The sequence below is a fragment of the Lissotriton helveticus genome, chromosome 1_1 (assembly GCF_964261635.1).
Source record: "Lissotriton helveticus chromosome 1_1, aLisHel1.1, whole genome shotgun sequence".
Lineage (NCBI taxonomy): Eukaryota > Metazoa > Chordata > Amphibia > Caudata > Salamandridae > Lissotriton > Lissotriton helveticus.
The window spans coordinates 1,337,739,975-1,337,812,063 of NC_136057.1; positions in this window are offsets into that span (position 1 = coordinate 1,337,739,975).

Sequence of the window (72,089 nt, forward strand, 5' to 3'; positions counted from 1 at the left end):
CATTGTAGCCTAGAGGTGTGTATTGGGTCACACAGAGAAAGAGATCAGGTCAGTTGAGCTCCATAAATGCGAGTCTTGGTTAGAGGAGGATTAATGACCTTTTCGTTGACATCTAAATTCTGGTAGTCAGGTTACATAAATTATGGTTTATAGTGAGTGCTGTCTTGGTCTTTGATATGGTGCATCCCCCCAGAATTACAAATGAGCAAGGCTACCCCTTGTTCATGGCACAGAATTAACATGCAGAGTGCATCCACAAACACTGCGCCTTCAAATGTGTGGCAGCCTGATGTAATATGAACACAAACAGCTTTCTAGTCACCATAATGATGATATACCAAACATCGGGATACGCCACTCTTTCCAGAAGGAATACCTCCTGAAACTAGCAATATTCCTGTGGATGCATCTTGCCTTCAATTCCCATCTCCCCTGCACCCCTCCCCCCCCCAAGACAATTGGCTGTATGTTCATCTCTAACCTGGAACATAGTGCTCAATATTGCCCCCTGCTGGTGGCTCTGAAAGGTAGCAGCCGCTTGCATAGTACATTTCGAAATTAATGGGAGCGGCTACCATAAGTCTATAAAGCATGCTGAAAAATGCTTAATGAGACAAATCAATGAAACTCCAAATAAAATTGGAGATGTTCGTTCCAAGAACCTATGAGTCTTGAGAAGTACCCCATGGACATCTCTGCAACATTCTAATTTTATTCTTTGAATCAAAAATCTAACAATAGCCCTAAGAAATGTGAGAAAGTGTGGCACCAAAGGGTTGGAATATAGGGGCCTGTGAGCTTAGGGAGGGTGGGAGCGTAGGGGGCCTGACGTCAGATAAAGAAAGCTTTACTGTATGAGGAAGGTTAGAGACATAGGTTCCGGAAAAACTAATGTACCAAAGGTTTGAGAAACTGGAAATGTATGCCTTGCTGTTTTTACCATCCATTCTCCGTGGTTATTGCACTGTATAATGCATACAATATATACTCAATAAAAATATATATATTTTTAAATCTAACAGTCCACCTCTTGTTATCGCCACTTCACCATCAGTTCTGTACATGTCATTTACATCTCTTCTGGGTGATGCTTGTTATGCAGTCTTTACAGGCACACCCCCACGCCGATGGACAAACACTCATCCCATCCAGATTCCTGCCTTGCATTCTGGAACCCGCACTACTGATTTTATTAAAACAACACAAGACACAGAAAGCAAATCAAACAAGCATTGGCATAGCCAATAGGTCTCGCCTTTGGGACCTTATAAGTGTTTAGTTATCCAGCACAATATCCTTGGTGCAACAACATCAAGTGTTGCATGGCTAAACACTTATAAGGTCCCAAAGGCGAGACCTATTGGCTATGCCAATGCTTGTTTTATCTGCTCCTTCCACTTTATGCTGCCTATTGCACTAGGATGCAGTACCACAGTTCGTAAGTAGATGTCCCTCCAGAGCAGTACTTCAGAACCTTCCCAAAGGCTCCTCTGAAGACAGCAGAAAGAGGGTAAAATACTTCAGACCATCGAGATTCTTCTAAAATCAGCAGTAATGGTGCAGTACCTCAAATCACCAATAGAGGTCCATTTTAGGTCAGCATTAAGCTCATCTCAAATTCCTTTCCCAGTCGAGCATCACTGCTTAACTGATGTCAAACAGTGGCATCTCCTTGTCTTACTTGAGAGGGTATTATTTGACAAGTCAATTGGTGATTGTAAATGAAAGGCCCTAATCCCCAGTAGCCGAAACCTCGATCTGATTAAATAAACTCACAATGTGAAGCCTAATTTATCAACATTAATTATACAGCGGTCGAGCAAGATTGCCTGCTGCCAATGACAACTGCAGTGCTTGAAACATGGAAATTGGCGATGGGATTTGTGGGATCGAAGGACTGGTGACTAGGGAATCACTGCTCTGGCATGGAAAGAAATTGGAGGATGTATCGAGCTTGTATGGATCAATAAATGCTTATTGGGAGGGTTTAGGGAAAAGGGTAGTTCATGGAGCTCTGGGGAAATTGTAGATGTCACTATTGTATGATTGGGAATTAAGTGAACATTTGGAAATATACACAATGCATAGGTGAGCGTCTGTGACTCCTTATGTGAAATGGGCATTCTACATATGTATATACCATGATATATAGGTGCTGGAGTTTAATGTTTTTCTACTTATGATGCTGTAAAATGCCAGAGTTGCTGAATACCAAGGCTATCTAGTCTTAATTACACCTCGTGACTCTTTCTTCCAGCACCCTGCACTTCCTGTCTCTTCATATCTCTCTTGCAGGTTCTTCTTCTTTACTTTCTCCCTTAGACATTGTTGTTCTGCTTTTACTCCCTTTGTCACTGTTGTTCTGCTGTTCCTTTCCTACTAGGCTCTCTGGGAGAGAAAATATGCCCAAGCACCAAAATAAAAGTGTCCACCATATGGAAATTAGTGATCATATTTGCAAATTGGGTGGTTTTGAACTTGTAAAGATATGCTATGCAAGTGTTTTGCAAGGGACGGGAGACCGTATGAACTTGAGCTTGCTGCAGGCAGTGTTTGTGGTAATATCAGGAAAATCAACAGTAAAGACCATCCCAGCAGCCCATAAAACAGGCCTGTAAGCAGCCAAAAAAGCGGCCCACACACTGACCTGTCAGACCAGTCTGTTGGGCACTTCCAGATTGCTCTTTAGGGCAGTCTGACCCTGTGTCCCACCTTTTTGCTCCCTATGCTGCCGTTCTCTCTCTGGGTCAAAGAATAATGATGAAAAAATAGTTCTAGTCTCCAAAAATGAGCACGTGTCATACCACCTGCAACTACCAGCACAAATTAAGCAATAGCCTTTGGTATCTGCCGTATTCGAAGGGCTTTTATAACCCCGATGTGAGTTTCACATATTTTTTGATGTGCTTCATTTGCCACGTGATGATCTTCTGCTGCCGCACAATGTGCAGATTATACCAAAAACATGTGTTTCTAGATCAAACAGATCAAAACATATTTAAAATGCAATAACACGTTTTTGTGCAGTGGAGGGACCTTCACAAAGTTTGGCTGGTCACGTTCCGTTGTTTATTGACGTGTGTTGTGTGTTAAATTGGTACGAATGAGCTGAACCTTTTTCCCAGATACTGTAAACATGAGTAAAAATAATGAAGTATACTATCACAAAATGTCACTTAATTTACCTTTTCTTTCCATATTATATAGTCAAACCGTCCACATAATTTGCTCCGCCCCTCCCGCATAATTTAGGGGCCTGAGCATATAGCCCTGGGGGTGGTCCTCCTGGCAGAATGGTTCTTGGCACGTGCATTGACATCACTCGTGCGTCACCGCTTGAGACCACTCCTTCCTGCTGCCTGAGGCGACTTTCTGTTAATAGCAAGTTATGTTCACGGATACGATCGCTTCCTGCGGTAATCAATAAAGTCCCATTGAGCGCAAAGACTGTACAGTCTATGAATCTTTCAAAATTGATTAATATGGCTATCGAACAACATATCGCTAATGAGCAGAGACGTTTTAACACAGGGGCAAAGTGGGCTCTGGCCCAGGGCCCCAGCCTTTGAGGGGGCCCCCTGACAGAGTCAGCTCCATTCTCCAGAGTTTTGCCCTAATGACCTTGAATATTGCTTTAACAGATACTGTTTACCTTTAATTTATTTTTTTATGTATCTGATGTGTGAGAGTCTAGTACAGCCATTTTGGAGAGAAATGTTGTGTTTGTTTCATGCAATATACATAAAAAAAGTTTCTTTTAGATCAAAACAAGGCCTAACATAAGAAATGGGAGGGAGTCACAAAGATTATTTGCAGTAATATTGGTGAGCTGCTGCTGTGGTCTAATATTGAAAACACACATAACTATCCATGAATATTAGATGTAAACACATTTAGGGCCTTATTTATGAGAAGGGATGCATCGCTGTGCGAAAACAGGAATGCGTCACTTCTTAGTGCGCCCTCCTTGCTACATGTTGGATGCATCATATTTACTGTATGACACATCATGTCTCAAGGAGCTACAGATCCGTCAGTATTTCTGACACATCTGTCGGCGCAAAAGTGGTGCATTGCTGGTGTTTATCTGAAAATAGACGCAACTCCAGCAATGTGTCCTTTCACATGGGGCTTGCCTGCATCAGTCATACACCTGCTCTGAGGCAGGTGTAAAATATTGATGCAATGGCTTTCTAGAAGTGGCGCAATGAGTTCTCATACATTTAAATGTGCCACTTCTACAAGGCTTTTTGCTGGGAACACCCACCCTGCATACATTATACCAGATGTAGGTATAATGTGGTGCAGGGGTTTACAAAGTGACGCATCTGCCTAGATGCGTCACTTTGTAAAATAGGGCGCAAAATGGCACATTTTGTACGCTGCCGGTGCGTCACTAAAAGTGACGCACAGGCGACATAAAAGTGAAGCAAGGCCTCATAAATAAGGGCCTTAGAATTTGAACGAGTGTTCCTTTTGCACTGTCAGGGACCTAATGAAATGAAATAGTGTATTTAATAAAGCGCGCAGCTACTCAGACTAGAGTGTCCTGGCGCGCAACAGCGGGAGGGAAACGTGCGTAAAAGACCCATCAGTTATTAAAAAGACAGGTTTTTAAGTTCTTCCTGAAAAAGAGTAGGTCTGTGGTTAGTCTCAGAGACTCAGGGAGGCTGTCCCACAATTTTACGTCTTAGAAACCCGAGGGATCTGCCTCCAGTGCGGGCACAGCATATTTTAGGCACGATGGCCAGGTTGGCATTGGAAGATCTTAGGGGTCTAGATGTTTTGTAGCGGTTAACCTGCTTATTTAGGTAGCCAGGTCCTAAGCCGGGTAAAGCTTTAAAGATAATGGTCATTGCTTTGAAGTCGATCCGTTCTTTTATGTGGAGCCAGTTTAGAGAGTTAAGAATAGGGGGCATACTAGATCTGGGTTTAAGTCTTGGGATGGCCCTGGCGGCTGCGTTTTGTACCACTTGTAGGCGCTGGATAAGGGATTTGGGAAGACCGAGGTACAAGCTATTGACATAATCAAGCTTTGATTTCACCAGCGCCTGCACCACAATCGTTCTGCTCTCAAGTGGAAACAGTGGCAGGAATTTTTTAGCATCCGGAGTATGGCAAAGCAAGCGCCAGTTAGATTTTGGATTTGAAAGCGTATGGAGAGTGTCTTGTCTATGACTATTCCTAAGTTTTTTACTTTCTCCTTTTCCGCGGGCGGGGGAGCCAGATCTTTTGGCCACCAGAGCTCCAGTCAGGCGTTTCTGGATTACCAAAAAAAACAACTTCAGTTTTGTCAGGATTGCACTTCAGCTGATTGATCTTAAGCCTGTTAAAAACCTTTGTGAGGCAAGACCTAATCATTGCCCCGTCAAAGTTGGTTCCTTTTTCACACGTAAAAATCAGTTGAGTGTCATCAGCATAGGAAACAATTTTGGCACCCTCTTTCTCTACCAGAAATTCAAGGGGGGATAGATATATATTAAAAAGGGAAGGACTGCGAATGGAGCCCTGAGGGACACCTACATTCATTGCAGGAACCGGGGTGTACCGGGTCAGGGGCAGGAGGAGAAGGAACCGAGTCAGAAACCTGGAGTAACGATTTTCAGGAGGGTTTTATTTTTAAGTAAGCCTTTCTTCTTCTGCTAGTGAGTCTTATCCGTGCAAACTCGTCGGGCTCCGTTCTGACGCCCTTGGGAAAAGCTGGGAGTTCCAGGGTGTTGCGGCCATGTAGGGGAGGTCTTGCAGCCAGACTGATAACTTCGGAAGCCTCCAGGCACGACGTTCAGCAAGTATACCGGGACCGTAAAGGAAGGAAAGAGAAAAGAAATCACTGGGACGTCCGGCTCGGTGACGCTCTAGATGGGCGGAGTCTCGTCTTCCTCGAAGGCAGAATTAAAGGCGTCCCGTTCCTTTTCGTCCTCGTATCCCCATTGGTGCACAGTGTCAGCAAGTGGCCACTCCTCCGTTGAAGGGGAGGTAGGCTGTTGAGTGGAAACAGAAAGGGGCGACAAGGGAACAGCTGACCACCAGTCTCGAGAAGCCTCCCCGTCTTCCTCAGAGTGACATCCCGCCCCGTCACACGGGGATAAGAAAGGGGGGAGCCAGATGTGATCTATTTGCCAAGAAGGATGACATTCATGTTAAGATGGTCTCCCCCAGGCCGATGTTAGCAACTCTCTCCAGGAGCATCTCATGTGGGACCATATCGAAGGCCGCTGACAGATCGAGCAGTATCAGAACAGACTTGCCTCCCTGGTCCAGCTTACCCCTGAGAAATTCAGTCACTTCCAGCAGAGCGGACTCCGTACTGTAGTTAGCACTAAAACTGGATTGGGACTCATGAAGGAGCTTCCCATCTTCTTCAATGTGTTTTTGGAGGTCCTTGTTTACATGCTTCTCTAATACTTTGGAGAGGGCCGGAAGAAGGGAGATTGCCCTGTAGTTGGCAGGGTCCGTCGGTTTGGCGTTAGACTTTTTATCAGTGGAAGAATCTTAGCATTCTTCCATAATTTCGGCATGTTACCTGAGGTGAGGGAAGCATTAAAGAGCTGGTTTACCATGGGGTTTATGGTGGGAGCTAATACGTTCAGGATATTTGCTGGACATGGGTCGGTAGGAGAGCCAGACTTAATGCTTTGGAGAAGGGTCAGTGACTCTTTAAGCTGAAACTCAAGGAAAGCTAGTAAAGATGCAGGATCCAAGAGGTGAAATATGTTATTAGAACCAAGGTAGAAGGTCAGTTCTTCCTCTGAGATGTTAGTGAAGGCTTGTTGGATCACAGAGATCTTTTTGTGGAAGAATTGACCTATTTGCTTAGACCATTCTTCCATGCATGGCCAGTCCTTTGTTCCTGGCTTTCGGGGCGGTAAAGGATTTAACTATACTAAAGATTTCCTTACTCTTATTTTGGGCATTTTCTATCTTGGTTTGAAAGAAGATTTTCTTGGCTGCCCTCACAAGAATGTAATGAGCTTTTAAGTTGTCTTAGGTGTAGGAAGGTAGATCCCTGACTATGGTTGCCCCCAACTTTTTGCCTGGTGTTTTGCTGGTTTTCTGACTTAGTTGACCTGGGGCCCTGCTATTCAGGACCCCAGGCCCACTGCTCTCTCTGTTAAAATGGATTCCATGTACCCTAGGTACATATCTGATTGGATACTGAGTCACCTTATCAGTCCCTGTACAGTATACCTTAGGTATCCAGGGCATAGGTGTACCCAGGGCCTACCAGGGGCTGAAGCATGTATTATGCCACCCCTGGCTGGCCATCCAAAACTGACACAACTGGCTGCTTGACAGCTGGGGCAAGGTGGTGTAATCACCCTTTGCTTTAGATATAGTATTCCTATATCTAAACCTAAAATGGACACATATATTCCTATCAGTCACTCCTATGGCAGGCCTTAACAATCCTGAAGGCAGAGTGCGTGGAATAATGTGAAATGGTGCTCTGGCATGAGCTGAGCCCGTTTGCAGCTTGCGGAACCAAGTCCTAATAGCTGTTCCATGATAACGCTATACCATATACTCTTAAGTGCATTATGTACCTCGCGGTCATATGCTAACTTTGGTATAACATTATCAAAACATGTCGAGTAAGTTGTCATACGAATTGGAATACTAACCCCTCGCCAATTCTGGCGACGGGGTTAGCATTCCACCCTCCTAGAGGGACACGACATGTTGGTAACCTGTAACCCCGGTTAAAGTCAGACATAGCCTCAGCTCCACAAGATGGATGCTGCCACCGAGACACAAGTCTGCCCTCCTGCTGCTGGGAGTCCTCCCAGCGCGGGAGGCAAGGACAAAGGGTTTCCTGCCAGGGGCGGTACCAGCACCGTCCCAGACAGGATTTTGTGTATCCTAGGTAGGCAGGGCTTTAGAGGAAGGTGACTGCAAGTGGCACCCCGGTGCTCACTGTGCATATGCCGGCTTGAACCAGTTCCAGGGGCACACCAGCCCCTGAGCTGGGGAAAGCCCGGCATGGGAGAGGGGTGTAACCACCCCCCTCTTAGTCCCACCCATAGGGCAGGACTTAGTCGCGTGCCAGCCCCCTTTTGCAGGATAAAGGTAGGAGCAGGCCCCCTTCCAAATTAGATCATCTTTGAATCCTGAACCGACTTTCTATGAAAGGAACTCAAGACTCTTCCTAAGATTTCTCCCTTGTGACTAAGGAGTAGTCACCCTGCAGCAGCAGGCACCATCCAAGCATCGCGGTCTGCTGTAAGTCTCTCCTCCGGATCAAGACTGCCCAGCTCGACGAGAACCGGCTTCCCTGGCACCTCTGACCTCTACCTGCATCTTCAGCCCAGCTGAGACCCGTGGGTGTGACGAGACCTCGAGGGACCGGCCATCTTCAGGACTGCACGACGCTTGCCCAGCACGACCACCGAGTGACCCTCGACTGAGTGCTTTGGGGTAAGAGAAGTCCCGACCCTGAGCAGCTCCAGCACCGAAGTTCAGCCCCCTTGCATCCACGAGATCTGCGTGGGGCCCTTCTGCTCTTTACTGCTCACCGCGTTGTCCAGGTCACTTGCCCGTTGGCTAGTGGCCCTCTGACGACGAACTTCGATGACAAACACCGCTGGTCTGGTTGCTCCAGATTGGCCCTTGCTCTCCTCCAACAGAGAAGCACCCCGGACCCTCCTGGTCCACTCCAGACGCCATTTTAAGTCCACCGCGTGGGCTTGCATTTGCCAAGACTTGTTGCCCCAATCCTGGGTCCAGCGACGTCGACAGCAGATATCTTCGTGGGACAGCTCGCACCTCCATCCTGGTCGCCGACAACGCCTCCTGGTCCGAGAGACTGCAGAGCCCAGCGTCGCCCACTCACCTGGTCGAGGTGACTTCGTCCGGTGCCATCCTGGTGCCCACCTAATCACTGGCTAGTGATTCAGAACTTGGTCCCCTCTGCTTACAGGTCTTCATCTTCATCGATCCAGGCTTGGATCACCACGAACTTCTTCACTGGTCGCCTGCCAGCAACTTCTTTCTTCAGGCTCCATAGACTGCAACGAGGATCTCCGACGTCTTTTCAGCCCTATGCAGCCGCAGCCCCTGGGCTAGGTAACCTGAGCATTTCGGTGCTCCAGCATAGTCTAACTATCTAAGTGTCAGGATCCTTTGTCGTTTCAGCTCTACTTAGTCGGGTTCGCCCGAGAACACTAACTTTGCTTTTACTAGGCTCCATAGACTTTTTCCCGCCTTACGCGTGAGAGTTCCCACTCTGCACACAACGTCCCTAGGCCTCCTGCTTCTAATCTAAGGGTTCAGCATTGTAGGTCTAGCGTTTCTAAAGTCCATGAGAGTAGTACTTACCTGCTAGTAATTTCGCATTCCACTTCTTGTGTATATGGTTTTTCGTGCCCCTCGGGCGTTTGTGTAAACTGTGCGACTTTAAGTATTTCTTTAAGAGTTTTGTTGTGTGCTTAGCTCCCTGTCTCATAAAGAGCCAGGGTAGTCTTGTTATGAATAAATATACGTTTATTTTCATAACAACTTGTGTGGTGTCCTTTCACTTGGTGTTCAAGGGGTATATGTGATGGTAAAACAGCTGGCTTAACACGCCCTCTAGAGTTTAGCCTAAAGACTGCACGTGTCCATGCTACTAGGATAGCTGGTCTATCAGGTTGACTTACAACCAAACATCAATAAGGGTTGTTTGGACTGATACATAGTGATCACTAGAATAGTGAGCACTGCATATCAGGCCAACTTCTCACATTAGGCAGCTTCCTGTCCTCAGGTAGATAGGATTTACGCCATTTCCGTTCCAGTTTTCTACAATTTCTTTTGCTAGATCTGAGGCAATCATTAAACCAAACTCTTTGAGGAGCGGGAAACAACCGGTAGCGCTGCATCAAAGTTGGTTCGGAGCCATGAATCTATTGAGAGGGCACTTGAGTTGGAGCAGCCAGACAACTCTGGTGAGGAACGACCCAGGGCGTCTACTAACATCAGGATGGATATTTTATCGAATGTCCTGTAATTAGGGAACCTCTGACCTGAGTTAGCCAGAGGGGCTGTAGCAGAGTTGGAAATGATGAATTTTAAAAGGAGGTGATCAGATCAGTTAATGGGAAGAGGTAGGCTTACTGATATGTCAAAGTTGTGAAAGATTTGGTCTAGGGTATGGCCCGTCTCATGGGTGGCCGAAGAAATAGATGGAAACATGTTTCAGGTCTGCAGCGTCTCCAACTAGGAAATAGTTTGAGGGTCTTTTCCATTGTCCATATGTATATTGAAATCTCCCAGAATAAGGCAGTTGTTGTATTTTAAGGCCAGGGAGGTGGTGGATGTATTAAGCATAGTAATACAATTTCCAATTGCATTGGGAGGTCTGTAAATCAGAAAAACAGCAATGCTATGTTGGGGGTTAAGGTACAGCGGAAGCCTAAGGACTCTGCACCCTCGATGTTTTCCATCGGGATGGGAGAGCAGTCTAGTTTTTTACTGTAAATTATGGCGACACCACCCCCCTTCCCACTCGCTCAGTCCCTCCTAAGGATTTGATACCTGTAGGGATGGCTGAGGTGATAGTAGGGTTGGAGGCTTCAGACAGCCAGGTCTCAGTGAGAAATAAAAAATCAGGTTGTTCGTCTAAAAGTAGGCCATAAATGTGTGGTTCATGCTTTTGCATAGAGCAACAATTTAAAGGGTGGCCTTTAAGTCCTCTGTTTTCTTATTGTTTTTACACTTATTGTTGCGTGGGAGGATCTTGGGTGCGAGATTCCTGGGTTGGGTGAGAGACCAGTTGTACTTATTGCATCGAAAATCTACCTCCAAGCTCGGATCAGCCGCTGTACACTGACATAATGGAAGCCGCCTAAGGCTAGGCAGTTTTTCCCTATTGTAATATAGTGGATGAAACTCACCAGAGGCGCAGCATGGCTGGCGCCGGACGCCTCCGGGCTTGCCTTTAGCTGCACGCGTCCGTTTGCATCGGTAATATATAGGCTAATGCCTATGATGCAAACTGGATCACTAAAGCAGCTGAGGAAGCGGAAACTGTGTGGGAAACAGGGACTCAAAGTAGATCATAAATTCAAAGATTGTTCTGAACAGGGGCCCCCAAAATATGTTTGGCCCAGGGCCCCCAAAATCCTTAAGATGTCCCTGCTAATGAGAGTGGAGAACGATAGCGGCCTTGGACCTTCATATTGCAGCAGAGGAATGGTTTAGGTGAGGAACGAAAAATACCGCAATTTTTACCAACAAGAGCCTCAGATTAAATTAACACCTCCACTGAGACCATAGTCCTTTGATTATCGGGCTAGGATAGCAAATGGCCGCCGCAAGCTAGACACACCTCCCATGCGGGTTCAGGGCATTGTCTTACAAGGCACAGGTCTGCCCCTTGGTATCACCTCACAGAATGAGAACGGTGAGTTATCTGGAATGTGGTTTGTACAGATCTAAGGGGCATATTATCAAGGGGGTTTATCTCCGCTTTTTTGGCTTTAAAAGCCAAGAAAGCGGAGATAAAATTATCTCCCTATTACCTAGCTGTCGCTAACACCAGTTAGCGACAGCTAGTAGGAGATAGCGACCATCTTGGGCCCCACTTTGCATGTCAGTGATATTTATCACTAATGACATGCAAAGTGGGCGTGCCAAGATGTTAGCGACTGGAAACAGTCGCTAACATCGCTATCTCCTATTACCAACTTTTGGACATATTCGCGCTAAGCGCGAATATCTCCAAAAACTAACACCTGCCCTGAGCAGTTCTTAGCCATGTTATCCAATGGGAGGTGAATAACTTGGCTAAGAGCATTAGCTCGGTAATGCATGAATATCGCTGACTTTTCAGCGATATTCATGCATTGCGGCCGTTTTTTATCGCATTTGCGATAAACCTTGACAATAGCAAGGTTTATCTGCGATAATTTCTGACGATGCTTAGCGTTAAAAAATTCGTTGCTAAGCATCGTTAGCGATAAATATCGCTTAACGTTGGTAATATGCCCCTAAGTTTGGCTGTGAAGGTTTGTTGTGGGATAATTGTGTGTCGCTCTGGAGCTTATCTCAGGAGAGAGATACCAGTTGTGGAGTGCCACACGGCCCCTACACAATAAGTACGCACCGCAACCATCATGACCGGGCTCGGTCCGAGGGTATAAAATAAAGGGAGAAGACACACAAAAAAGGTTAGATAGGGTCAGAGGCCAGAGTTTAAAGACCAACTGGAATATGCAGCCCCAAACTGACATGTAAACACAAAATATATACCAGTGTCTATATGATAAGAGAACAAAAGAAGAAAAATTCCTAACAAGACTCAAAAATGTAATATAGCAAAATGACATAAGAATTTATGTGTGTGGATTCCCATCATTCACCAAGCCTGGTGATTAGCTTCATCATTTGGGTATCCTTTTGTGTAAGATGACATTCAAGCTCTATATATATCTGAGCTCTCGAAAGTCAAAAGGTATAGTTACCAAGATGAGCAAGATAAAATATGTGGGATCAAGTTATTAAGTTATTAAGTGCAGTGCAAAATGTGAAGTGCAAAAAATGTAAAATTGATGCGTGAACAGACTGTGAGTTTTATTAGTGTCTGTCACGATCAAGGGTTAAAAACATGACTCAAGGACTAGTTTTAACAAATAGCTGTCCTTAACAGAAGTGGTCAACATGTTTCAGCACTCAACGGCAAAAGATTAAGCCATGTGCTTTCATCAGGACCTCTAAAGATAATAAAGCTACTGCTATTTACAAAAAGGATATAGTGTGAGTATGACGTCTCACATTCTGGATTGTGAGACGTCATACTCACACTATATCCTTTTTGTAAATTTGAAACCACAATTGCTGCCCTAAACAAGTACTTCGAGTCCCAGTTGAACCCAGATTATGAGCGTTTCAAACTACGACAAGCGCGACAGACTGAAACAGAAAAAATGGACATGTTCTATGCCAGACTCCGAAAACTGGCGGCCACGTGCGCAGGAATAGATCAAAAGGACGAGATCAGAGCCGTGCTGACATCGGGATATAAATCCGTTGCTTTGAGGTGCCTCATCCTGCGACAGCCCGGGATCTCGCTAGTTGAAATCCTGATACTGGCTCGATCCCACGAACTGTATTACAAGCGCGCAGAAGAAATGGAGGCAGTTCGGATACGGAACACGCCAACAGCAGCCGTGCCGAAGCAAGTACTCATGGAGGAGGAGACGGTGGATGCCATCCGGAGACGGCCAGTGAGCAATCAAAAACGGGGCACAGGCAGCAGGCCCAGCAGCAAGTGTGGATACTGCGGATTTGACCACAGAGAACAAGACAGGTGCCTCACTAGAGGGCAGGAATGTACGAAATGCTGCAAAGCCAACCATTATGCCAGCGTCTGCCGAGGGCGAGGAGGAATACCACGTGGCGGTGCACCCAGAGGGCGCCAGGTGAGTCTCAGAAATCTCACGCTGGAAGATCAAGAGAACTCTGAAGCCAGGGCCAACACTACTGGCACAGCGTATTATGAAGACGACAACAACATATTCGTTATTTTGTTCGCTTGCCGACCCGGCAGGAAAGGTCGTCCACCCCCACTGTGTCATGTCAGCATCAATGGGTATTCAATAGAAGCACTCATAGACGGGGGCGTCGGTGAATGTGATGGATTCCAACCAATACAACCAACTAAAGCCCAGACCACCGCTAGTTCCAAGCAAGGCCATATGGTGGCACCGAACACATACCGCTGAGGGGCATGGAGTCAAAGTCTCGAGTGACACCCATACCGGGAAGACAACCTTCCACATTACAGAAGGGGAAACAGGCATGCTGATAAGCTGCCACACAGCTGTTCTTCGCCAAACAAGTACACGAACACCATGCTGAAGGTGTGCTGAAAGAATTCCCTCAGCTCTTCACTGGTTTGGGCAAATTAAAGGGATACCAAGTCAAACTGCATATCGATCGAAGTGTCCAGCCGTGCACCCTCCGACACCGCTGGATACCGATCCACCTCCGCCCGCTGGTGGAACAAGAACTACAGAACTTCGAGGACCTGGGAGTAATCGAGAAAGCGTCCGGACCCACTCCGTGGGTATCCCCATTGGTGTTAGCGTCGAAGTCAAAACAACCTGGTGCTATCCGCTTATGCATGGACATGAGGCTACCCAACCAGGCCATTCGCAGGGAGCGGCACATGACCCCAACAATGGACGACATAGTGGCGGACTTAAATGGAGCCCAATGGTTCTCAAAACTCGACCTCAACTCCGGCTACCATCAGCTGGAGTTGGCTCCAGAAAGCAGATATATAACCACCTTTTCCACGCATGTGGGCCTGAGAAGATACACACAGCTCAGTTTTGGGGTGTCGTCCGCGGCCAAGGTGTTCCAAAACGTGCTTCAAGAAGCTCTGTCTGGCCTCGTCGGAGTAATCAATCTCAGTGACGACATCCTGATCTACTCCCAAAGCCTCGAAGAACATCACACTCTGCTGAGGGCCACGCTACAAAGGTTGGCCGACTGTGGCCTCGCCCTGCACCGAAAGAAGTGTGCCTTCTACCAAGGGTCCATAGACTTTTACAGGTATATGTTCTCCAGAGAAGGACTTCGAGTGGACCCCAGGAAGGCAGCAGCGATCCGAAATGCACCCGTACCTCAAAACCGAACAGAGATAAGGAGCTTCCTAGGGATGGCAACATACTGTGGCCGCTTCCTTCCAAATCTCGCCACTATTTCCGAACCGTTGAGGCAACTAACGAAAACTGGAACACCATGGAGTTGGACACACCGGGAAGACGCAGCGGTTCAAGGCATTTTAAAGGCCCTGCTTTACCAAATGACAATGGCCTATTTCCATCCCAAGGGAAACACAGAGGAGGTTGTTGACGCGAGCCCGGTGGGGCTAGCGCAGTGCTGTTACAAGAAGACCGAAAGGGGATATATGCGCCAGTGGTATATGCCAGCAATCTGCTATCACCAACTGAGACAAGGTACGCACATAAAGAGCGCAAAGCCCTGGCCATCCGCTGAGCATGCCAACACTTTCACCTCTACCTGTGTGGCCACTCCTTTAGAGTCATAATGGACCACAAACCCCTCATACCCCTGTTCAGTGGATCCAACAGACTGGCACCTCCGAGGATCGGACGGTGGGCAGTGCAGCTGCAGGCGTACTCCTTCCAACTACTGTATCGCCCCGGGGCAGACAACCCAGCTGACTTCTTGTCGAGGCACCCACTGCAGGAAGAGACCGTCCAGGCACAGGATGACGACCCGAGCACTGCAGCTTTTGTGTACATGATTGAAGACAACGCCTGTCAACTGGCTGTCACCAAGGAAGACCTATGTAGCGCCAAGGAATCGGACACCACTCTCCAGCGAGTCAAGGAAGCCCTGAAAACAGGAAGATGGCACCGATTCCTAGATGGGTTGGCGGAACTCACAGAGGAAGAACAGAATGCCCGGATACAGATATGGAGAGTGAGGCATGAACTCAGCATCTGGGGATCTGGGCTTGTGCTCAGAGGCCAGAAGATCGTGGTCCCGAGGGACCTGCATCATTGAATGGTGACCTTAGCACACCAAGGGCACTAGGGCGTGGCAAAGATGAAAGCCAGAATCACTAACAAAGTGTGGTTCCCGGGTATGGACAGCATGGTAGATGAGGAGGTAAGGGCCTGTCACCCCTGCACCATCACGGGAGTGGACCCTGCTCCTGCACCGGTCATCACAGAAGGACCCTGCGCATCACCCTGGACCAGGGTGAACATCGACTTTGTCAGCTTCCCAGACGGGCGTTACACCCTAGTGGTCATTGACTCATGCTCTAAATTGCCTGTGGTCAAGATAGTGCCATCCATGGCATTTCAATATGTGCAGCCAGCACTCGAGAAGATCTTTGCAATCTTTGCGTTGCCAGAAGAAATGAAATCTGACGACGGACCACCCTTCCAGGGTCAGGAGTTTCAGGACTTTCTACAGAAACGAGCCATCCGACACAGGCGGATCACACAGCAGTGGCCTCAAGCCAACGGCGAGGTCGAGCGATTTATGAGGACTCTGAACAGAGCACTACGCATAGGGGTGGACCAGCATCAGGACCCGTAAACCTGTCTCCACCAATTCCTATTTGCCTACCAGCAAACACCTCAGTCGACCACTAGGTGTGCCCCCGCAACGCTCCTTCTAAAGCGCCCATCCCGGGATCTCATCTCCGAAAACCCCAACTGGACACCACAAGACCTTGACCAGGAACAAGCTCAACAGAAGGGCCAACAGACCAACGACAAAGCCACCCTTAGCTGGGGAGCCAAGATACCATCAATACGAGTCAGCTCTCGAGTGGTTCTAAAGGGTCGCCATCCAGGCTGGAAGTTCTGCACGCCATAAGAACCCGAGGAGTGGGTCGGACTCGAAATCAAATAGAACAATGGTCACCGCGCAACTAGGATGGCACACGGTGGTGGGAAATGTATCATGGTTCAAGGAGGTCTCAGGCAACCCACGAACGGACCAGGCAGCACCCGAGAGAGAAGATCTCTCCGATTTCTCTGCAGTAGCAGTCCCGAGTCCACGTGGGAATCAAACACCATCACCCTGCCAAGAGACTGAGGACAACCACAGAGAAGGCCAGCCCAGCCCAGTCGAGAATACCGGCCCAGGTGGGTGTCAAGGCAGCGCCACTTCAAGCCAGGGCGAGAGATCAACCTGCGGTCAATGTTACCAGTTGAGGCCTAATCCAGCGCCCAGCCAGAAGCTGCGGGATTATGCATGCCAAGTTACTGGACCGGTCAGAGACGTCTGGGGAACTGGTCAGAGACCATGTGAACTCTTGGCACCTCCATAAAAAGTCATCTCTTCTTCTTTCTCTTTCTCTCTCTCTCTCTCTCTCTCTCTCTCTCTCTCTCTCTCTCTCGCTCTCTCTCTCTTCCTCTCTCTCGCTCCCTCTCTTCCTCTCTCCCTCTCATCTCTACTCTTCTACTCTCACTGCTTTGATCAGCTATAGCTAAAGGAAAGAAGGGATGTAGAGTGCCACCTAGCCTCTACACAATAATACGTACGCATCGCAACCCTCGTGACCGGGCCTGGTCCGAGGGTATAAAATAAAGGGGCCAAGGTCGCACGTGACCTTCTGGCCGAACAGTAAGCTGGTGTACGAGCGTCTCCTTTCTGTGCCGAACTAGCCCGCCTCCCACCGGTACACTAGCTCTTTACACCAGTGATGCTCTCTTCCTGTCAAGAAGGTGGAGTTCACAGACTAGATACATGCACGCGCAACTGCGTCTATTCTCTTCTCACGCGCTATGCAGCACACCCACTGGTGCTGGAAATTTTTTTTTAGACTGAGGGTGCTGACATCAGTGTTATGTCACTGAAGTCAAAGTGATTGTGAAAATTCCAAGCTGCCTCACAAAGAATACGCATAGTGCTTGAGACGTACATTCAGCAGCAGAATGGTTCAGGTGTGGTATGTAGCCAGTGGTGCCTTTGGGAGCACACCGCCTCAAATATATCTATAGCATGGTGTGGTAGTGCTCCATCATGTAATCATGTGTACACAGCACAATTTCTGTCTAAATGGCAACTACATTTTAACAGACGTGCAGTTTTCCTAATAAAACTTTCCAGCTAACAAACGTCAATGTGTGGAAATCAGCTTTGAGCAAATATTTATTGTCTGCACATCACCTTGATTAGCTTTGATCCTCATAAACATCTTTGTTTCCATCACACTTCAGAATTACAAAAAGGTTCTTCATTTCTGCTTTCCTATATATATCCAGAGGCTGAAAGCGACAAGCTAGACCCTTGGCTCAGCTTGCACGTTGTTCATTTGTTGGCTTGCCCGCCTACATTACCCAGCTAGTGTGTAAACAAAACTCTTAATGCAAAGCACATTTTTTATAAAATACCTTTTCCAGACAGAGCTTCTAAACTTTTGAATGGGCTTCCTGTCTAGATTAAACAGCATGAATGGGAAGATGATGCTAAAACAAAGCATGCAGGTAGCATACGTAAAACTAAGAACATTAGAGGGAGATTGACTCACTCATGCTATTACCGAAATACCTTCTATTCAACTTTCAGATTAAATTAGCTTCTGAAGATGTGGTAGACAGCTGCTGCCTTGTGACAGACATTTTTTTCTGTGACATAGTCTTAGGGAGTTTGAGTAATTGATTTTAATTTTGACATTTTGTTTCAAGTAATATTTGAATTGTAAGAATTCTTCATTAAAAATAACGTTGAATGAACAGAGGTACAGTCGGAAAATGGGATGAAAACCTGACAAGGGTTGCCTGTGTAAAATACATGCCAGTACAAAGTAAAACATGTTGAAAGTATGATATATGTATGTATATATGTTTATATTCACTGAAAAAAACAAAGGTTACAGGGACGTTATAGTAAGGCTCCGATTTCACAAGTACAAAACCATAGAAATTCAGCGGTTATAATTACCTGAGCTAACTATAACTTGCACCCCCGGAATGCACTGCTTATGACCTCGCATATTACATCCCTCATGATATGGTTAGTGACATCACTGATGACATCACTGATGATCTCTCAAATGACATCACTGGTGACATCATTCAGTGATTGTGAATGTTAAACATACATACCAAAATACTACAAAAGTTAAATTAGTATACTTTATGCACTACTAAGTGATACTACTTGTAATAAATATTATGTGAGTGGCTGTGTGATTGTGTTTATCTGTGTTTGAGTGGGTGTCTGAGTGGCTGTATGGGTCTGTGAGTGGCTGTATGGGTGTATAAGTGCGTGTGTAAATAGCTGTATGGGTGCGTGAGTGGTTCTGTGAGTGGCTATACTGGTGAGTGAGTGGATGTGTGTGTGGCTGCGTGGGTTTGTGAGTGGCTGTATGGGTCACTGAGTGGCTGTGTGAGTGGTGGTGTGAGTGACTGGGTGTGTAAGTGGCTACATGGGTGAGTGAGTGGCTGTTTGAGTTGGTGTTGTCAGGCTTGGTCTTCCGATGTCTCCAGGATTGTGCTGATGATATAGGGTTCCACCTCTCGACGTCCCCGGAGTCTGAAGTATATATACACAGACTGCCAGGATAGTCAAGCGAGGGAGGGAAAGGAAGGGGATAGCGGGGAGGGAGATCTGCAATAACAACAAGTACACCAAGTACACACTCTGAAGGGTTGCATGTACCCCAACTGTCATTTCCTTCCTTTACCAATTAACAACAGTACGTCCACATTCCTACCTGAAAAGGAATATATTGATGCCTCAAATGTAAGAAGAGATTAAGGAGATATCAGGGATTATGCCAACTGGAAAGAAACAAAGAATACATTGGAATTACTGAAGTTGTGGTTATATATCATCAGATAAAGCAGCATCTATAACATACCAAACATGAATCGTGTATATTCTTTGTTCGCTAAATCCCAAGATATGTCCCCCGTTAATCTCTCTTCTGTGGTAGAGACAAAATGAAAAGGTTGCGGAGAAAGAAATCAGATAAAGACAACAGATCCGGTTAATAACTTAACGTTATCTGCAACACTGCAAGGTTCCTGTAATCCGTGTATATATCAGCCTCTAATCGGCTGACCCAATCCTCCTGTACTTCGTGGGAAAGTCAGAACATAGCTTGAGCCCAAACCATGTAATATCCAGCTTACTTAACCACCAATGTCTCGTAAACACACCCAGATCCTGGTTATATCCAAAAGGACTCATTAAGTCAGAACAGGTTGATTTCTGCAACCAGACAGCAGATTGCCTGTCCAGTACAATGGGGAAAAGGAGCTCTCCCGTCCGAGAGAGCCTTGAACAAAATCAGCAAGGAAAACAATAAATGCTAATTTGGAGAAAAACACTCACAAGCGTATTTCCTCCAGCCAGTCAACGAACTGTGTACCCAACCCAAGACGGGGTACTTAAGAGTCAGCGCAAGTTCACACACAGATCTTACCGCCGTTCCTGAAGATTCAGCGCTGCTAGATCCATCGGCAAGAATAATCGGCAACGCCGGCTTCCCTGACATATCCTTTATTTCCTGTTTGTACGTGGCTCGCGTACAAAGTAACGTGCTTTCCAGGCATGATGGGAAATGTAGTCTAGGGCCCTGGGACACCGTCCGGAGTTCGGAAAAGGGGTCAGCGCTACTAATACGTAAAACATGACAGGTGTATGGTTAAGTGAGTTGGTATGTGAGAGGTTTTGTTGGAGAGAGAGTGTCTGCATGAGTGGTTGTGAGGGAGTGTGGTTGAATGGGTGAGTGTGTGGTTGTGTTGAGAGGCTGCATGGGTTAGTGTGTGGGTGTGTGAGTGGCTCTATGAGTGTATCAGTGGGTGTGTAACTAGCTGTATGAATGAGTGAGTGGTTGTATGAGTGAGTGGTTGTGTGAGTAGTTTTATGGGTGAGTGGCTGTATGAGTGACTGAATGGGTGTGTGAGTGGTTCTATAGATGAGTGAGTGGGTGTATGAGATGTTGCATGGGTCTGTGAATGGGTATGGGAGTGAGTTCGAAAGTGGGTGTATGAGAGGTTGTATGGGCTTGTGGGTAGGGGTGTGAGTGGTTCAGTGGATAATATAATCAGTGATGTCATTTGAGATATCATCAGTGATGTCACTGACCATGTCTTGAGTGATTTAATATGTGAGATCATAAGTAGTGCATTGCGGGGGTGTAGTTATAGTTAGCTCAGGTAACTATAACTGCTAAATTTCGATAGTTTTGTACTTGTGAAATTGAGCCTAGTTATAACGTCTTTCCTTTGTTTTTTTCAGTGAATTTCTAAGTTTAAAAAAAGTTCTATTTCCTAACTATAACGTCATGTAACCTGTGTTTATTTCAGTGAATTTTGAAGGTTTTTCGAAATGTTATATCCTAACTATAATGTCCCTGTAACCTTTGTTTTTTTTCAGTGAATTTATAAAAAAAAAAAAAATTATTTCCCAACTCTAACCTGTAACCTTTGAGAGTGGGCGTGTGAGTGGCTGGATAGGTCGGTGAGTAGGTGTGTGAGTGACTGCATAGGTTGGTGACTGGGTGCGTGAGCAGCTGTATGGGTCTGTGAGTGGGTGTGTGAGTGGCTTTATGGATGTGTGAGTAGTTTCGAGGGTGTGTAAGTGGATTTGTAAGTCAGTGAGTGGGTGGTGAATGGCTGTATGGGTCAGGAAGTGGGTGTGTGAGTGGATGTGCAGGTCTGTGATTGGGTGTGTGAGTGGCTGTGTGGGTCTGTGAGTGGGTGTGTGAGTGATTATTTGGATGTGGGAGAGGGTGTGTGGTTTACTGTATGGGTCTGTGAGTCAGCTGTATGGGTCTGTGAGTAGGTGTGTGATTGGTTGTGTGGGTCTGTGAGTGGGTGTGTGAGTAGCTGTATTCGGGTATGGGTGGGTTGGAGTGGCTGTGTGAGTTGATGAATGGGTGTGTGAGTCGCTGTGTGGGACAGCCTGGTGCAATTCTACAGGCTAGCCTGGTGCAAACCCACAGACCAGTCTGGTGCTAATCCAGGACAGCCTGGTGCAAATACATGACGCAGCCAGATGCAAACCCATGAAGCAGTCTGGTGCAAACTAACAGGACAGCCTGCTACAAATCAATAGGCAGCCTGGTGAAAACGCACTGGTCATCTTGAATGAGATGTCAGGCTTCCCAGCAGTGACAGTGCTCCCTCCAACCCCACAGGCCTTCCTCCTCCAGATACGTGGATGCCCCTGCCGGGCCCTGGCTCATGGAAACAAGCAGTCTGTCTGCTTCCTCTTCAGGAGAGCCTGGATTGTCTCGAGAAGTTCAAGGGACAACTCTGTAAGTGCAGCTATCTAAACTAGAGAGCCTGGAGCAAATCCAGAGGACAGCCTGACGCTAACATAGAGGGCACTCTAGTGCAAATCCACTGCACAAATCCAGAGGGCAGCCTGGTGCTGCAAACCCATGGGACAGCATGGCGCAAACCAACAGGGTTGACTAGGACTATAAATCCACAGGGCCGCCTGGTGCTACAAACTCACAAGACAGCCTGGCGCAAATCCACAGGGCAGCCTGGCACAAACCCACGGGCCAGTCCGGCGCTAATCCGAAACAGCCTGATGCAAATTCATGGGGCAGCCTGGTGCAAACCCCCATCACAGGCTCCTACAAATCCATGGGGAAGCCTGGTGCAAATCCACAGGGCAGACTGCTGCAAATCAACAGGGCAGCCTGGTGGAAACCCTCGGGATACCCAGCACAAACTGACTGAGCAGCCTAAGCAAATACATGGGACAGCCTGGCACAAACCTAAATAGCAGCCTGGTGCAAACCCACTGGTACTGGATTTAGTTGCATACATATGCATTTTTTTGTCATTTAATGGCCTGATATGGAATACTTTTTTTGTTGACACCACTTATGAATTGGATGATGTTATTTACAGTTGCTTCAAGAAATCTTTTTTGCTGTTGAACAGGGCCCAATGGTTTAAGTTGCTGTGTTTTTCTTTCCAGTGTCCAAAATCCTACATTGAATCCAGTATAATCCACTTCTAAAGGTTCTACTGGAATTCCAAGAGATAAATGAACCCCTGGCATGCCACGATAGGTCACTGATTCTTAATTAACAGGTTCCATTCATTACTGCTGTTTTCTTTTTTGTGCCTTTAATATAAACTCAACAAACCCCCCTCTCCCCGTAACCTCGCTACCCTCCCCACCCCACTGTTTAAGAGTAGGAATTACTATTATTTTCAATGACACAGAACATTTCTTAAGGTCGTGTTTCTTCTTGTCTCAGAAAATCTTCCAGTTGGAAATGGCCCTTTTTGCAGGGTTATCCCCAAACATTTTGCTTCTTCCTCCTGTTTTTTCTCACCTGTTTTTTTTGGCTTTAAGACCCTGGGCACTTTAACACTGCTAATCAGTGCTAAAGTGCATATGCTCTATGTGTAAATTGTGATAATGATTGGTTATCCATGAATGGCATATTTGATTTACTGGCAAGTCCCTAGTATAGTGCACTGTGTGTTCCCAGGGCCTGTAAATCAAATGCTACTAGTGGACCTACCGTACTGATTGTGCCACCCACACGAGTAGCCCTGTAAATGGTATTTATATAGCGCTTACTACCCCAGACGTTTTAAACTACCATGTCGACCTGGAAAGTGCAGCCACTTGCCAGTCCCAAACCTTTGCTTTACTTACATGTGAGGCACTCCTAACGTAGGCTTAAGGTACCCCAAAGGGGGGGGTGCAGTATATGTGAAAGGTAGGACATGTACTAGTGTTCGTTACATGTCCTGATAGTGAAATACTTCAAATATTGTTTTTCACTATTGAAAAGCTATCTGTCCCATAGCCTAAAATGGGAGTTACTTTGTAACATCTTACAAGTATCATTTTCCATTGGGCCAAGATGGAAAAGTGGAGTTTAGGCTCTCTGAACTCAGAATTTAATAACACATCTTTTTAGGGAGATGGTTTTTAAATTGTGCGTTTGAAAAATTCCACTTTTAGAAAGCAGGCATTTTCCTATTTAATCGTTATGTGTGCCTCTGCTATTTTGTGTATTGACTGTCTGGTTTTGGAGTGACAGGAGCTGGGGATGTGCATTCACCGTAGACAGCCACGAGGGGGACTGAAGTGTGTCCTGCCTTTTCCTGGGTGGCTCATAGCTGAGCTAAATAGACCTTGGCTGCATTTAGAGTGGTGGAAGGAGTTTCACTTGCATCTGAATAGACAGTGTCTCTTTTGCACAATGCTGTCTCCACCTCCTGTGGTCATGCTGCACCAGAGAGGACAGAACTTGTTTGGACTGGGCTCAGAGACCCTTGCTACAAAGAGAACAAAGAGAACATGGGGTATAAGTATTGGATATTAAACCCCAGAGAATTAGATCACTTCTGAACTCAAGAGGAACATTTGCCAAGGAGAAGCAGTGAGGACTGAACTTGTATTTGTACCTGACCCACAGTAATTGGTGTACACTACCAGCATAGTACAGAAAATTACACAGCCCATACTGTTTTTTTCTCTGTTTCTGCTGTCCCCCTAGATGTATTTTTAATACTGAGACTCTGGTTAGTTGGTGCACCTGTGAAGTCTTGACAAAATAGGGATCAACTTCTGGCACCTGTACATCTACACGATGAAGGAGATAAAAAAATTGCACGGAGATGGGGCAGCCTGTGGAGAGAAGAACCACAAGGAGGGATTTTGAGGCTCACCTGTATTCTTGTGAGGTCAGACGCTCTGAGGCAACACTACCAGATGATTCTGAGGAGGAGGACTTCTCTGAGAGTGAGGAAGAAACTGAGAAAGATAAATGTGGATTGGGGAACTGACAGGTGATCATATTCCTAGTGGTGAGAGGGACACTCTACTGACTCTAGATGAAGGGTGCAAGGCGAGGGACTTCCCCATGGTAGAAGCCCTTGTATGTGAGTGTGGAGACTGCCCAGAAGAGTGTGGGTTGAATGACCGAAACAGTCGGACACTGTCTTACTAGTCTCATGGGGGTGATGTGAGGTACTTTTGCGAGTCACTGGAACGTGAGGTGAAGAGTAGCTTGGTTAACACATGTGAGGGGCTGTGTGACTCAATTGTTGGAGAGCATATGTTAAGTCCCTGTTTTCCAGAGCTATACCAACACCCAGTGGAGTGTGAGTTCTCTGACCCTAGGGAGCTTGCGCTGGAGGCAAACCTTTTGGTGGATTCCAAAGGGTCTGAAGAAGCTTTTGGGAGTGGTCCTGAAAGGGATGGCCCAGGTTTTCCCTAACCAGGTGAGGTAGGGGGGTTGGTAATGACCCAGATAGGTCCCAGTATAGTGAGGTTGGTGAGGGGTCCCATATCCTGTCACTGAGTGGAAGGAGTGGGGATGGGTTGAGTCCCTAGGTGCCCGAAACCCCATCCCAGAGCCTGGTTGGTTCCATCAGTGAACACTAGGAGGGGGGCCTAGTCTGTACCGGGAGGCCATCCTCTGAGGGGAATCCCAGGTGTCAGTTGAGCCGGGGTGGGACTGCTGTACCAAGCAACCCGCCAGTTCTGGTGTCTGGCAGCACCAATCCAGTGGGGAGGGGCATTAGTCCAGAGAAAGGTATGAGGGGAGATACAGTCACCAGTGGAAGGACCAGTGGGTCAGGAGTTGGCAGCTCTAAGGCCGGGGCACCACAGGTCTGACACTGGTGAGGCCATGCCTGGCCTGGGGGATCTTCATGAACTGTCAGGTGGACAGAAGGCTGGAGACCTGCGCCAGGCAGACTCTTGCACAACTCATGAGGAGTGTGCTTCCCATTAGGGGAGTGGGTGTACTCCCCCTGAAGTCCTGGCTTGCCAGGCACAGGTTCAGCCAAATGGTACAGACCCTGGGTTGGAGGGCCAGGTTCAGGGTTTCCCCCTGACCTGGAAGAAGGGGCACCTGCTAGCAGGACCTGTACTGGTTTGTGTTGTGGGGTACCGCTCCAGGTAGGAGGGTGCAGAGCCCTTGGAGGGGGACAGGGAGAGGGAAGCATTGCCTCACTGGAACCAATGACGCACCGCCGATGCAGCTGACTTCCTCTGTCCTGGACTCGACATATCACCTCCTCACTGACACTATGCCTCACCTCCCCCATTGCAACCAGAGAACTGGCCTCAACCTCGGCACTGACGATTCACGTCTACAACCCCATACGTCATCCATAGACTTCCTTTTCTGCTGTACTGTTGTTTTCGGGTCCGTGTGACTCTGTGCAGGACGCAATACTACTGTGTACATGGCGATAACAAGTCATTACATGATTGGGTAATGACTGTCTTTACAAAGTTTTTTTAAAATGTATTTTTATTGGTTCTCAAGTTTACTGTGCAGTTAAACCCATCAGCAATACAACAACCCATGTGCTTGTTTACAATAGCCATCACTGGATAATACAAAACAGATAGGGAAGTTACAAACATCCGGCCGAGGCATAACATCCCTGTCAACATTAATGTTAGCTGGGTTTCAAGTATGGGCAGCAAAAGAAAAGCAGGGATGGATACTGCCAATTTGTCCAATCAACACCAGTATGTCTGGGCAGTTATAGCCAAAACTAATGCCTATCTCTACTGATTGAAAAACCGTATTAAAAATGGAACCAAATACCCCCCTGCTGGAGAAAGCCAAGCTCGCTGTGTATAGCGTTTATCTTAATTAGGAGGGTTATAGGGTGCTGTAAAAGTGGCAAGCTTCAGTATTGGGGAATCCTAGAGCGTGGCTCACACACTCCCTACTATCATCATTGCTCTCCTCAGGGGAGATAATCTTGCCCACCTCATTTCTCTGAGGGTAGTCTGCAGCATGGCGTGCCAGGCCTGGGCATGATCTGAAGCTCGAAGACAATGACACGCTTTTTTTCAATAGGGCTGCCTCTTTGTATTCAGCTCATTTCAATAAGTCAGAGTGCAAGCACTTGATATTAGGGCTCGGGGGTCTTTCCATCTGATGACGGGCCAGTACCAGCGCTAGGTCAATGAACCAAGGTGAGATATCGCTCGTCGGTGGCCTGGGGAAGAGACACAGAAGGCAGTAAGAAGTTGTTTTCAGGATGTGTCGGTCCTTGGCCATTATGGTGGCTCTGGCAACCATTTTCCTGTCCTGGGAGAGAGTAGAGCAAGTCCAGACCATTAGGTAAAAGTCGTCCCACACCTCCGTGAATCTTGAACATGCTGCTTGTGCAATAGTGAACATAAGGTTTATGCGCTTAGGTGTGATATATGATCTATGCAAGAAGTATTATTGTGCAAGTTTAAATCTGGCATTCCTCGAGGTGTGTGGAGTGTGTTCCAGAATACAGCTCCAGTTTTGAGCAAAAATAGGGAGTCCTATGTTAGTAGCCCAGTGGTCCTGCAGGTGCCCTAGCTCCCCATCAGCCGGCCACAGGTGTGCATTATAGAGTACCGTGATGGCTTTGACCCTGCCTGTCATGGTGCAGATGATCTGTAGTGTGTCATGGGTCGATGGTTCCATCTCTTCTGCTTGCCAGTGTGCTTGAATCGTGGCCCTTGCTGCCCCACATAGTAGAAAATGATTAGGGAGAATCCCAAAGGTATCTATGAAGTCTTTGAGGGATCTTAATATATTGTTTTGGAATAAGTCACCTACCGTTTCAAGTCCAGCCTCCTCCCAGTCCCTCAACCCTGTCCAATAGCCCACTATGTGGATGACAGTCAATGACGGCCACGGGTGTGGGGACGCCCCAGTTGTTTTCTCTGTACTGTTCTAGCCCAGGCATATTCAAGGATGCCCGTTAGTATGTGGGTGGTGTTAGTTTAGGCCTCGTGGAGGGGGCGAAATATCAGTCATAATCACTCTGCAAGGGTAGGAACACTCTTACTGGACATGTCCTGAGGGCCCAACAAGCATCTCTCTACCTGGTCACGCGGGTCAGTTTTGCAGCCAAATAGTGCATTTCATTGTCGGGGACCACCAGCGAGAACCTGTTGTGTCCCACAGCAAAGTCACCATTATACTGTTTATCTCCCATAATATGGGCCGGGGCGCTCGTAAAGGGAGTGTAGGGAAGAAGTAGAGCAGATGCGGCAAAATCACAATTTTTGCCTGAATTTCGCCGGCATAATCGACAGGGGTAGGTTATACCAGAAGACTATTGTATGTGTAGGGAGTCCAATTTTGCCCGTATGTTACCCTCGATCACCTGAGGGGTAGATCAATAGATCCTCACTCCTAGGTAGCAGAAATTCACTGAGTCCCATGAATAAGCCCTCCACATGTGTGCACTCTCCACTAAGACAGAGCAGTAAATCATCTGCGTACAGGGAGATGTAAAGTGTGGTCCTATCTAGTGGTAAACCCTGGTATGCCTGGTCTTTCCCAGGCGTTAACGACAGGGGTTCAACTGCCTTAGCAAATAACAATGGAGAGAAGGGGAATTCCTGACAGGTGCCCCTTTCTCTGTGGCACAGCCCGAAAGGTAACCCCCGGTTTTTACCTGGGCTTCTGGATCTGTATATAGAAGTTTGGTCCAGGTGAAATATTCCCTACCCAGGCCATTGGCAGTGATGACAATGCATCAATACTCCCATCTGAAAGAGAGCTTTCTCCATTTCCACAGTCATTACTGGCAAGTCGTAGGGGGGGAGTGTAAGACATCGATCAGTTGTCTGATATTCGGGACAGTACTATGAATTGCGACAAATACAGATTGATCTGGGTATACAAGTTCTTGGAGATGGGTTAATTGGTAGTCTAGTGATCAGGATTACGCTAAGGATTTTATAATCCACATTTAGGATTGAAAGGGGTTTGTAAAGATGACACAAGGTCTTCCTCCTTTTTGCTGTTTCAGGACAGGCACCAATAGAGCCCTCACACTTAGTAGGGGGCAGTGTACCCTTGTCCCTTGCGGCATTGTAGAGCTGACTCAGCTTAGGGACTAAGATGTTGCTAAAGGTCCAGTTGACCTCGATGGGTAATCCATCAGTTCCTGGGACTTTGCCTTATGCCAGGGATCGAATGGCTCCCCACACTTCCTGAATCTGGATATGCCCTCCCAGCATTGCCATCACTTGGCATTCCACCCTAGAGATCCAGGTGTTCAAAACATACCTGTGCATAGACTGTAGACCATGGTCTGGAGTGGCCCCATGGAGCCGGGGAATGGTAGTCTCAGAATTCTGAGTTAATATCAGCAGGAGTGTCCACCAGCTCACCGGTAGCTATGGTGATGGATAGTATTTGCTGTTGATCTCTGGAGGGGTTGGCAAGATAATCTAGTAAGCGCCAGTTATGTGCCGTTCGCTGTGTGTTTTGTTGAAGAACTGGCGGTAGTCATAGCATTCCAGTCTCTAAATTCTCCATTAGTTTCCCTTTTGCCCCCAGAAGTTGTCGTTGTTCAGTGGGGTCACCAGTAGTCTCTTTATCTAATGCATCTAGTAAACGCTCCTGCTAAAAGACCTCTTTGAGCAATTGTGTGCATATCCCTGCTGCAGCAGCAATGTAATGCCCCCTCACCACCACTTTAAATGTCTCCCATTTGGTCATTTCAGAATCTATAGTCCCCTCATTCTCTGAGAAATAATCCTGTATGGCCGCTACCAGGGAGTCCAGGGATTCCGGGACTTTTATAGTGTCAGTGTTCAATTTCCAGGATGGAATTGGCAGGCCGGGTGATTCCCAGCTAAGTGTTAGTAGGAATGGATTGTGGTCTGAGTACATTTTAGCCAGGTACTCTGTGCCAATCACCTTGTTACTGAGTGAGTCGCAGCAGAGCAAGGAAAAAGACAGACAATTCAAATACCGCCCACTTTGAACCAAAGTACTGATGGCACCAAATAAGCGAAACAAGTAAGCCTTAACCTCCCTAGAAGAGCTCCCTTTGTCTCTTCAACACAAACCTCTATCCATTCATCCTTTTTCCCTTTCCATTTACCCACTGATATCTACCATTTCAACATTACAGTATGTCATTAACTCATTCTTTTAGCCATCATTTAATCTTTCACCATTGCATCTATCCATTGGCCATTCCATTACAGCCATCCATCTTCTTTGCATGCATCCTTCCATTCATCCATTCACCCATATAGCCATCATTTTACTTACCTGTCCATTAATAAAGCCTTTCATCGATTAATGAATCTTTTTATTCATCCATTCATCCCCTATCATCCATTCATCCTCTCTGATTTCCATTTACTTTGCCGTCCATCCTCTCAGGCATCCATTTACCATGACATCCATCCACCCCTTTCCTCTGCCATCCTTTCATCCACCCATTCATCCATTCATTCATATTTCCAGTTACTCAGCCATTCTTGCACCCATTCAACTTCTCAGATTCCCATTCACTCTGCCATCCTTTCACTTATCCACCCAGCCACCCATACATTCATCCATCCTTGCATCCATCCATCTATACTCTCAAATTTACATTCACTCTGCCATCCTACCACCCATCCATTCATACACCCACCCACCCATCCATACACTCAGATTCCCAATCATTCTACAATCCATACATTCATCCCTCCATCCATCCACCCACCCATCCATCCATCAATCTAAGATTTCCATTCACCCATCCATCCACCCACATTCCCATTTACTCTGCCACCCTTTCATTCATTCATCCAGCTCCTCATATTCTAATTTACTCTGCCATTCTCTCATCCATCCATCTACCCATCCCCCAACCACTTAACACCCATCATTTCAGCCAACCATCCTCTCACCCACTCATCCACTCATTATTTCACCCATTCATGCACCCATCCTTTTTCCCACTCGCCCACCCATCCTTTCAGCCATCTATCCTTTTACCCTCCCATCCTTTCACCCACTCATCATCTTTCATCCACCCATCCTTTCACCTACTATTGCATCCACTTGTCCATCCTTCCTTCCCTGTTCCATCAACTCATCTTTCCTTCTCCAATTTAGGGTAAATTATGAGCTTTTATCTGCCAAGTTGCAGATAAACTAGGCCCATGTAGAACGCCACCCTGCTGTAGCTGCTAAAGCGGGAGGTTCACGACGCCCCTGCTGAAGAGTATTGTGTCAAGCTTCATGAAAGAGATTGGGCTTGCCTGAGTAATAAGAGCAATCCCTGAGTTGGGGGTGGTGTGCTCTCCACGCATCTATGGGACCCCACTCTCACTGCTGCGTGTGGAATGGCCTGGAAAGTGGGTGTATCGGTGAGGATGATAGAGGAGTGTGGGATCTATCTAGGTCTGTATCAGCTATGCAATTGAAGTCCCCACCAACTATCAATGGGTAATGCAGGAGCGCTGGGAAATGAGAGGACAACGATTTCAGGAAAGCTGGTTGATCAGTGTTAGGAGCATAGAAGTTCACTAATGCCACATCTTTCCTCTCTAGTGTGCCCACCACCACCATGTACCGCCCCCCAGCATCGATCACCGCGAATTGTGGCAAGAGGGTACCCCAGGTAGGACATAGATTAACACACCAGAGACAAAGGCAGAGTATGTTGTAAAATAAATTCAGCCGTGCCGCCATTTTTGTAATGCTATACCCTCTACCCGAGTATGAAGCTTTTTTTGTGTTAGGGACAACTGGACCTTACATCTTCTGATGTAGGCCTGGACTTTATATCATTTCCTGGGGGAGTCCAGACCACGTACATTCCAGGTCAGGACTCTAATATATGCCGTAAGAGCACATATATTTTCAAGACACCATGAGATATATCTCTGGGTGGATGGAGAGGAGCCCACTTAAATTAAATTAAATGCTGATAAAGCAGAAGTTGTCTTGCTAAGAAATAAGACTAAGACTTGGAATCAACATTCCTGGCCTACGAATCTAGGCCGCTGCCTGTCCCCTCGCCAGTGGTTAAGAAGCAGGGGGTGATGACTGATCATACTTTGTTCATGTAGGCTCAAGTAGGATACAGGGCAACTAGTGTCTAAATGCACTTTCCTTTTGAAACCTATAAGGAAAATAGCTTCCCATGTATCTAAGGAAGCACGTAAATTAATGGTTATGGCCTTTATTGTATCCAGGTTAGACTATGACAATGTGCCCATACTTCACAACTTTTAGGTGCTACAGAACGAGGCAGGCAGTCTAATCTTTGGTGTTTCAAGGCATACCCATGTCACACCATTTCTGAAAAGGCTACACCGTCTTCCTGTGAAACATAGGATTGATTTTAAACTATGTTATATAGTTTTTAAGAGTGTAAGTAACTTAGCTCTGAAACATGTGGCAGATAAGTTTATAAGATATGTCCCTTACCGTAATATAAGATCTGCCCAGTCTAATTTAATGATTGTTCCTAAATTTCGGAAGAGAATATCGGGGGCAGGAGTTTTGCAGTGTTAGCTCCTGCTACTTGAAACTCTGTGCCATGCACAATCCGCCAAGCTGGAGATAGTTTGTCCTTCAGGGGACACTTGAAGACCTGGCTGAGCCTTTGGGCTTTAACTGGAGTCAAAAATAATCCATCCAAATAGTGTTTTACTTTGGGGCTAAGAGACCTTTTGGTGTATGTGTGCTTTATAAATGAGTTTTAACATAGTGGAGCATGTCGGAGCCATTTTCCTGCTTTACATCCCTCATGTGTCCCAAACCAAAAACCCAGTTTCTGTCCCTGATCGAGCGTCCCCCATGCATCAACCACTTCAGCAGGTGCTAAAGATAACAACAATAGAAAACAAACATTATATTAACAAACCCCAGGATGATTACTCCATAGCATCTTGTCCAAGTGGTCTATTCCATTATACAACCCGGTGATCCGGCTGTAGTCGTCTCTCCACCGATCTCCCGTGGCATCGTCGTGGGTGGGGGTGAATAGTCTTAACCACGTAGTCTCATATAGCGCCTGCCCCGGGGCTGAGCAGGGATATGTTGAAACCACTATATAGACTTTTTCAGTGCTGTCATGGTGGAGTGGGAAGGCACTGCCAACAGTGAGAGCATAAAAAGCCCATATGGCACCCACGATCCGAGAAGTCAAGTAACTTTGCCTAAAGTGTGTGTGAAGTAAATGTGGGTAACTGGACACTGCCATCAGATGCCGAGGTATTGCCCGTGCTAGACTGGGCGTGGTCTTCTGAGTTGGGATGTCCTCCAAGGTCAGTGCACATGTGAACCAGTGCTGCTGCCGCTGCCAACAGCTCCCCGCCTAACCACTTGTGCATTGCTGTGTGGGATGTACCCCACCCCATCTCAACCAGTGGGACCCCCGGCACCTACATGGCTCCTCCGCTGGGGGACCCGGGCATGCCCAGCCTCCTGGGTCATATGTGTCCAGCCTTTGCCATATCGCCTCCAGTGTGGTGAAATGTCTAGATGAATTTTCAGTTTGGCTGGAAACAGCCAGGCCTAGTTGATCCCCAGCTCTTGCAGTCTCTTTTTTGCCTTTAGGAAGGAGGCCTACTAGCGCTGCACTGCTGTCATGAAATCTGGGAATATGGAAACCTGTGCATTGTCAACTGTCAAGGGGCCCTTGGATCATTGCTGTCTGAGTGTATAATCCTAGTCTTGAAAGTGTAGGAGATGAGCAAGTACTGGCCGAGGTGGGGACCACGGTGCAAGAGGAATCGTGGGTACTTTTGTGCCCACTCCGGGGCATAGTGTTTTGAGAGGCCCTCTGACGCGACCACCTTCTGTAACCAGTCCTCAAGATAAGTAAGCATGGAGGGCTCCTCAATGTGTTCTGGCAGGCCTAGCGACCCTTATAATGTTTTGCCCGGCTCGACCCTCCTCGTGCTTGATTTGGAGTTCCAGTATTTTGATCTTGTTCATTCAGCTGTGTAGGTTTGTGACACAGGGCTAAGGTCTCTTATGTCTGCTTCCACCATCCAGAAGTGGTCAGCCATCTTGCAGTGATTTTCTCGCAATATGCCCATGTCCATCACTAGAAAGTCTATTTTGCCCTCAAGGACATCCCTCATAGAGCCCATGGCTATCAATATAGTGTCCAACTTGTCTTCTGGCAGGGAAGTTAGTCCCCCAGCAAGTGCATCCTCTTTCTGGTGCTAGGATCTCCCCTTGATGGAGCCAATGTGAAGATTAGGGGACACAGATGATTTATGACCCTGATCTCCACAGCACTGTGGGGCAAGACCACCCCAGAGTCTCCTAACATCTGCCGTGACCATAGTGCTAGCTACTGGGACCATTCAATTGGAAGGTGGGAGGAGTTATGGTGCCTGCTTGTGAGAAGGGGTCAGCAATCAAGGTCTGAGTTACTCTCTGTGGCCATGGTTCCTTCAGCAGTGGAGGTGCTCCATCCCACCAGGGTTCATGCGGAAGGACAGGAGTCCCGTAGACCTACAGTGCTCTTTTCACCACTATTTCTTCTGTCTCAGAGGCATCAGACCCAGTGACCTCCCTGGGCAGAGGCAATTGACCGTTGTTGAGGCCACAATGGGCTTTCCTCTTGTAGCTGACCCGCGTAGCTCTCTGGGCTCATGTAGAGTCAGGCAATCAGCGGTCCAATCGAAAAACCTGCGGTGAGTTGCCAAGTCAATTAGGCCATGATCATCAATCATCGCATGGCTGTACCATTCTATGGGCACCTGTGGAGTCAGGCAGTTTTCAGTCTGAGCTGATCAGCCGAATTACCAATCTGTGGGTCGCCGTCAGGCCCTCATCTCCTTTGCGGCTGCTACTCCATGTGCACCGAGGCCAGCCCTCACCTTCTCAGTCCTCCCCCTCTTGGACTTATTCCACAGTGCCATCCGCCCTGGCACAGGGGGGCTCATCTGCTCCTGCCCAGCTCAGTCAGGGCCCTGGGCAGACATCGAGGATTAAAGGTTAAAGGTGGCCTTCCCCTGTCACAAATGGGCTTGGGGCATCAGGAATTTGTTGATTTGCCAGGGGCCAGGAGGAGCGCTTCGCTACATGCGAATGCTGAGCATGGGGGCTAGCCCCACCCACAACAGCTTTGCAAAACTTAAAGGCAGCCATGTTGTTTTTAGGTACAGTTTGCCTGTGTTCTGCCCTTAGATGTAGGTAAGTATTAGGCTTGATATTGTTCCCCTACCTGCTACCACTTTATTAAAGTGGTAAAAGGTAGAGAAAAATATCGATTGGTTTCTATATATTAAAACAAAATGTATGGTGCACCGCGGTACTGTCTCAGGAGTACCACAGTACCAAAAAAATGGGGGAAAAAATATGTTAACATTTGTAAAATAGACTTTAGTAGCCTTTACTTTGCAAATACAGTGTACTGCAATGCATTTTCAAGTTTTAACATATTTAAATCTGAAGCAAAAAGTCTGCGGAGTACTGTGGTAATAGCTACAAATTACCAAAGCCACAGTTTTCGTCAAACCTCTTTACAAAATATATAGAAAATTATAAATACATTTCTCTACCTATTAACAATTTGATAAAGTGGTAATAGGTAGGGAACAACAATAAAACCTACTACTTACCTACATCTAAAACCCAAACCCAGAACGCAGCAGAATACTGAACGCAGACGAAATGTGCTGAAAAACACTTGGCTGACTTTTACCCAGAGTTAAAACAGCTATTAGCCAGTCACATGCTGCCTTATCATGCGCATTTACTGCGGTATATCGTGAACTTCCCACAGCATGTTGAGGCTAAATATATGACTAATGATTTTAAAATGTATAACTTTTAAACTACTGACACTATTCACACATACTACCAAAAATTACTATTTACACAAAATATATATATATTCCTGTCACATTACATTCATGAACACACTTTCATACTATGTCTGTTTCAATTGCCATACACCACTATATGCCAGTACACTCTAATCCACTGCACTCCACTATAAGACACTCCACGATACACTAATCAGCTCTATGCCACTCCATTCTACCCAACTCCTTTCTATGCCACTACACTCTTCACCACTTCACTGTATGCTATTACAGTCTACACCACACAATTTTAAGACACTCCAGGGTACATCAATACACTGTATGCCCTTCCACTCTATGCTACGCCAATACACTCTACTGTATTACACTCTATGCTATTCAACTGTACGACTCTCCATGCCATACCATTCAACTTTATGCTATTCCACCACATGCCACTCCACACTATGTCACTACACTGTACACCAATAACACTCAACTTTATTCCATTGTAGACCACTCTACTGTACGATACTCCACTGCATGCCTCTCCACTCTACTGCACTAAACTTTGTGCTATTCCACTATATGCCACTCCACAACATTCCACTCTACGCCACTACACAGAATGCTATACTCTGTACGCCACTGCACTCTAGCCCACAACACTGTACCTCGTTCCACTTTACAACACTATACTCTACGGTATTCCACTCTACAAGACTCCACTCTTTGCGAGTAGACTGTACACCACTCCACGCCACTACAGTCTACTCTATTCCACTGTCAGCCACTACACTGTATGCCACTTGAATCTATGCCACTCCACTGTATGTTGCTCTAATATACGTTATTCAACTGTATGCCACTCCACTGTACTTCACTTCACTCTAAGCCTCTCTACCCCACTCTACTCTACCTCACTATACACCACCAGACTCCACTCTACGCCACTCCACTGTATGCCACTGCATTCTCTGCAACTTCACTGTACGCCACTGCACGTACGCCTCTTTACTGTATGCCAGTGCACTCTATGCTATCACACTCTATATCACTGCATTTTATGCCACTCCACTGTATGCCACTCCTCTCTACGTCAATCCACTCTACCCTACAATGCTCTACCCTATTCCACTCTACAACTCTCTATTCTATGCCACTGTACTGTACACTATTCCACTATATGCCACTCCACTCTATGTCAGTACACTGTGCGCCAGTGACAGACAATGTTTTTCCACTCTACCCCACTCTACTGTATGCTACTCCACTGCATATCACTACAGTCTACCCCACTAAGCTGTACCTCACTGCCCTTTACACCAATCCCCTCTATGCCACTCCTCTACATGCCACTCCAGTGTACGCCACTGCACTGTATGCCACTCCACTTTACGATAATGCACTATACGCTACTATACTGTACATTGCTCCACTCTATGCCACTCTACTGTACGCCACTCCAATATATGCCACTCCACTCTATATCACTACACTGTATGCCAGTAACAACAACTTTATTACACTCTACACCACTCCACTGTATGGTACTTCATGGCAGGCCACTACAGTCTACCCTCTACATTTTATCATGCTCCACACTTCTGTATTCCACTGTACAACATTCCACTCTACACCACTCCAGTCTTTGCTATTCCAATGTACACCACTACACTGAAACTCACTTCCCTCTACACCACTGTACTCTATGCTACTCCACACTACGCCACTGCACTCTCTGCTCTTCCACTCTATGCCACTCCACTCTGCGACACTCCACTCTACTCTACTCCAGTGTACGCTATTCCACTGTATGGCGAGAAAGCAAAAGGCCAACAATTAATGGGCGGAATGCAGAACAGATAAAAAAATTCACCCAGTCAAGCGATCTGGGTTAAATTCATCATTCTTTTGCACACCATGCTAGCTGAGCAAAAAAACTATGGATTTAGGCCCAGTTCTTTGTACTGGGGTGAATGTCTGACATTGTTCTGCATTCTGTCCACCAACTGTTCTTTTTGCATTTGTCACCCCAAGTGGGACGGGTATGTCCAGACATGCGTCCTGTGCTCTCCATGCCACTGGAGTCAAGCTTTCATGGCTGATGAGGGGGCGATACCCTGAAACCGGTCCTAGGATGCTTGTTTCCAGTCCAGGGAAGACCTTGCTTGGCATTTCGGGCTGGACTGTTCGCCTTGGGTGCAGGGTCAAGACTGATTTGCATATGGCTCAGTTCAGACTAGAAGGGCATGGTGAGCAAAAAAACAATGGATTTAGACCCAGATCTCTGTACTGGGCTGAATGTATGACATTGTTCGGCATTCTCTCCGTCAATTGTTTTTTTCGCTGTATACTGTATGCCACTCCAGCTTACACAATTCCACTCTACATAATTCCGCTCTACGCTATTTCACTGTATGACACTACACTGTACTTCACTCCACTCAACGTCATTCCACTCTACAACACTCCACTATATGCCATTCTACTCTACGATGTTCCACTGTACGCCACTCCACTCAAAGACACTCCTGTGTACGCCATTGCACTGAACACAACTTCACTGTATGCTATTCTACTGTATGCTGCTCTACTGCACTACACACAAGTCTACGCCACTCTACTGTATACTAGTGCACTATATGCCTACACACTCTACACTATTCCATGCTGTACTCAACTTCACTGTACAACACTCCACTCTATGCTATTCCACTCTAATATATCCTATTCCACTGAGCACAACTCTACTGAATGCCATTCAATCTCTACACTACTCTACTCTACCCCACTCCATTCTATGCCACTCCTCTCTATGCCACTGCACTGTATACTACTCTGCTATATGGCACTCCAGTGTGCCACAATCCACCGTATGCTATTGCACTGTATTTCATTCCATTGTATGCCAACCCACTGTATGCCACTTCACTCCACGCAAATGCCCTCTACCCTACCACAGTGTGCTCCATTCCACTGTACAACACTTCTTTCTATGCCACACTTCTGTAGGCTATTCCACTGTATGTCACCCCTCTCTATGTCATTACACTGTATACCAGTTACACTCAACGTTATTCCACTCTACACCACTACACTGTATTCCACTTTACGCCTCTCAACTCTAGATAACTTCACTTTATGCCACTACACAGTACGCTATTATACCGTACACCACTACAGCCTCAACCACTACACTCTACCCCGCTCCTCTCTACAACACTCTACTGCACAGTATTTCACTCTACAAAACTACACTCTATGTTACCACAGTGTACGCCACTTCCCCCTATGCCACTCAAGCCTATGCTATTCCACTTTACGCCATTGCACTGTATGCCACTCTACTTTACATAACTCCACTGTATGCTATTCCACTCTAAGTCACTCCACTCTATCCCACTCCACTGTATCCCATTCCCTGCACACTAATCCACTGTATGCCACTCCAACGTTCGCCACTCCACTCTATGCTATTCCACTGTACGCCACTACGCTGCACCTCACTCCACTCTACGCCCGTCAACTTTAAAACACTTCACTATATGCCACTCTCCTGTATGCCACTCCACTGTACGGCACTCCACTCTACGCTATTCCACTCTACATCACTCCATTCTATGCTACTCCACTCTATCCCACTCCCCTGTACACTAATCCACTGCATGCCCCTCCAGTGAACATCACTCCACTCTATGTCACGACACTCTATGCTTTTCCACTGTACGCCAGTACACAGCATCTCACTCCACTCTACACCTGTCAACTCTAGAACACTCCACTATATGCCATTTCACTCTATGCCACTCCACTGCACGCCTCTCCACTCTATGCTATTCCACTGCATGCCAATCCACTCTAACACACTCCACTGTAACCACTGCACTGTACATTACTACACTGTACGGCAATCTACTATACCCTAATCTACTGTACACAGCTCCACTGTACAGTGCTTCACTCTATGATATTCCACTCTGTGCCAATCCACTGTATGGCGCTCTCCTGTACGCTACTCTAATATACGGCAATCCACTTTATGCCACTTCATTGTATGCCAGTGCACTCTACCCCACTCTACGCCACTCCACTCTGTCACTCCAGTCTTTGCCACACCAGTCTAAGCCACTGCACTCTAAGAAAACACCTCTACGCTACTCCCCTCTACATATTCCACTGTACGTTACTCCACTCTCATCACTGCACTCTACGCTATCCCACTCTGCACCACTCCACTCCACTATACGCTATTGAACTCTACGCCACTACACTCTATGCCACTCCTCTGTACGACACCCACTATATGCTATTCCACTATACACTACTCCATTCCATAACATTCCACTCTACAGTATTGTACTGTATGCCATACAATGTACCTCACTCCATTGTACGCCACTCCACTCTACCCCACTGAACTCTATACTACTCTACTGTGTACTATTACACTCCACCACACTACATTCTGTGCCACTTCAGTCTTCCCCACTTTAACACTATTCTACTGTACCCCACTCCATTCATTCATTTCGTCTTTATTTCGACAAAAGAATGTCATAAAAGAATACACAATTAAAATATCAACATACATCGTTACAATTGTTTAAAAATACAAAAGTACAAAGTGCCATAACATTCATTCCTCATAAAAACATTATCTAAAGTTAAAAAGACAATCAGCACAAAAAACCTCTGGTCACCAATACCCCCAAAACCCAAGCATTATACGCGAATACATTTGATCTCATTTTGCCAGGTTCGTTCTTCTGATATTCCACATAGCAGCCAGGAATTTCGTAACAGCAAAAACAATTATTGGGGATAAATCTGTTTTTAATATTCGATAGGAGTGAAAACACTGCCTAATCCCCAGGTTTTTTCAAATAGGGATGATCCACTGCTTCCTACGAATCTGGTAGGAAGGGCAGAAGAAGACTATGTGCAACTCATTCTCTAACTCCGTAGTACACGCTGGACAGTTTCTGGGAGCATTGGGGCGCCACGACTGGTAAGGGCTTTTATTGGTAGGGAGTCATATCTCCATTGGAGGTACAACTTCCTATACCCATTAGGGCTAATAGTATCAAAAGCAGTCTCTAGTTTATATTGATCTTTTAGTACCAAGAATGTACTCGTCATTGTTCCCATTTGGGCATTCGTTAAGCAGGCAGACAAATTATAATCGTTGTACAGACTAACTAGCTCTCTACGGGATATACCCCTGCACGCTTGTTCAGGGTTAGTCCATAGTAAAGGGCAACCTAGCCTGTCGAATTCCTGCCTGATATATTTCCCACTCCACTCAACTTTATGTTATTCATCTCTACACTAATCCACTGTATGTCATTACACTGTAATTCACTCCACTCTGAGCCCGTCAACTCTAGAACACTCAACTATATGCTATTCCACACTATGCTACTCAACCATATGTCATTCCACTCTATGGTATTCCACTGTATGCCAATCCACTCTAACACATTCCACTGCATACCACTCAACTGTGCACAACTAACTGTACGCCAATCCACCCTACACTATTTCACTGTACACAACTACAATGAACGCCACTTCACTCTATTCTATTCCACTCTATGCCAATCCTCTGTATGGAACTCCATTGTATGACTCCCTGATATATGGCAATCCACTATATGCCACTGCAATCTACCCCACTGTACTCTACCCCATTCCACTTTTCGCCATTCCACTCCACTCCATGAGACTCCACTCTATCCCACTCCACTCTCTGCCACTCCAGTCTAAGCCACTTCACTATATTCTACTCCATTCTATGCAACTCCACTCCTACCACTCCACTATATGCTATTCCAATCTATTCCATTACACTCTACGCTACTCCACTGTACGACACTCCACTATATGCTACTCCACTCCACACCACTCAACTCTGACATTCCATTCTACATTATTGTACTGTACGCCATTACATTGTACCTCATTCCATTGTATGCCACTCCACTCTACGCCACTGCACTCTACGCTACTCCATTCTATGCTCTTACTCTCTACCACACTACATTCTACACCACTCTACTCTTCCCCACTCTAAGCTATTCTACTGTGTGCCACTTCACTCTATGCCTCTCCACTCTATGCTATCCCGCTCTACAGAATTCCACTGTATGCCACTACACAGTACCTCACTCCCCTGTACATCCATCCAGTCTAGAACATTCCATTATATGTCATTCCACGCTATGCATCTCGACTATACGCCACTCCACTCTATGCTAGTCCAGTGTACTCCAGTCCACTCTAACACATTCTACTGTACATCACTGCACTGTGCCCAACTACACTGTACTCCAATCCACTCAACACTATTCCACTATATGCAACTCCACTGTTCGACACATCCCTCAATGATATTCCACTTTATGCCATGTAAGGCACTCTACCGTACACCACTCTATTATACGGCAATCCACTATATACCACTCCACTGTACACCACTCTACTCTACCCTGCTCCACTCTATGTCATTCCACACTACGCCACTCCACTCTATGCCACTCCAGTCTAAGCCACAACACTCTATGCTGGTCCCCTCTATGCTACTCCACTCCATGCTATTCCACTGTACGCAACTCCACTCTCACCACTTCACTCTATGCTATTCCACTCCACACCACTCCACTCTATGGCTCTCGACTACACGCTATTACAATCGACACCACTACACTCTACAACACTCCTCTGTATGACACTCCACTATACGCTATTGTATTGTATGCCACTACACTAAACCTCACCCCATTGTTCGCCATTCCACGCTAGGTCACTGCACTCTACTCTACTCCACTGTAGGCTATTACCCTCTACCACACTACATTCTATGCCATTCCACTCTTCCCCACTTTAATGTAAGCTATTCTACTACACACAACTCCACTCAATGCCACTTCACTCTATGCTATTCTGCTCTACGCCATTCCACTATACGCCCTTCCATTGCAATGCACTGTACATTAACTATAACTCGTGCCTTCTCGATGCACTGCTCATGCCCTCTTATATTATATCAGTTATACAATGTAAAATAATATTATTTACGATAACAGTTATGAGATCGCTAATCATATCTCTTGTGAGATCATAGTGCATGACAGAGTGGCAAGTTATAGTTAATGTACTGTGGCTACAGAGTTGAATACATTGTGTATAGACGTGTGTGAATTATAATAATTTGAAAGTGTTGCGTGAATTATAAATTAAAGGTATAAGATGAGAAATGTATATTTTTGTGTCCTTTAAATTTTGTTTATAGCTAAAGATTAAATAAAATGATATAAATGTAAAGGTAGTCCATAAATGATAAATCTAAGGTATAACTATAACTGAAGAATTAATAATGTTTATGTATTTTAAGTTTCCTTTGTGTGGAAATAATAAATACATGTTTAACCTTTGTTTTTTTCATCAAAAAAGATAAATAGCACCCCGCTGACCCCATTGTTTTTCAATCTTGGGATGAAGAGAATTGGGGATGTGGCCTCATTTGAGGATTCAACCAATTTGCCGGAATATGGCAAGCAGACATCATTGGGTGGCTATTAGGATTTAAAAGACTGATACATCAAATCCTGATGCTATATGTTGATCCTTGCTGTAAGCAGGTTTCTACTGAATGTCTGGTTTAGGTGGTAGAAGTTTGTGACCGAGCCTGTTTATGAGGGTTTTATCATTCGTATTACAGGTGTTATAATTCTACTCAGGGCAACCTGGATGTTTGCTGTAAGTGACATTTGTTTTATGATTTATTAATCTCATCAGGCACAAAACACTTTGAATACATGAGAGAATGATTTGATTGTTTGTGGTTTTTAAACTGTTTTATGGAGGTTTTTAGTCATGCTGCTTTTACTTGGAAATTGGCCAAGATGATTTTAGTCAATAATTGTTATTTATTGATTATGTATACTTTGACGGTCTGGATTAAAATAAATAAAGTTGATGATGATGATATATATATATATATATATATATATATATATATATATATATATATATATATATATATATATACATACATACATACATACATACATAAAACATACATATATATATGTATGTATATATATGTGTGTGTATGTGTGTATGTATATATACATGCAATGAGTGCAGAAAGACCAAATGCAGTGGTAAAACTCACAATATGAAATTACTTCCATTTGAAAAAATGAACTTTGAGTACTTTACAAGGAGAAAAACCACTGAACATAGATTGGAAAATATGCTGCATATAATAACATCATAAAGTTAGTGGAGAGGTGTGGCTCACTGGTTAGAGGCGGCAGACCTGTAAGCAGAGAACGGCCTGGGACCAGGGTTCAATTCACGACGCGGCAGGGTCTTGGACCAGGGTCAATGGACTGACTCGATAATTCTCGCCTCAGTGCCTACTCTAACGAGGGAACACATTCGGTAACTCTGGGCATTAAGCTTGCCTCATCTCTACAACGGCCCCCCACAGATGCCGGGGATGCCTGGTTTCACCCTGGAGATACCCAGAAAGGGACCATCTCACAGGGAAAACCAGGACGGGTTCCCCAGCGGTCTACAGCGCCAGGACACTCGGGTAGAGTAACAGTGCGCTTTACAAGTATCCCACATTACATAATGATTTGATTTAATAATCGATAATGATTTTATATGTACTTCACTGTGAACATCATTATTATTATTATGTTTTGAAATAGGTAAGAATTTTCTTGTTTTCACTCAAGAAAATGGCGTTTACCTTTTGGCCGTAGTGTGTAAACAAGGTTGACTGTCTAGAGGAGCAATGGAAATGGTAAAAGGGCACGCTCACTAAGTATAAAAAGAAGGTCTAGACATCAGGACTATATGGTCCAGTGGAAGGCTAGTGAAGCCGAAACGCGTAGGCCGTCCTATTTTGCACGGAATTTTGCACATGGTGTGTAAAACAAATAAAGAACTGTTAAAAGCTTACCTGCTGCTGTGCCGTGACTTCTGCCGGTGGGGAACCAGAGGGCCAGAAGATTCAAAGCAATATATATATATATATATATATATATATATATATATATATATATATATATATATATATATTTGTCACAGCTCCCTCGCGAAGGAAACAATTGGGTCGCACTCCACGGGTTATATTTTGCAATTTTTTTTATTTTTTCATTACATTCCACAGGCAGTTGTTACGATCTACGCGTTTCGGTATTTCAAATACCTTGCTCCCGATTTGAAATACCGAAACGCGTAGATCGGAACAACTGCCTGTGGAATGTAATGAAAAAATAAAAAAAATTGCAAAATATAACCCGTGGAGTGCGACCCAATTGTTTCCTTCGCGAGGGAGCTGTGACGAATGGATTAGCAGCGTGGTTCAGCTGCAGGGCACCGCACCCGTTCTGAGCGCTGTTAGAGTGGCAAGAGGAACCAGCAATGGAAAATATATATATATATATATATATATATATAGACCAAATTTGAGATGTTAATCTAGCAACAGCAAGGGATGTAACTGATGTTTACAATGATTTAGTGACTAATGAACTAAAGAATCTATGCACTCACATTAATAAAGATCAAAACCAAAAATAAAAATTCATTAAGCATGCAGAAACAAGCAGAGTATCATGCTTTAATTAAGAAATTAAATGATTATGAGGATTGCATAGTCAGAAATGGTGACAAAGGAGGCACTATTGTCCTTTGGGACAATACAAAATATTTGACAGAGGCATACAAACAACTGCAGAATAAACGATGTTATGTTCAAATAAATGAAAAGGAAATGTTAATGAGTCATCAGGAATTCAATATTGAATTGAAGCAGTGGTATGAGAAAGGCCTCCTGAATAGTAATGAACATGCATTTCTAGTAATCGATAAACCAGTTACTCCAGTGTTTTATTTAATCCCCAAAATTTACAAGGACATGATAAACCCACCTGGGCGACACACAGATGGTCTGAAGGCCATTAAGCATTTTTTAGGGGTAAGACCAATAAGACTCTACGACTCTCCATTCTATGCCACTGTACTGTACACTATTCCACTATATGCCACTCCACTCTATGTCACTACACTGTGCGCCAGTGACAGACAATGTTTTCCACTCTACACCACTCTACTGTATGCTACTCCACTGCATATCACTACAGTCTACCCCACTAAGCTGTACCTCACTGCCCTTTACACCACTCCCCTCTATGCCACTCCTCTACATGCCACTCCAGTGTACGCCACTGCACTGTATGCCACTCCACTTTACGATAATGCACTATACGCTACTATACTGTACATTGCTCCACTCTATGCCACTCTACTGTACGCCACTCCACTATAAGCCACTCCACTCTATATCACTACACTGTATGCCAGTAACAACAACTTTATTACACTCTACACCACTCCACTGTATGGTACTTCATGGCAGGCCACTACAGTCTACCCTCTACATTTTATCATGCTCCACACTTCTGTATTCCACTGTACAACATTCCACTCTACACCACTCCAGTCTTTGCTATTCCAATGTACACCACTACACTGAAACTCACTTCCCTCTACACCACTGTACTCTATGCTACTCCACACTACGCCACTGCACTCTCTGCTCTTCCACTCTATGCCACTCCACTCTGCGTCACTCCACTCTACTCTACTCCAGTGTACGCTATTCCACTGTATGGCGAGAAAGCAAAAGGCCAACAATTAATGGGAGGAATGCAGAACAAATCAAAAAATTCACCCCAGTCAAGCGATCTGGGTTAATTTCATCATTCTTTTGCACACTATGCAAGGTGAGCAAAAAAACGAGGGATTTAGGGCCAGATCTATGTACTGGGGTGAATGTCTGACATTGTTCTGCATTCTGTCCACCAATTGTTCTTTTTGCATTTGTCACCCCAAGTGGGACGGGTATGTCCAGACGTGCGTCCTGTGCTCTCCATGCCACTGGAGTCAAGCTTTCATGGCTGATGAGGGGGCGATACCCTGAAACCGGTCCTAGGATGCTTGTTTTCAGTCCAGGGAAGACCTTGCTTGGCATTTCGGGCTGGACTGTTCGCCTTGGGTGCAGGGTCAAGACTGATTTGCATATGGCTCAGTTCAGACTAGAATGACATGGTGAGCAAAAAAACAATGGATTTAGGCCCAGATCTCTGTACTGGGCTGAATGTATGACATTGTTCGGCATTCTCTCCGTCAATTGTTTTTTTCGCTGTATACTGTATGGCACTCCAGTTTACACCATTCCACTCTACATAATTCCGATCTACGCTATTTCACTGTATGCCACTACACTGTACTTCACTCCACTCAACGTCATTCAACTCTACAACACTCCACTATATGCCATTCTACTCTACGATGTTCCACAGTACGCCACTCCACTCAAAGACACTCCTGTGTACGCCATTGCACTGAACACAACTTCACTGTATGCTATTCTACTGTATGCTGCTCTACTGCACTACACACAAGTCTACGCCACTCTACTGTATACTAGTACACTATATGCCTACACACTCTACACTATTCCATGCTGTACTCAACTTCACTGTACAACACTCCACTCTATGCTATTCCACTCTAATATATCCTATTCCACTGAGCACAACTCTACTGAATGCCATTCAAACTCTACACTACTCTACTCTACCCCACTCCATTCTATGCCACTCCTCTCTATGCCACTGCACTGTATACTACTCTGCTATATAGCACTCCAGTGTACCACAATCCACCGTATGCTATTGCACTGTATTTCATTCCATTGTATGCCAACCCACTGTATGCCACTTCACTCCACGCAAATGCCCTCTACCCTACCACAGTGTGCTCCATTCCACTGTACAACACTTCTTTCTATGCCACACTTCTGTAGGCTATTCCACTGTATGTCACCCCTCTCTATGTCATTACACTGTATACCAGTTACACTCAACGTTATTCCACTCTACACCACTACACTGTATTCCACTTTACGCCTCTCAACTCTAGATAACTTCACTTTATGCCACTACACAGTACGCTATTATACCGTACACCACTACAGCCTCAACCACTACACTCTACCCCGCTCCTCTCTACAACACTCTACTGCACAGTATTTCACTCTACAAAACTACACTCTATGTTACCACAGTGTACGCCACTTCCCCCTATGCCACTCAAGCCTATGCTATTCCACTTTACGCCATTGCACTGTATGCCACTCTACTTTACATAACTCCACTGTATGCTATTCCACTCTAAGTCACTCCACTCTATCCCACTCCACTGTATCCCATTCCCTGCACACTAATCCACTGTATGCCACTCCAACGTTCGCCACTCCACTCTATGCTATTCCACTGTACGCCACTACGCTGCACCTCACTCCACTCTACGCCCGTCAACTTTAAAACACTTCACTATATGCCACTCTCCTGTATGCCACTCCACTGTACGGCACTCCACTCTACGCTATTCCACTCTACATCACTCCATTCTATGCTACTCCACTCTATCCCACTCCCCTGTACACTAATCCACTGCATGCCCCTCCAGTGAACATCACTCCACTCTATGTCACGCCACTCTATGCTTTTCCACTGTACGCCAGTATACAGAATCTCACTCCACTCTACACCTGTCAACTCTAGAACACTCCACTATATGCCATTTCACTCTATGCCACTCCACTGCACGCCTCTCCACTCTATGCTATTCCACTGCATGCCAATCCAATCTAACACACTCCACTGTAACCACTGCACTATACATTACTACACTGTACGGCAATCTACTATACCCTAATCTACTGTACACAGCTCCACTGTACAGCGCTTCACTCTATGATATTCCACTCTGTGCCAATCCACTGTATGGCGCTCTCCTGTACGCTACTCTAATATACGGCAATCCACTTTATGCCACTTCATTGTATGCCAGTGCACTCTACCCCACTCTACGCCACTCCACTCTGTCACTCCAGTCTTTGCCACACCAGTCTAAGCCACTGCACTCTAAGCAAACACCTCTACGCTACTCCCCTCTACATATTCCACTGTACATTACTCCACTCTCATCACTGCACTCTACGCTATCCCACTCTGCACCACTCCACTCCACTATACGCTATTGAACTCTACGTCATTACACTCTATGCCACTCCTCTGTACGACACCCCACTATATACTATTCCACTATACACCACTACATTCCATAACATTCCACTCTACAGTATTGTACTGTATGCCATACAATGTACCTCACTCCATTGTACGCCACTCCACTCTACCCCACTGAACTCTATACTACTCTACTGTGTACTATTACACTCTACCACACTACATTCTGTGCCACTTCAGTCTTCCCCACTTTAACACTATTCTACTGTACCCCACTCCACTCAACTTTATGTTATTCATCTCTACACTAATCCACTGTATGTCATTACACTGTAATTCACTCCACTCTGAAACCGTCAACTCTAGAACACTCAACTATATGCTATTCCACACTATGCTACTCCACTATATGTCATTCCACTCTATGCTATTCCACTCTATGCCAAACCACTCTAACACATTCCACTGCATACCACTCAACTATGCACAACTAACTGTACGCCAATCCACCCTACACTATTTCACTGTACACAACTACAATGAACGCCACTTCACTCTATTCTATTCCACTCTATGCCAATCCACTGTATGGAACTCCATTGTATGACTCTCTGATATATGGCAATCCACTATATGCCACTGCAATCTACCCCACTGTACTCTACCCCATTCCACTTTTCGCCACTCCACTCCACTCCATGAGACTCCACTCCATGAGACTCCACTCTATCCCACTCCACTCTCTGCCACTCCAGTCTAAGCCACTTCACTATATTCTACTCCATTCTATGCAACTCCACTCCTACCACTCCACTATATGCTATTCCAATCTATTCCATTACACTCTACGCTACTCCACTGTACGACACTCCACTATATGCTACTCCACTCCACACCACTCCACTCTGACATTCCATTCTACATTATTGTACTGTACGCCATTACATTGTACCTCATTCCATTGTATGCCACTCCACTCTACGCCACTGCACTCTACGCTACTCCATTCTATGCTCTTACTCTCTACCACACTACATTCTACACCACTCTACTCTTCCCCACTCTAAGCTATTTTACTGTGTGCCACTTCACTCTATGCCTCTCCACTCTATGCTATCCCGCTCTACAGAATTCCACTGTATGCCACTACACAGTACCTCACTCCCCTGTACATCCATCCAGTCTAGAACATTCCATTATATGTCATTCCACGCTATGCATCTCGACTATACGCCACTCCACTCTATGCTAGTCCAGTGTACTCCAGTCCACTCTAACACATTCTACTGTACATCACTGCACTGTGCCCAACTACACTGTACTCCAATCCACTCAACACTATTCCACTATATGCAACTCCACTGTTCGACACATCCCTCAATGATATTCCACTTTATGCCATGTAAGGCACTCTACCGTACACCACTCTATTATACGGCAATCCACTATATACCACTCCACTGTACACCACTCTACTCTACCCTGCTCCACTCTATGTCATTCCACACTACACCACTCCACTCTATGCCACTCCAGTCTAAGCCACAACACTCTATGCTGGTCCCCTCTATGCTACTCCACTCCATGCTATTCCACTGTATGCAGCTCCACTCTCACCACTTCACTCTATGCTATTCCACTCCACACCACTCCACTCTATGGCTCTCGACTACACGCTATTACAATCGACACCACTACACTCTACAACACTCCTCTGTATGACACTCCACTATACGCTATTGTATTGTATGCCACTACACTAAACCTAACCCTATTGTTCGCCATTCCACGCTAGGTCACTGCACTCTACTCTACTCCACTGTAGGCTATTACACTCTACCACACTACATTCTATGCCATTCCACTCTTCCCCACTTTAATGTAAGCTATTCTACTACACACAACTCCACTCAATGCCACTTCACTCTATGCTATTCTGCTCTACGCCATTCCACTATACGCCCTTCCATTGCAATGCACTGTACATTAACTATAACTCGTGCCTTCTCGATGCACTGCTCATGCCCTCTTATATTATATCAGTTATACAATGTAAAATAATATTATTTACGATAACAGTTATGAGATCGCTAATCATATCTCTTGTGAGATCATAGTGCATGACAGAGTGGCAAGTTATAGTTAATGTACTGTGGCTACAGAGTTGAATACATTGTGTATAGACGTGTGTGAATTATAATAATTTTGAAAGTGTTGCGTGAATTATAAATTAAAGGTATAAGATGAGAAATGTATATTTTTGTGTCCTTTAAATTTTGTTTATAGCTAAAGATTAAATAAAATGATATAAATGTAAAGGTAGTCCATAAATGATAAATCTAAGGTATAACTATAACTGAAGAATTAATAATGTTTATGTATTTTAAGTTTCCTTTGTGTGGAAATAATAAATAAATGTTTAACCTTTGTTTTTTTCATCAAAAAAGATAAATAGCACCCCGCTGACCCAATTGTTTTTCAATCTTGGGATGAAGAGAATTGGGGATGTGGCCTCATTTGAGGATTCAACCAATTTGCCGGAATATGGCAAGCAGACATCATTGGGTGGCTATTAGGATTTAAAAGACTGATACATCAAATCCTGATGCTATATGTTGATCCTTGCTGTAAGCAGGTTTCTACTGAATGTCTGGTTTAGGTGGTAGAAGTTTGTGACCGAGCCTGTTTATGAGGGTTTTATCATCAGGTGTTATAATTCTACTCAGGGCAACCTGGATGTTTGCTGTAAGTGACATTTGTTTTATGATTTATTAATCTCATCAGGCACAAAACACTTTGAATACATGAGAGAATGATTTGATTGTTTGTGGTTTTTAAACTGTTTTATGGAGGTTTTTAGTCATGCTGCTTTTACTTGGAAATTGGGCAAGATGATTTTAGTCAATAATTGTTATTTATTGATTATGTATACTTTGACGGTCTGGATTAAAATAAATAAAGTTGATGATGATGATATATATATATATATATATATATATATATACATACATACATACATACATACATAAAACATACATATATATATGTATGTATATATATGTGTGTGTATGTGTGTATGTATATATACATGCAATGAGTGCAGAAAGACCAAATACAGTGGTAAAACTCACAATATGAAATTACTTCCATTTGAAATAATGAACTTTGAGTACTTTACAAGGAGAAAAACCACTGAACATAGATTGGAAAATATGCTGCATATAATAACATCATAAAGTTAGTGGAGAGGTGTGGCTCACTGGTTAGAGGCGGCAGACCTGTAAGCAGAGAAAGGCCTGGGACCAGGGTTCAATTCCCGACGCGGCAGGGTCTTGGACCAGGGTCAATGGACTCGATAATTCTCGCCTCAGTGCCTACTCTAACGAGGGAACACATTCGGTAACTCTGGGCATTAAGCTTGCCTCATCTCTTCAACGGCCCCCCACAGATGCCGGGGATGCCTGGTTTCACCCTGGAGATACCCAGAAAGGGACCATCTCACAGGGAAAACCAGGACGGGTTCCCCAGCGGTCTACAGCGCCAGGACACTCGGGTAGAGTAACAGTGCGCTTTACAAGTATCCCACATTACATAATGATTTGATTTAATAATCGATAATGATTTTATATGTACTTCACTGTGAACATCATTATTATTATTATGTTTTGAAATAAGTAAGAATTTTCTTGTTTCCACTCAAGAAAATGGCGTTTACCTTTTGGCCGTAGTGTGTAAACAAGGTTGACTGTCTAGAGGAGCAATGGAAATGGTAAAAGGGCACGCTCACTAAGTATAAAAAGAAGGTCTAGACATCAGGACTATATGGTCCAGTGGAAGGCTAGTGAAGCCGAAACACGTAGGCCGTCCTATTTTGCACGGAATTTTGCACATGGTGTGTAAAACAAATAAAGAACTGTTAAAAGCTTACCTGCTGCTGTGCCGTGACTTCTGCCGGTGGGGAACCAGAGGGCCAGAAGATTCAAAGCAATATATATATATATATATATATATATATATATATATATATATATATATATATATATATATATATATATATATATATATATATATATATATTCACTGAAAAAACCATAGGTTATAGACCATATATAGTTAGGAATTAGCATTTACAAAACCTTGAAAATTCACTGAAAAAACCATAGGTTATAGACCATATATAGTTAGGAATTAGCATTTACAAAACCTTGAAAATTCACTGCAAAAACCATAGGTTAGAGACCATATATAGTTAGCTGGACATTTTATTGACATAAAACCAATGAAATTCCATATATAGTTAGTTGCACTAACTATATATCGCGCACCCGCAATCCACTGCTGATGATGTCACATATTACATCATTCATGACATGGTCAGTGACATCACTGATGACATCACTGATGACATCTCAAATGACATCACTGATGACATGACTGATAACAACATCCAGTGATTTTTTGTTTCTGTAAAGTTTAAATATGTCTTACATATTGAAGAATGAGTGGATGTGTAAGTGTCTGGACGAAGGATTTAGTAGGTGCATGACTGACTGTATGACTGAGTGATTAAATGTGTCTCACTGAGTGCATGGGTTAGTGACTAAACTGTCTTAATTTGTGCATCATTATGTCTGTTGTTCTATAAACTGCTGCATGTGTTGATCAGTAGCTATATGAGTAACTATATGGGTTATTGATTGATTGCCCAAGTATTTGTATGGGAGACTGAGTGTGTGTGTGGCTAGCTGGGAGGTGTGTGACTCTGTGCAGATCAATCTGTACTTGTATCAATGATTGTATAAGAAGGTAAGTATGTGTTAGTATATGTTTGAAAATGTAAGGTGCTCTATGTTTAACTGTATAGACAAGAAAATGGAAGTGTTTTTGATTCTTTACAGGACTGACTAGGTGTGTGAGTAACTCCATGGATGAGTGGCAGACTGTGAGTGTCTGTATAGGTGTATGAGTGCATATGATAGTGTTGTAAAGATGAGTGATTGTATGTATGAATGATTGTATGGGTGAATGAGTGAAGGTGTGTGTAGACGTAGCAATCAGTGAGTGCGTATGTAGTAACTAGTATTGGTGTGTCAATGGTTTCAAAAATTATACTCTTTTTAACACTGGGTGAAACAGAGGTTATATTAAAATGTGAGGAGATGCATTGTATTGTCACATGAATGATATCATCAGTGATGTGGTCATTGATGTCAAATGAGATGTCATCAGTGATGTCATCAGTGATGTCATTTGAGATGTCATCAGTGATGTCATCAGTGATGTCACTGACCATGTCATGAATGATGTAATATGTGACATCATCAGCAGTGGATTGCGGGTGCGCGATATATAGTTAGTGCAACTAACTATATATGGAATTTCATTGGTTTTATGTCAATAAAATGTCCAGCTAACTATATATGGTCTCTAACCTATGGTTTTTGCAGTGAATTTTCAAGGTTTTGTAAATGCTAATTCCTAACTATATATGGTCTATAACCTATGGTTTTTTCAGTGAATTTCAATGGTTTTTTAATAGCAAATATCATAAGCTGTCGAATGTCAAGTACGTGGTAAGTAAAAACATTTTCGTGTTTATGCACACTGATCTGCTTTGAATGCTGCCCCCCACCCCTCATTTCTATTAGGAGTACTCTCTCTTTGCAGATAGTGAAGGGTAGTTAACGCAGCCCTTTGCCCCCTTTGTAATCCGTCGTGCCTGCTTCTCTCTCCATTTGATTGTTCATTCTCTATTTACAAACAAGCACAGAGTCGCAATACTCTGTTTAGTCTTTGCAGATAGCGAAAAATCGTGTAAAAAAACAAAAGGAATCGAACAAAATCAGTAGGCCACTAATGGGATCTCTTTTTGACCTCGCTAAAATAGAAACATTAGGAACAACCTGTTGAAAATAGCAATGCGTATGTACATAAGCGGCGTTCATTTGTGTTCACAGTACCCCTTGTTGATTGTTTCAATCGAGCATTGAATTGTTCGAAGTTGGTTCTCTTAAGGATCTTCTCTGCCTGCAAACGAGGAAGAATAGGAATATTCTCTCTCCCTTTGCAGATAGTGAAGGGTAGGTAACGCAAGCCTTTAACACGTCGTACCTATTTCATTCCTCATTGATTGATTGATTGTCCGAACATTGACTGTTTGGGAATTAGTTCTTTTTGGAGGTATTCCCTGTTTGCAAATAAACGTAGGAAAATCTTTGCAAGTAGTGAAAGGGTACGTAATGCGGACCTTTCTCCCCCGTTGTAATCTGTCATGCCTATCTACTCCCCACTGATTGATGCACCTGTTTCACCCGGACCATTTACTAGAGATACGTCATCTGGCCCGACCAGAGAGCACCCCTAGTGAAAAGGACATATGCAATAATAACGAAGTGATCACTGTATCCTGTTAACAGAAACTTTAGCATGAAACAACCTGGAAAGAAAAGAATAGGAAAACGAAAATCAGTAGGCCACTGATGAACATGAACTTTTATTAAACAACGAACAAAGAAACGATAACATAACGTAATGATAAAACCTATTAATGTCCTAGAAACAAGAAAACGTTAAAATATGCCAGTGGTGAGAGACCAGAAAAACAGTAAGAGAAAACAAATCACCCCTCGCTGTCCCACCGCCTGCCACGCCAAAAAAATCGATAGACTAGGTAAAATGCAAGTCAGTAGAACATCCGCCCCCACTCTGGAAACTTCCAAGGTGGGGCTGGGTTGCGGCTACGCCCAGCCGGGAGCAGCCCATATAAGGCAGGTCCTGCTGCCACGCCTCGGCCAGGAGATCCTAACGTAAGGTGTAGCCGGAGGAGAGGCCGAGGCCAGCGGGACCCGGCCAGGGGATTGCCTTTACAACGCTGAACAGTTGCAGGGGGGGGGAATGTCTCCTCGACCCTCCCCTCTCACTCCCAGTCCGGCCGCGGTGGCCCTTGAGAGTTGCAGGTACTCCCGCCACATGCTCTTCCGGTCCGGCCACCAACGGTCGGGGGGCCGAGGACGACGGGATCCGGCTGCAGCCGATAAACCAAGAAACCCGTTCATGGGGCCAGAGCCAGGGGCGTCCGGCCGACATCTACCGGAAGCCCGGACGGAAAACGGACGGGACACTTCTTCTTTCATGAATAATGGCTGCGACAACACTGGGGGGGGATGTCTTGCACATGCCTCCGACCCCCCCCCCCCTCGTCCTCATCGCCTGGTCCGGCCATAACAAATCTCAAGCGAGACGCCGTGGGGTGCACTGGGAGGGAGAGACGGTGCGAACAGGCCTCTCCCGCCTCCCCAGGTGGAGGCTTCCCAGCTGCACCCTCAGCGCTCCAGGCGCCCGGAAAAGGGTTCTTCCACTGTGGCCATGCTGCAACGTCTCGCCCGGCAGGGTGGAGCCCGTCCGCTCATTTGACCCCGCGATCGCCAGTAGCTACCGAACTCTCAAAATGGCGGTCGACCTGGCAAGAGCGGGCCCAGCATAAAGAAATGGCCCGGTCACTGGTTGACTCCACCACCGTAGTCCTCCACGACCTTGAAGATTCTAGAGGAGCCGCGGGAGTCTCCGACCCCCGATGGGGAATGACTGCCATGATCGCCCGTGGAGTGACGAAACTGTATCCGCGGGACGTCGGCGCTCCCATGCTGGCGCCAGCCTCACTTTGAATTACTAGAATCCTGCAGACCTCAGTTCCGGTGAAAGCACAGTGTGACCCGGTAGGAAAAATTGTTGCACCCCCTCCCCTTTTTCACTGATAGTTCAAACCACCGATCCTTTCCTTTGCCCTTTTAACGGAACTTTGGACTGCCTCCCCCTCTTTTACATTTTCTAGAGAAAACAAAACGTAAACCACTACATTAGCATAGCAGTTGACACCAGAACTGTTTTCAAATTTAAAACCAACAACATCTTCAACAAAATCCTTTTTGTTTCTGCTGTGACCCTGCTACAGCACAGGCATTGTCCCCAGCACTAATTCTGCGATGCCGGTAAGAATAGCTGTGGTGCCTACTGGACTCACTCACCCCCGCGGCGCCCCACGCCGTTATTTGCTGGGCGGCAACTTACTAGACATCACTTTCGTGCCATCTAGATTTCAGCGCGTTCTGCTGCCTTGGAACTATTCGCACAACAGACCGCTACTGACAAGAATATTTCATTATTGGTGCTGTCAATTTCAATAAATCTATTGGATAATTCAAAAGAAATTGCCACGGTCTCTTCGTTGTTTAAATGTTTTTACTGTTTTTGTTTTGTTGTATATATTTATATGTTATTAAAGTTTTATATTCCTACTACTTTGTTGGAGTGCTACATATTTTTAATGTGACACATAATTGTAAAAACTTTGATGTACCAAGAGTCATTCCTGGAATCTTCCGCTTCAGGCTCGGTCCCCTCCCCAATCACAATACAGGATGGTTTTCAGATAGTAGGAACACGTGTGGTGTGACGGATCTCATCGGGTGTGGGCCTTGATCTACTATAACTCCTTTGAAGAGGGGTGATTCTTTACAGCTGGGGCCATAAACTACATCTGCAGGGCTAGCTGATAGCCTGGACAATCGGACACAGAGGAAGAGGAGTGTCAGAGGGTGCGGTAGTGAATAGGGCGAAAGGGAGGTGTCGGGCGGGCACAGAGTGTGATTCTCAGGGAAGAGCAGCGCAGATGGGGGGAGGTTTATTGCCCATGCATAAGACAGAGAGCGGGGGTGACCAGTGCCTGGGGAAGATGCTTGCGAGGGTGAGGAGCCATGCTACGAATCGACAGCGTGCAGAGAGTGGGTCTGGTCAAGACATCTAAAATGGCTGCCGTGCACCACAAAAGTGTGGCATTTCAAAAAAGGCAAGATGGCGCAAACAATGTTTTTCAACACTTCCTCATTCCCTTCGAATCGAACGTTAACAGACGTTGGGGCATATTACCAAAGTTAAGCGATATTTATCGCTAACGATGCTTACCAACGAATTTTTTACCGCTAAGCATCGTCAGAAATTATCGAAGATAAACCTTGCTATTATCAAGGTTTATCGCAAATGCGATAATAAACGGCCGCAATGCATGAATATTGCTAAAAACTCAGCGATATTCATGCATTACCGAGCTAATGCTCTTAGCCATGTTATCCACCTCCCATTGGATAACATGGCTAAGAACTGCTCAGGGCAGGTGTTACTTTTTGGAGATATTCGCGCTTAGCGCGAATATCTCCAAAAGGAGATAGATATCTTGCATGTTGTAATGCAAGTTATTGTGGTATATGGAACTCATACCATAATCTCTCAGGAAAGCAGAAACTGATCCTTTTGGGACCGCCTAAAAAGGCCTAGGGGGTGAGGAGTACTCTACTTTGCCCCCTTTTCACGTTCCGAACTATTTTATTTTACTCTCTTCTGTAATTACACAAAATAGCAGCGATAAGATGCATCGGAGACACACAGGGGCATATTACCAACAACTAGCGAAAATTTTTGTCTCTAACTTGTTTAGAGACAAAAATTATCGCCGCACATCGGCGATTTTTATCGCAGATAAACCTTGCTATTAGCAAGGTTTATCGCAAATGCGATAAAAAACGGCCGCAATGCATGAATATCGCTGAAAAGTCAGCGATATTCATGCATTATCGAGCAAATGCTCTTAGCCATGTTATCCACCTCCCATTGGATAACATGGTGAAGAACTGCTCAGGGCAGGTGTTAGCTTTTGGAGATATTCGCGCTTAGCGCAAATATCTCCAAAAGTTGGTAATAGGAGATAGCGATGTTAGCGACTGTTTCCAGTCGCTAACATCTTGGCACGCCCACTTTGCATGTCATTAGTGATAAATATCGCTGACATGCAAAGCGGGGCCCAAGATGGTCGCTATCTCCTATTAGCTGTCACTAACTGGTGTTAGCGACAGCTTGGTAATAGGGAGATAATTTTATCTCCGCTTTCTTGGCTTTTAAAGCCAAAAAAGCGGAGATAAACCCCCTTGATAATATGCCCCACAGTGAGAGAAAGGAGGCCGTAGATGAAGAAGAGATGTCAAATACACATTGGAGATAATATAGTGGCAGAAGGGAAGTAAATATGAGTAAACTTACCATGTAACATAAAAATGTTGCACTCTATACTATAAGTCTCATTTTATACTACAATCACTTCGCTACAACCTCATAAATTAAAAATAAAAATGAATAATGTCTCAAACAATTTTTGATTTCTAAATATAAATTTATTCTTCAGAATTTTCTAAATTTGAAAGAACTAGTAACATGTCCTCATCAGCAATGTCCTCATGAAAAGTCTGCAATGATGATTCTTGTAACTCTATGGTCTCCAAACATTCGATAAATTCGCCATCAAGAGATTGATCAAAAAAATCATTCAAGTCATCTCCTCCTTGTGACAATATTTCATTATTGGTGCTGTCAATTTCAATCAATGTAGTGGAATCATTCAAGTCATCTCCTCGTGACAATATTTCATTATTGGTGCTCTCAATTTCAATCAATGTAGTGGAATCATTCAAGTCATCTCCTCCTTGTGACAATATTTCATTATTGGTGCTGTCCATTTCAATCAATCTAATGGAATCATACAAGTCATCTCCTCCTTGTGACAATATTTCATTATTGGTGCTCTCAATTTCAATCAATGTAGTGGAATCATTCAAGTCATCTCCTTGTGCCAATATTTCATTATTGGTGCTGTCCATTTCAATCAATCTAATGGAATCATACAAGTCATCTCCTCCTTGTGACAATATTTCATTATTGGTGCTCTCAATTTCAATCAATGTAGTGGACAATTCAAAAGAAATTGCCACGGTCTCTTCATTGTGAGCCATTTTATTTTGAAATTGCTTGCTGTAAATTGCAGAAAAAAATAATCACTTTCATTTATCGTTTTTAGTAATACATAATATAAAACTAACTTTATCAAGTATTTAGTATAACAGAAGGACTGCAAATAAATAACAGAAAACATTTTTCAAATTATCTTCAAGTGTACAACATAGTTCCCCTTACAAATTAACAACTCACCTTTTTAAAAGTAGGAGAAGTGTTAGTACTGTGTAAATCAAACACCAGAAATTCACCACCAAAAATTCCTCACAAATGTACCTCAGACAGTAGTATCACAAAATGGCTGTGGTTTCCTCTCATTTGAAATATATACATAACCAATTAACTTTCATCACACACAAATACAAAACCAAACTAACATTTTAATTGGTTCTAAATTTCAACACTTTCAAATGTGTTTTCCCCATGCAATTTTCCATAGGACATTTACATACGTCTACAGCCTGAATGGCTGAACGGAATTACACCAAACTTGGCAAAATGGTACATCAAACCTAAGAGGTCAGGAAGGACCTACTATGCCCCCTTATGGTCATTTCCCCCTTCGCTTTGGCCTCCTCTTGTCTCTCAATCCTACCGAGAGACAAGATGGCGGCCGCTACGGACTGTTTGGAATGTTGACAGACGCCGGAGAACCAATCAGCTTCGCAAAGCTCCGTAACGCGAAAAGTACGCGAAGCGGAGCGCTGTTACAGATATATATCTTTTTTTGAACGTTAATTTCTCAAAATCCACTGGAGCACATATATTGAGACCTAGCAAAGGCACATCGGGCTACCAGTCCCTAATATTTTGCCAAGTTTCGTGCAAATCCATTCAGCCTTTCGATTATTATTATTTATTTTTTTTTTTGCCCCGCGGGGCCCTTTTAAAACCTCCACATCAAACGTAGGGGGTCAGCGAGGATCTACTATTCCCCCTTATGGTCATTTGCCCCTTCGCTTTGGCCTCCTCTTGTCTCTCGATCCTACCGAGAGACAAGATGGCGGCCGCTACGGACTGTTTGGAATGTTGACAGACGCCGGAGAACCAATCAGCTTCGCTTCACAAAGCTCCGTTGCGCGAAAAGTACGCGTCCTGGAGCGCTGCCCGGTCCGCTGTTACAGATATATATCTTTTTTTAAACGTTAATTTCTCAAAATCCACTGTAGCACATATATTGAGACCTACAAAAGGCACATCGGGCTACCAGTCCCTACAATTTTGCCAAGTTTCGTGCAAATCCATTCAGCCGTTCAGGCTAAAAGTGAGGCCAACCGCCCTATGGAAAACTCAATGTTAAAAACACGTTTTGGGACCCCCCTTTTTTCTCAGCCCCCCCTTGACGAACCCCCCCCCAAATTTTCAAGGGCTGCTCAGAAACAAAATGTGCCATTTTCCTGAAAATTTCAGCCAATTCCGTCCACAAACGCCAAAGTTATTAGACATAGAATTTTCAAAAATCCCATAGAGAAAAAATCCTAACTATATATACCTACTGGCGACCGCCAGTAGGTAATATATATATATATATATATATATATATATATATATATATATATATATATATATATATATATATATATATATATATATATATGTGTGTATATATATATATATATATATATATATATATATATATATATTCACTGAAAAAACCATAGGTTATAGACCATATATAGTTAGGAATTAGCATTTAAAAAACCTTATTTTACTCACACAAAACCATTGAAATTCCATATATAGTTAGTTGCACTAACTATATATTGCGCACCCGCAATCCACTGCTGATGATGTCACATATTACATCATTCATGACATGGTCAGTGACATCACTGATGACAACATCCAGTGACTATGTTTCTGTAAAGTTAAAATATGTCTTACATATTGAAGAATGAGTGGATGTATAAGTGTCTGGACGAAGGATTTAGTAGGTGCATGACTGAATGTATGAGTGAGTGATTAAATGTGTCTCACTGAGTGCATGGGTTAGTGACTAAACTGTCTTAATTTGTGCATCATTATGTCTGTTGTTCTGTAAACTGCTGCATGTGTTGATCAGTAGCTATATGAGTAACTATATGGGTTATTGATTGATTACCCAAGTATTTGCATGGGAGACTGAGTGTGTGTGTGGCTGGATGGGAGGTGTGTGACTCTGTACAGATCAATGTGTACTTGTATCAATGATTGTATAAGAGAGTAAGTATGTGTTAGTATATGGTTGAAAACGTAAGGTGCTCTATGTTTAACTGTATAGAGTAGAAAATGGAAGTGTGATTGATTCTTTACAGGACTGACTAGGTGTGTGAGTAACTCCATGGATGAGTGGCAGAGTGTGAGTGTCTGTATAGGTGTATGAGTGCATATGATTGTGTTGTAAACATGAGTGATTGTATGTATGAATGATTGTATGGGTGAATGAGTGAATGTGTGTGTAGACGTAGGAATCAGTGAGTACGTATGTAGTAACTAGTATTGGTGTGTCAATGGTTTCAAAAATTATACTCTGTTTTTAACACTGGGTGAAACAGAGGTTATATTAAAATGTGAGGAGATGCATTGTATTGTCACATGAATGATATCATCAGTGATGTGGTCATTGATGTCAAATGAGATGTCATCAGTGATGTCATTTGAGATGTCATCAGTGATGTCATCAGTGATGTCACTGACCATGTCATGAATGATGTAATATGTGACATCATCAGCAGTGGATTGCGGGTGCGCAATATATAGTTAGTGCAACTAACTATATATGGAATTTCAATGGTTTTGTGTGAGTAAAATAAGGTTTTTTAAATGCTAATTCCTAACTATATATGGTCTATAACCTATGGTTTTTTCAGTGAATTTTCAAGGTTTTGTAAATGCTAATTCCTAACTATATATGGTCTATAACCTATGGTTTTTTCAGTGAATTTCAATGGTTTTTTAATAGCAAATATCATAAGCTGTCGAATGTCAAGTACGTGGTAAGAATTTTTTTTTTCGTGTTTATGCACACTGATCTGCTTTGATTGCTGCCCCCCACCCCTCATTTCTATTAGGAGTACTCTCTCTTTGCAGATAGTGAAGGGTAGTTAACGCAGCCCTTTCCCCCTTTGTAATCCGTCGTGCCTGCTTCTCTCTCCATTTGATTGATTGTTCTCTTTGGTTCATTCTCTATTTACAAACAAGCACAGAGTCGCAATACTCTGTTTAGTCTTTGCAGATAGCGAAAAATCGTGTAAAAAAACAAAAGGAATCGAGCAAAATCAGTAGGCCACTAATGGGATCTCTTTTGACCTCGCTAAAATAGAAACATTAGGAACAACCTGTTGAAAATAGCAATGCGTATGTATATAAGCGGCGTTCATTTGTGTTCACAGTACCCCTTGTTGATTGTTTCAATCGAGCATTGAATTGTTCGAAGTTAATTCTCTTAACGATCTTCTCTACCTGCAAACGAGGAAGAATAGGAATATTCTATCTCCCTTTGCAGATAGTGAAGGGTAGGTAACGCAAGCCTTTAACACGTCGTACCTATTTCATTCCTCATTGATTGATTGATTATCCGAACATTGACTGTTTGGGAATTAGTTCTTTTTGGAGGTATTCCCTGTTTGCAAATAAACGTAGGAAAATCTTTGCAAGTAGTGAAAGGGTACGTAATGCGGACCGTTCTCCCCCGTTGTAATCTGTCATGCCTATCTACTCCCCACTGATTGATGCACCTTTTTCACCCGGACCATTTACTAGAGATACGTCATCTGGCCCGACCAGAGAGCACCCCTAGTGAAAAGGACATATGCAATAATAACGAAGTGATCACTGTATCCTGTTAACAGAAACTTTACCATGAAACAACCTGGAAAGAAAAAAATAGGAAAACGAAAATCAGTAGGCCACTGATGAACATGAACTTTTATTAAACAACGAACAAAGAAACGATAACATAACGTAATGATAAAACCTATTAATGTCCTAGAAACAAGAAAACGTTAAAATATGCCAGTGGTGAGAGACCAGAAAAACAGTAAGAGAAACCAAATCACCCCTCGCTGTCCCACCGCCTGCCACGCCAAAAAAATCGATAGACTAGGGAAAATGCAAGTCAGTAGAACATCCACCCCCACTCTGGAAACTTCCAAGGTGGGGCAGGGTTCCGGCTACGCCCAGCCGGGAGCAGCCCATATAAGGCAGGTCCTGCTGCCACGCCTCGGCCAGGAGATCCTAACGTAGGGTGTAGCCGGAGGAGAGGCCGAGACCAGCGGGACCCGGCCAGGGGATTGCCTTTACAACGCTGAACAGTTGCAGGGGGGGGGAATGTCTCCTCGACCCTCCCCTCTCTCTCCCAGTCCGGCCGCGGTGGCCCTTGAGAGTTGCAGGTAGTCCCGCCACATGCTCTTCCGGTCCGACCACCAACGGTCGGGGGGCCGAGGCCGACGGGATCCGGCTGCAGCCGATAAACCAAGAAACCCGTTCATGGGGCCAGAGCCAGGGGCGTCCGGCCGACATCCACCGGAAGCCCGGCCCGAAGACGGACGGGACACTTCTTTCTTTTATAATGGCTGCGACAACACTGGAGGGGGATGTCTTGCACATGCCTCCGACCCCCCCCTCGTCCTCATCGCCTGGTCCGGCCATAACAAATCTCAAGCGAGACGCCGTGGGGTGCACTGGGAGGGAGAGACGGTGCGAACAGGCCTCTCCCGCCTCCCCAGGTGGAGGCTTCCCAGCTGCACCCTCAGCGCTCCAGGCGGTGGCATCCTAACAACTACAGTGCTGCACAGTTTCGGAACGACCTAGATAACGGTTCTTCCACTGTGGCCATGCTGCAACGTCTCGCCCGGCAGGGTGGAGCCCGTCCGCTCATGTGACCCCGCGATCGCCGGTAGCTGCCGAACTCTCAAAATGGCTGTCGACCTGGCAAGAGCGGGCCCAACATAAAGAAATGGCCCGGTCACTGGTTGACTCCACCACCGTAGTCCTCCACGACCTTGAAGATTCTAGAGGAGCCGCGGGAGTCTCCGACCCCCGATGGGGAATGACTGCCATGATCGCCCGTGGAGTGACGAAACTGTATCCGCGGGACGTCGGCGCTCCCATGCTGGCGCCAGCCTCACTTTGAATTACTACAATCCTGCAGACCTCACTTCCGGTGAAAGCACAGTGTGACCCGGTAGGAAAAATTATTGCACCCCCTCCCCTTTTTGACTGATAGTTCAAACCACCGATCCTTTCCTTTGCCCTTTTAACGGAACTTTGGACTGCCTCCCCCTCTTTTACATTTTCTAGAGAAAACAAAACATTAACCACTACATTAGCATAGCAGTTGACACCAGAACTGTTTTCAAATTGAAACCAACAACATCTTCAACAGAATCCTTTTTGTTTCTGCTGTGACCCTGCTACAGCACAGGCATTGTCCCCAGCAGTAATTCTGCAATGCCGGTAAGAATAGCTGTGGTGCCTACTGGACTCACTCACCCCCGCGGCGCCCCACGCCGTTTTTTGCTGGGCGGCAACTTACTAGACATCACTTTCGTGCCATCTAGATTTCAGCGCGTTCTGCTGCCTTGGAACTATTCGCACAACAGACCGCTACTGACAAGAATATTTCATTATTGGTGCTGTCAATTTCAATAAATCTATTGGATAATTAAAAAGAAATTGCCACGGTCTCTTCGTTGTTTAAATGTTTTTACTGTTTTTGTTTTGTTGTATATATTTATATGTTATTAAAGTTTTATATTCCTACTACTTTGTTGGAGTGCTATATATTTTTAATGTGACACATAATTGTAAAAACTTTGATGTACAAAGAGTCATTCCTGGAATCTTCCGCTTCAGGCTCGGTCCCCTCCCCAATCACAATACAGGATGGTTTTCAGATAGTAGGAACGCGTGTGCTGTGACGGATCACATCGGGTGTGGGCCTTGATCTACTATAACTCCTTTGAAGAGGGGTGATTCTTTACAGCTGGGGCCATAAACTACATCTGCAGGGCTAGCTGATAGCCTAGGACCGGCCTGGACATTCGGACACAGAGGAAGAGGAGTGTCAGAGGGTGCGGTAGTGAATAGGGCGAAAGGGAGGTGTCGGGCGGGCACAGAGTGTGATTCTCAGGGAAGAGCAGCGCAGATGGGGGAAGGTTTATTGCCCATGCATAAGACAGAGAGCGGTGGTGACCAGTGCCTGGGGGAGATGCTTACGAGGGTGAGGAGCCATGCTACGAATCGACAGCGTGCAGAGAGTGGGTCTGGTCAAGACATCTAAAATGGCTGCCGTGCACGACAAAAGTGTGGCATTTCAAAAAAGGCAAGATGGCGCAGACAATGTTTTTCAACACTTCCTCATTTCCTTCGAATCGAACGTTAACAGACGTTGGGGCATATTACCAAAGTTAAGCGATATTTATCGCTAACGATGCTTACCAACCAATTTTTTACCACTAAGCATCGTCAGAAATTATCGAAGATAAACCTTACTATTATCAAGGTTTATCGCAAATGCGATAATAAACGGCCGCAATGCATGAATATCGCTAAAAACTCAGCGATATTCATGCATTACCGAGCTAATACTCTTAGCCATGTTATCCACCTCCCATTGGATAACATGGCTAAGAACTGCTCAGGGCAGGTGTTACTTTTTGGAGATATTCGCGCTTAGCGCGAATATCTCCAAAAGTTGGTAATAGGAGATAGATATCTTGCATGTTGTAATGCAAGTTATTGTGGTATATGGAACTCATACCATAATCTCTCAGGAAAGCAGAAACTGATCCTTTTGGGACCGCCTAAAAAGGCCTAGGGGGTGAGGAGTACTCTACTTTGCCCCCTTTTCACGTTCCGAACTATTTTATTTTACTCTCTTCTGTAATTACACAAAATACCAGCGATAAGATGCATCGGAGACACACAGTGAGAGAAAGGAGGCCGGAGATGAAGAAGACATGTCAAATACACATTGGAGATAATATAGTGGCAGAAGGGAAGTAAATATGAGTAAACTTACCATGTAACATAAAAATGTTGCACTCTATACTATAAGTCTCATTTTATACTACAATCACTTCGCTACAACCTCATAAATTAAAAATAAAAATAAATAATGTCTCAAACAATTTTTGATTTCTAAATATAAATTTATTCTTCAGAATTTTCTAAATTTGAAACAACTAGTAACATGTCCTCATCAGTAATTTCCTCTTCAATCATCTCATCTGGAATCTCCTCATTAAAAGTCTGCAATGATGATTCTTGTAACTCTATGGTCTCCAAACACTCGATAAATTCGCCATCAAGAGATTGATCAAAAAAATCATTCAAGTCATCTCCTCCTTCTGACAATATTTCATTATTGGTGCTGTCCATTTCAATCAATGTAGTGGAATCATTCAAGTCATCTCCTCGTGACAATATTTCATTATTGGTGCTCTCAATTTCAATCAATGTAGTGGAATCATTCAAGTCATCTCCTCCTTGTGACAATATTTCATTATTGGTGCTGTCCATTTCAATCAATCTAATGGAATCATACAAGCCATCTCCTCCTTGTGACAATATTTCATTATTGGTGCTCTCAATTTCAATCAATGTAGTGGAATCATTCAAGTCATCTCCTTGTGACAATATTTCATTCTTGGTGCTGTCCATTTCAATCAATCTAATGGAATCATACAAGTCATGTCCTCCTTGTGACAATATTTCATTATTGGTGCTCTCAATTTCAATCAATGTAGTGGACAATTCAAAAGAAATTGCCACGGTCTCTTCATTGTGAGCCATTTTATTTTGAAATTGCTTGCTGTAAATTGCAGAAAAAAATAATCACTTTCATTTATCGTTTTTAGTAATACATAATATAAAACTAACTTCATCAAGTATTTAGTATAACAGAAGGACTGCAAATAAATAACAGAAAACATTTTTCAAATTATCTTCAAGTGTACAACATAGTTCCCCTTACAAATTAACAACTCACCTTTTTAAAAGTAGCAGAAGTGTTAGTACTGTGTAAATCAAACACCAGAAATTCACCACCAAAAATTCCTCACAAATGTACCTCAGACAGTAGTATCACAAAATGGCTGTGGTTTCCTCTCATTTGACATATATACATAACCAATTAACTTTCATCACACACAAATACAAAACCAAAGTAACATTTTAATTGGTTCTAAATTTCAACACTTTCAAATGTGTTTTCCCCATGCAATTTTCCATAGGACATTTACATACGTCTACAGCCTGAATGGCTGAACGGAATTACACCAAACTTGGCAAAATGGTACATCAAACCTAAGAGGTCAGGAAGGATCTACTATGCCCCCTTATGGTCATTTCCCCCTTCGCTTTGGCCTCCTCTTGTCTCTCAATCCTACCGAGGGACAAGATGGCGGCCGCTACGGACTGTTTGGAATGTTGACAGATGCCGGAGAACCAATCAGCTTCGCTTCACAAAGCTCCGTTGCGCGAAAAGTCCGCGAACCAGAGCGCTAACCGGTCCGCTGTTACAGATATATATCTTTTTTTAAACGTTAATTTCTCAAAATCCACTGGAGCACATATATTGAGACCTACAAAAGGCACATCGGGCTACCAGTCCCTACAATTTTGCCAAGTTTCGTGCAAATCCATTCAGCCGTTCGGGCTAAAAGTGAGGCCAACCGCCCTATGGAAAACTCAATGTTAAAAACACGTTTTGGGACCCCCCTTTTTTCTCGGCCCCCACTGGACGAACCCCCCCCAAATTTTCAAGGGCTGCTCAGAAACAAAATGTGCCATTTTCCTGAAAATTTCAGCCGATTCCGTCCACAAACGCCAAAGTTATTAGACATAGAATTTTCAAAAAACCCATAGAGAAAAAATCCTAACTATATATACCTACTGGCGACCGCCAGTAGGTAATATGTGTATATATATATATATATATATATATATATATATATATATATATATATATGTACCAATCCCCTCCAAATTCTGAAGGAAGCCAGGACGCTCAGAGTTCGTTGCAGAATATTTTAATGGCAGTAGAATACGGTGCGACGCGTTTCGCCGATAAGGCTTGCTCACGCTCGTCAACAACACATAGTCAGCCATTTTTAAATGCTGAAAAACACACCCCCAGTGTACTACAGTGTACTCAGACGTTAACACAAAGTCGCCATCTTATAATGTATAAAATACATTGTATTTTATACATTATAAGATGGCGACTTTGTGTTAACGTCTGAGTACACTGTAGTACACTGGGGGTGTGTTTTTCAGCATTTAAAAATGGCTGACTATGTGTTGTTGACGAGCGTGAGCAAGCCTTATCGGCGAAACGCGTCGCACCGTATTCTACTGCCATTAAAATATTCTGCAACGAACTCTGAGCGTCCTGGCTTCCTTCAGAATTTGGAGGGGATTGGTACATATTTGAGGCCTGTCGGTGGCCTAACCAGGACCGCGCCGGGACAACCCCACGCATCTACCGACACTGGAGGAGAGATATATATATATATATATATATATATATATATATATATATATATATATATATATAGACCAAATTTGAGATGTTAGTCTAGCAACAGCAAGGGATGTAACTGATGTTTACAATGATTTAGTGACTAATGAACTAAAGAATCTATGCACTCACATTAATAAAGATCAAAACCAAAAATAAAAATTCATTAAGCATGCAGAAACAAGCAGAGTATCATGCTTTAATTAAGAAATTAAATGATTATGAGGATTGCATAGTCAGAAATGGTGACAAAGGAGGCACTATTGTCCTTTGGGACAATACAAAATATTTGACAGAGGCATACAAACAACTGCAGAATAAACGATGTTATGTTCAAATAAATGAAAAGGAAATGTTAATGAGTCATCAGGAATTCAATATTGAATTGAAGCAGTGGTATGAGAAAGGCCTCCTGAATAGTAATGAACATGCATTTCTAGTAATCGATAAACCAGTTACTCCAGTGTTTTATTTAATCCCCAAAATTTACAAGGACATGATAAACCCACCTGGGCGACACACAGATGGTCTGAAGGCCATTAAGCATTTTTTAGGGGTAAGACCAATAAGACTCTACGACTCTCCATTCTATGCCACTGTACTGTACACTATTCCACTATATGCCACTCCACTCTATGTCACTACACTGTGCGCCAGTGACAGACAATGTTTTCCACTCTACACCACTCTACTGTATGCTACTCCACTGCATATCACTACAGTCTACCCCACTAAGCTGTACCTCACTGCCCTTTACACCACTCCCCTCTATGCCACTCCTCTACATGCCACTCCAGTGTACGCCACTGCACTGTATGCCACTCCACTTTACGATAATGCACTATACGCTACTATACTGTACATTGCTCCACTCTATGCCACTCTACTGTACGCCACTCCACTATAAGCCACTCCACTCTATATCACTACACTGTATGCCAGTAACAACAACTGTATTACACTCTACACCACTCCACTGTATGGTACTTCATGGCAGGCCACTACAGTCTACCCTCTACATTTTATCATGCTCCACACTTCTGTATTCCACTGTACAACATTCCACTCTACACCACTGAAGTCTTTGCTATTCCAATGTACACCACTACACTGAAACTCACTTCCCTCAACACCACTGTACTCTATGCTACTCCACACTACGCCACTGCACTCTCTGCTCTTCCACTCTATGCCACTCCACTCTGCGTCACTCCACTCTACTCTACTCCAGTGTACGCTATTCCACTGTATGGCGAGAAAGCAAAAGGCCAACAATTAATGGGAGGAATGCAGAACAAATCAAAAAATTCACCCCAGTCAAGCGATCTGGGTTAATTTCATCATTCTTTTGCACACTATGCAAGGTGAGCAAAAAAACGAGGGATTTAGGGACAGATCTATGTACTGGGGTGAATGTCTGACATTGTTCTGCATTCTGTCCACCAATTGTTCTTTTTGCATTTGTCACCCCAAGTGGGACGGGTATGTCCAGACGTGCGTCCTGTGCTCTCCATGCCACTGGAGTCAAGCTTTCATGGCTGATGAGGGGGGATACCCTGAAACCGGTCCTAGGATGCTTGTTTCCAGTCCAGGGAAGACCTTGCTTGGCATTTCGGGCTGGACTGTTCGCCTTGGGTGCAGGGTCAAGACTGATTTGCATATGGCTCAGTTCAGACTAGAATGACATGGTGAGCAAAAAAACAATGGATTTAGGCCCAGATCTCTGTACTGGGCTGAATGTATGACATTGTTCGGCATTCTCTCCGTCAATTGTTTTTTTCGCTGTATACTGTATGCCACTCCAGTTTACACCATTCCACTCTACATAATTCCGATCTACGCTATTTCACTGTATGCCACTACACTGTACTTCACTCCACTCAACGTCATTCAACTCTACAACACTCCACTATATGCCATTCTACTCTACGATGTTCCACAGTACGCCACTCCACTCAAAGACACTCCTGTGTACGCCATTGCACTGAACACAACTTCACTGTATGCTATTCTACTGTATGCTGCTCTACTGCACTACACACAAGTCTACGCCACTCTACTGTATACTAGTGCACTATATGCCTACACACTCTACACTATTCCACACTGTACTCAACTTCACTGTACAACACTCCACTCTATGCTATTCCACTCTATTCCACTCTAATATATCCTATTCCACTGAGCACCACTCTACTGAATGCCATTCAAACTCTACACTACTCTACTCTAGACTACCCCACTCCATTCTATGCCACTCCTCTCTATGCCACTGCACTGTATACCACTCTGCTGTATAGCACTCCAGTGTACCACAATCCACCGTATGCTATTGCACTGTATTTCATTCCATTGTATGCCAACCCACTGTATGCCACTTCACTCCACACCAATGCCCTCTACCCTACCACAGTGTGCTCCATTCCCCTGAACAACACTTCTTTCTATGCACTTCTTTCTATGCCACACTTCTGTAGGCTATTCCACTGTATGTCACTCCTCTCTATGTCATTACACTGTATACCAGTTACACTCAACGTTATTCCACTCTACACCACTACACTGTATTCCACTTTACGCCACTCAACTCTAGATAACTTCACTTTATTCCACTCCACAGTACGCTATTATACCGTACACCACTACAGCCTTAACCACTACACTCTACCCCGCTCCTCTCTACAACACTCCACTGCACGGTATTTCACTCTACAAAACTCCACTCTATGTTCCCACAGTGTACGCCACTTCCCCCTATGCCACTCCGGTCTATGCTATTCCACTTTACGCCATTGGACTGTATGTCACTCTACTATACATAACTCCACTGTATGCTATTCCACTCTAAGTCACTCCACTCTATCCCACTTCACTGCATCCCATTCCCTGTACACTAATCCACTGTATGCCACTCCAACGTTCGCCACTCCACTCTATGCTATTCCACTGTACGCCACTACGCTGCACCTCACTCCACTCTACGCCCGTCAACTTTAAAACACTTCACTATATGCCACTCTCCTGTATGCCACTCCACTGTACGCCACTCCACTCTATGCTGTTCCACTCTACATCACTCCACTCTATGCTACTCCACTCTATCCCACTCCCCTGTACACTAGTCCACTGTATGCCCCTCCGGGGACCATCAATCCACTCTATGTCACGCCACTCTATGCTTTTCCACTGTACACCAGTATACAGAATCTCACTCCACTCTACACCTGTCAACTCTAGAACACTCCACTATATGCCATTTCACTCTATGCCACTCCACTGCACGCCTCTCCACTCTATGCTATTCCACTGCATGCCAATCCACTCTAACACACTCCACTGTAACCACTGCACTATACATTACTACACTGTACGGCAATCTACTATACCCTAATCTACTGTACACAGCTCCACTGTACAGCGCTTCACTCTATGATATTCCACTCTGTGCCAATCCACTGTATGGCGCTCTCCTGTACGCTACTCTAATATACGGCAATCCACTTTATGCCACTTCATTGTATGCCAGTGCACTCTACCCCACTCTACGCCACTCCACTCTGTCACTCCAGTCTTTGCCACACCAGTCTAAGCCACTGCACTCTAAGCAAACACCTCTACGCTACTCCCCTCTACATATT